This window comes from Pinus tabuliformis, chromosome 5_1 (assembly GCF_031772625.1).
Source record: "Pinus tabuliformis cultivar Carrire ecotype Pingquan chromosome 5_1, CPIR1, whole genome shotgun sequence".
Lineage (NCBI taxonomy): Eukaryota > Viridiplantae > Streptophyta > Pinopsida > Pinales > Pinaceae > Pinus > Pinus tabuliformis.
The window spans coordinates 437,310,255-437,382,343 of record NC_142305.1 but is presented as its reverse complement, the minus strand read 5'-3'; the positions used below and the strand labels follow the sequence as shown (position 1 = coordinate 437,382,343).

Below are 72,089 nucleotides of genomic sequence, written 5' to 3'. Positions count from 1 at the left end.
GATTGCAGCAAAGTCCTGAATAGCTTTCTTGGTGAAGTAAAAATATTGAAACCCTCAATTGTCAATGGGGGCGTTGACATTTGAAAATATAGACATCATTAGAACTTTGAATTCTCCAAAATAAAATTTTGATTAAAAACATTACCAACGCCACAAAACAAATGAATCCAAAACCAAAGCCGGGTTGAAAAATAGAAAGGGACCCTATTGAACCTTTAAAGCTAAAGAACTTAAACCCTTGGAGCCAGGTTGAAAAATAGAAAGGGACCCTATTGAACCTTTAAAGCTAAAGAACCTAAACCCTTGGAGCCAGTGACATACCTGACCAATATAGGCTTCTTGGAAGGGAGTGTATTGGGTGTTGCAAGGGAGTCTATTGGAAGGGAGTGTATTGAGTGTTGCAAGGGAGTGTATTGAGTGTCTAGAGAAGATTTCATTTCACTTGCATCCTCTTCTCCAGCTTGATTGTAGGAAGAATATATACCCTTATCATAAAGTATGGTTGACCTCCAACTTTTCTTTGCAACTTCGTTTTCATTCAATGTTAAATTGCGTGAATCCATGAAAATCATCTGACCTAATTATTTGTGATTCTTTTACACTGCCCACCTGACCATGATCAGGATGAATATGACACCAGATCCTTTTGGATTCTCCATTTCTTCCATGGGTGTCAGATTCTGCTACATTCAGAGAGAGTATACCATCCTTCAGTGAAATATCTACACCTCCATTTTCAAACTGCATCTGTTTCTGCACATCAGAGATGCTACAATCTGCCACTCTATGACGCTCATAATGTGCATCAGACTTAACAGATAGAGAAACAGGAGAAACAAAAGAAACAGAAGAAGGGGTATAGGAGACAATGATTTTTGTGACCCAAACTGTGGAGCTCTAGAGGAAATACATGAAAAATCTGTTTTTTTGTATGCATGAATTATGTGCATGTAGTTTTATTATACCTGCCACAGGCATGGTATAACACATTCAGTTTGGTATTAGTTTGTCTTTGACCAAAAAATTATGTTGCTTATCCATAGTTTAACATTAGGAATTCATTTTTTATTATTATTTAAATTTATTTATTTGTGAGGTGATTGGTTTAAGTCTTGGTTCTTTAGTAACTTCCATTTCTATTAGTTACTAATTTTTTGTTTTTAGTTTTATTTCCTTTTTATTTAACTTTTTGATTTATTCTTTTTCTTTTTTTTATTATCTCTATTATCACAAATTATAATTTTTTTACAATATTTTCAATTTAAAGTGACTTATTATTATATTAAAAATATATTTTAATAATTTAATTATAAACAATTATATATATTAATAAAAATAAAACACCCTAAGTTAGGTGTTCTCAACACCCTAGCGACTCGTGCCTTATGGATCTCTCATGAAAGGAGCTTCAAGAAAGAGAAATCCCATTTCCTTAATGTCTTTGTTGAGAACGGTTATAATAGACATTTGGGACAAAAGGCTTTTCTCAAAGCAACTAAGAATTCGTTATCCAGAAGAGAACCTAAGGATCAGATTCCTGGTGTCCATCTTCCTTATGTCCAAGGGACCACGGATAGGATTGCGCGGATTCTTAAGGAGCATAATGTCCCCGCAACCTTTAGACCTCTTAACACCATTCGTAAGTCCCTCAGATCTGTGAAGGATCCTATCTACCCCAAAGACATGAAAAGTGTTTATATTATTTCTTGTTCTTGTGGGACCCCCTATATCGGTGAGACTGGTTGCTCCATTAACCAAAGGATTCGTGAGCATGTAGTTGACCTCAAGCATATGAGAACCAAGTCCTCCGCTTTAGCAGAGCATGTTGAGAAAACCAATCATGATGTCTGCATCGAAGAAGCTATTGTGATTACTAGAGTGTCGCAATTTCATCACTGGAAATTTAGGGAAGCCCTTAAGATTGAAAAAAGGCCGAACAATTTTAATAGAGAGGATGGTTGGAAGATCAGTAGTTGTTGGGTCCCAACCCTCTCCTCCTAGTCGTTTTCTCCCTTTAGTATTTTTTTTTTTATAATTTTTTCTAGTACTTGAATTCTCTAGTATTCATTTATTTTAACTCTTTGACCTTTAAACTAATATTAATATTTTTATTTGATTTGATTTGATTGATTTATTTATTCTAACTATTTTTACCCTTAATAAACTATTAATTAATATTTTTATAGGGATGTTCTTTGACGGCGAATATGATACTAATCTATTTATTTTAATAGGTCCTTTAGCTTTAATTTTAAAATGGAAATAACTATTTATAGATTATTCTATTTTTAACTTATTCAATGAACTAATATTTATAAACATCTTTGATAACTAATTAATTTATTAATTTATTTTCTTAATTTAAATTAAGATTTAAATGTCCCTTAACTTATATTTTAATTAAAATATAATTAACTTATATTTAATTAAAATATAATCAACTATTCTCTATGACTTGATTTATTAACTCGCTTATTCTAACATATATTTGTAATTATAAAATTGTCCATTTATAAAGAAATTAATGACTAAACTTATTTAAATAAATTATGCCCTTCCTAGTCTAACTAGCCCTTCCCTGGTCAATCTAGCTGTTATCATTTTAGCCGTTACTTGATCTGGAAATTTGGTCATTGGACATTCTGCCCGATCTATTTATAATGCATAGCAAGATCTGCTCATTCAACTTGTCCTGGCGATGAACCACACTGGTTGGTTCGGAACGCGTCGACAAAATAATATTTCTATGTGATTTTCGCCAAAGATTTTTCTCAAAAATAAAACACACACACATATAGATATATGTATGTGTCACTGGTGCGGAGTCAAGGGAGCAGGGGCGAGGAGGCTGAACCCTAGCCGCCTCTACCCCTAGTTCGTACCTCTGCTTCTTGGACGAGATGCGGTGGCTTTCGCTGATGCAGATGATGCTTGTTGGCAGCGTGTTGGTTTATCATTTGCCAGGAGTTGGAGCGTTGAGGGAACAGAGACGTGGAGGTTACCCTAGCCGACACTGTTCTTGTTTCGTGTTGCTGCGACTTGGCTGGGTCCCCTGGGGCTTCCGATGGCTGTTGTGGATGCTCGGTGGTGGGTTTCTTCGCAAGGTTTTTTGGTTCACCTGTTTCGGGAGGACAGTTTGAGGGTGCGGGGGAGGGGCGGCTACCTTGGTTGCTTTTCCCCTATTTCGTGCCTTTCTTTCTTGTCCGGGCTTCCAGGGTTTGCACGCACCTGTTACTGATTCCTTTACTGGAGTTTTTGCATTCGCTTGTGGTGGTTCAGTGCCAGGTAATCGCTGTTCGTGGTCCAATGGGTGTGGCATCTGCCATCTTTGCCATGGGCACCCTCCTAGGGCTGCTCCACTGTTTTTGTGTTTGTAGTGGGTATGGGGTTCTTTACTTTATTACCTTCTATAGGCCTGCTCTGGGGCTTTTCGATTTTTTTGAGCAGACTGTGACTGGTTTATGAAGGTTTTTGGTTTTTGGCCTTGGCAGACATATGTGCCTATCACGGTTTTTCCGGATATTGTAGTTGCCCCTTTAGGGTTTTTGGGCACCTATTTTTGCAAGATTGTTGGGGTTTTCATACTCGTTATTGTATTGCTCTGAAGCTTGTACTTCGAGCTTTTCACGGGTACTCCATTTGGAGTTTTGAACTGTAAGTGGCTCAGCCCACTATTCTACATATGCTTTTGCATCTACAGCGTGTAATTTTCTGATTAATCAATAAAAATTATGATTTTTCCATGGGGAAAAAGATACATGTATGTTAGGATAAACAATATTAGTTAATCAGATTTCTTAATTTTTGGTGATGGCATTCAGTAATATAATATTTTATTAGTTGTTTTATTTTTGTAATGAAATTTTTGTGTTTGTTATTTTTTTGTTTAATTAAACTATATTTAAGCTAAGCGACAAGTACTAGCTACTATGTAGCCCTTGTTTGAATTCCTATGTCAATTTGCAGGCTATTAGAATAGCAAAGATTCATGATTGGGTCTATGCCAATGGATGGTATTCTTCCGTCATTGTTCAAAGAGAACTATGAGTTCAAGTTGATTTGTAGTTGAATTTGTTGATTTTTTCAAAACTATTTTCTAGATCCCATAAATCTATAACTTATAATCATTTTTATGTCAATTTTTGCATAAATAATCTCCTACGCATAATAGTGTCAGGAAAATCAAGCACTCTGGTATTTAAATTTGCATATAATTAACTTGGTGAAGATCTAACAAGTCTTTTTTAGCATGGAATTTAAATTTTCCAGATTAACCAAAATATAGCACCACATAAATGTCAGGAAATCTCACTCATATATTCTCACATCTTCCCGAAAACCTACTTCTCCATTATATGCATTTGCAGCACTGGCAATCCCACAGTGGAAGTAAAGCATAATGATCTTATTCTTCTGATTGTTCAAAGGTCGTAATATTCTGGCTCTTGATATAGCCTGCATATTGTTTTTCTAATCCATTGTCATTTCATGTGATATAGGATAGGAGCCAAAGTACTAAAGGCTTGTTGCTTCCAAGAGATTCTACAATCTACACTTCCTAACACAAAGTTAGAGACTCCCTCAAACAATTGGCCTTTGCATACTGGGAATGGCCAATACTGCAACTTGATTGAACAAGATTCAATCTTAGTCCATCAAATTGAATTTAGCAACATAATCGAAATAAACTAGCACTAGAAATTGGAACTTGCTACAATTGCAATCGTTGTAAACTAGACATGACTGGAGGTTGTGCATGCATGATTTTAGCATGCATTGCGTCTCTGCAGAACAGTAGACTATAACTCTGTCTACTACGCCCTCATTAAATATATTCATTATTGTTGTAAGGAGACACTGAATGTGACTTCTCTACACTTGTACCTGTAACTATACTTATGTTGTCTTTAAAGTTTCTATATGGACCGTTGTAACCTGCCATTATACCTTCTCTGCATGTGCCCAGGTCTTCCTTGCTTGTTGCTGCCATTAATGGCTCTCTACTAAACACTTTCTACAGTACTTAAAATCTAACAGACCATGTGGTGCTTCGAGAAAGTAAGTGGTCATTTCCCCTGCTCATCCAAGGTTCAAATCCCACCTAGGTTTGTTTCAATAGGAAAGTGGGGCATCTTTAAGCCCATTCAGGAACACATGTGAGGTGCTCATAAAGGATATACCCCTCAATTTATATAGGGTTGGCCAGGTATCAATAATCTCCCTCCCACTTAAGTGCTTGAGTGTGGGACAACATGTTCCAAATATTTTAGTACATGAGCATGTGGTGGGACGAGAAAGCAAAAGGACATTTCCCCTACCCATTGAAGTTCATATCTTCTTGAGGTTTGTTCTAACGAGAAAGTGGGGTCTCTAAGCCCATCTACGAACACATGACAGGTATACCCTTCAATTTATATGGGGTTAGCAAGGTACCAATAATTTCACTCTCGCTTAAGAGCTTTGAGGGTGGGAAAAAGTGTTCAAAACATTTTAAAGCTCAAAGGATTAACATAATTTGTTGTCATCAATGTTGATAGGCATTTGGCTAGTCCATGCTAATAGGTGCTTAATTTGAATCCCAATAGGTGAGGAACTCTAATATATGCCAACAAGTTTATTAGGGATGCCGTCAACAAATTGGGGATGCATCCCTTGGGTTTCCCCAAGAAATTTTCAGTCCATCACATTATGGTCCAATGACAATTTGAAGCAGTTATCATACAATGACCTATGTTCAAATTCTATTAGGCATGTTTACAATGGCATGGGACAAGTAATTTCCAAGTTTACCCTTTGTCGAAAAAGACAAGTACCCATTTTAATATGTATGGATGTATGTATATTTCCATATTCGACCTAAAGGATTAGCTTAATTAGTTGTCACCATTGTTGTTGGGTAATTGGATAATTTCATGCTAGCAAATACCTGATTTTGAATCCCTTTGAATGAGGGGCATTATTCTAATTAACATTTGGTGATGTCAATTTACTCATGTCCCTTGGATTAGGTTGAAGAATGCAATTTTCAATAAAAAAACTCAATATTGTTTGGGCACATATGTTATACAATATTTTCCCATTAATTAAGGGATCCCTTTTAAATAGATTGTAATGCATGGCAATTCTAATTAAAAAAACTGATAATCAATTAGTAAATTAATGTAAAAAAAAAAACCTTATAAGCAAAAATAGTAAAATTAACGTCAATACAAGCAATTAGTGGATATTTTTAAAAGTCGCATATAAAAGTCGCAATAAATTCAGCATCAAAGGTCCAATGCAGTGTAGTGGTGAGCACCTCCCCCCCCCCCACCCGATCACGCTCCCAATCTGCGCTCTGGGCAGGAGCGACTTGGGAGTGCGCTCCCTAAAAAAAACGCTCCCTGCCTTTTCGGGAGCGTTTAGCCTTTTTTGCAAAATTTTTTTTTGCAGTGATGTTCCAAATGCAAATTTTTTCAAAGAAACAAATAAGTTTTGAGTGGGGCAGCTTAATGATCAAGTCTATGGCCCTAGTATTGATATGCAATTCATGGTAATGTTAAATTCTTAAAGTAAAAGTGACATTCTCTTTAATCTTCATTTTCATAAGTGACATTCTCCTTAATCTTCATTTTCATCCTTTTACTTAAATTTTTAACATTACCATGAAATGGCTCAGGATGTTTGAGAATGGTCCTGACCTCATTGGATTTCATATGGAGAAAATAGAATTTTAGATTTCATTCAAAATCCAGCAGACTTATCAGTTTTCAGGATTTCAGGATTGCAATGTTTCCATTGAATTTTTTCATGTATTAGGGTATGGAACTCGTATTTAATCAAGAGCACCAATCCCTCTATGTACCTTGATGTTAGTGACATTGGTTGTTGAACTCCTCTATCATGACCCTCCTAAAAATGTACGCATCACTCAGACAAAATCTTGACTTGACATGCTATGCTTTTTGTATCTTATGTTAATGCTTAGAGGGTGATATTAATGACAAAGATTTCTATACAGATACAGAGATAATGACAAAGATACCTCTGGATATTAATGCTTAGAGGGTGATATTAATGACAAAGATCATGATTTTCCAACAAGACTAAAAAATTAGACATTTCTCGTGGTGGCAAGAGGCCCAAGCATGAGCAATAGATAATAGATTTACTTGTCTTTACTAGTTTCTAGTAGTTTTTATAACTATTGACTCTTTCATATTTATTATGATATTTTTTTAAACAATATATGACAATTTAAGTTTGAAGTTGGCAATTATAACTCATTAGTAATGAATTATGAATATGATGCTTCATGAAAGTTGAGAGTTGTTTCATTTCATTTTATAACATTTCATTTCATATTAGATATTATTTGTTGTAATGGTTACACTTAGCTTACAAGTACAACTTTGGTGATCAATGATGATACATGTTATATATTGAATTTACAAGTACAACTTTGGTGATCAATGATGATACATGTTATATATTGAATTTTGAAAGCTTGAAACTTTAAAATTGATGAATCATGAGACTCAATATGTTGTATGTTACTATGTTACTAACTTGTGGACGTGGTTGATGAAGATTATAACTTCTAGATGATTGTTGTTATATGGTTCAATCTATGTTTTTTTTTTTTTTTTTTTTTAATATTTAGTTCATCATTCTACATGTTTTTGTTGACATATATATATAAAAATATAAAAAATATATATATTATATAAAAAATGTTCCGGGATTCGCTCCCAAACAGGGAGCTTCTGAAAATGTCGCTCCCACACCCATTTTCGCTCCCGCTCCCGCTCCCAAGTAACATTTGGTCCAATGCATTAAGCAAGGTTCCAAAGACTGTGCTTGCAAGACAAGAATTGGGAGAAAGGTGACTATTGATAGAATTTTGTTCAGTGCGTGAAAAAACTTGTATAGGACAAGCGCACTGTTTACCTGTTTATGTATACTTCACATTTCCTGAAGTCAAAAATATGACCATGGAAACCTGCCGCACAAAGATTAAGATGGCAACTTTGAATTATAGTTGTTTGTATTAATGCTCGTGAGAAGTATAGAGAAGTAAATGCAATCTAGAAGAGTGGTAATGCAACACAGTTCACAAAAAGGTAAGGACTAATATTTTGAGCTTCAAAAATGACATGTAAGAACATCATAGTTCATGATTCATATGGAATATTGCAGACTTCGAATCCAAAATCAACTTTAACAATTGGATATTAGATGTACCACAGGGCAGCCATAAGTGATTGGTTCTCTGAGTCTGACAGATGTGGGCTTGGACGGTACCCTCACAGCTCTGATCGGAAAACTTTCTCGTAAATAAAGGACCTCTCCATTAGCTCTTTTCTTGATTTTGTTCCTCATACTCGGAATCCCTCCACAGCATTCACACCCTTTTTCCGATTTCAGATATCTTTGAGTGATCCATTTTGTCAAACTTGAAGGGCTGGCATAAATTATTTGATTTGACTGCGACTATACATCTTCAATTTCTCGATTCTTAACTTGCAAAGTCTTGTGGAGAAGCATACTTGTCATAATATTGTCTCCTCTTTAGGAAACTGAATAAGGTTAGTTCATCTCAACCATATTTCTTAAATTGCATACCATTGCAAAGTTTATGGTTAATGCAATAAGCATCATCTCGCTACGGTGACAAAGAACCTCTTTCTAAGTCTCAACAAATTTTATGCAATTATGGGATTCACCCAGCTTCTACATGGAAAGTATATACATTTTCATCAACATTATTCCAACTGCATCCAAGCTGCTTCTCTACCTTCCTGTCGTTCATCAATTTTCACATCTTCTTTAAGCCATCCCACTTCCCAGCTGCAGCATAGATATTTGATAGAAGCACATATGGTGAAGCATTATCAATGTCCAGCTCAATAAGACGCTCTGCCACATACTCTCCTAGCTCTACATTAATATGGGTTCTACAGGCACCAAGAGAACATCTCCGCACAGTTCGTCTGGTTTTATTGGCAATTTTGTTGATAAAGTCATTTGCTTCATTCAGGAGCCCAGCACGGCCAAGAAGGTCAACCATGTAACCATAGTGCTCCATTTCAGGTGTGATGTGATACAACGTACTCATGCAATGAAAGTAATGCCGCCCCTCATCCACTGAGCCTGCATGGCAGCATGCAGACAAAACGTAAAGCAAGGTTACAGGGTCCGGTTTTGTGCCACTATGTTGCATTTGTTTAAACAGTTCGAGGACTTCTTTGCCACAGGCATGCATGGCATATCTTGCAATCATCACATTCGATGAACCTACAGCTGTCACCACATTTTGCATACATGTCTACAAGGGCACTTTCCACAAAAACATCAGGAAGAAATCCACATCCAATTATTTCTGTGTATCTGAATGCCCTGTTCCAGAGCTGCCAAGTTGGCACTTGCTGAGAGGACACTAGAATAAGTCTTCATGTTTGGCCTCACATTTCTGTTGCATTTGTCGATAAAGCTTCAGCCCTTCCTGACTGTGCCCAATCCGTGCATATCCAGAAATCATCGTGGTCCACGAGACCACATTTTTTTCAGGCATTTTCAGAAAGAGTGCCCGGGCTTCGTCAAGATTACCAATCTGTGCATAACCATCGCCGTCCAAGATACCACGTCTCTTACAGGCGTGCTCTTAAAGAGCATCCAGGCATCGTCGACGGTCCACTCCGTGCATATCCTTCAATTATCGCATTCCATGATACCACATCTCGTTTTTGCATTTTTTCAAACATATGACGAGCATTCTCTATTTCGCCACATTTTGAGTACATGTCTATTAGGGTATCACCCATTAAAACATCACCCTGAAGCCCGCTTCTAATTATTTCTTCATGGATCTCCTTGCCCTCTTCCAGAGCTTTAACGTTGGCATAAGCCGAGAGGACACTGGCAAAAGTCATCACATTCGGCTTTGGACCCATAACTTGCATTTCTTGAAAGATCCTCAGGGCTTCGTCATCCCGTCCATTCTGTGCATACCCTGCAATCAGCACAATCCAGGAAACCACATTGCGATTGGGCGTTTCATGAAAGAACACCAGAGCATCATTGACACACCCATTCTGCACATATCCTGCAATCATTGTATTCCAACAAACGAGATGCCGTTGAGGCATTTTGTCAAACACAGTGTGAGTATCATGTACTCTCCGGAATTTGGCATACATATCTACAAGGGCACTACCCACTAAAACATCAGTTTCGAATCCAAGACCACATAATTCTTCATGAGCATCCTGCAGAGCAGCCAAGCTGGTACAAGCCGGGAGAATACTAGTGAAAGTGAACCGATCAGGCTGAATCCCTGCCCCTTGCATTTGGCTGAACAATCTCAACGCCTCATTAGACTGCCCAAGCTTGGCATAAGCTGCAATCATAATAGTCCATGAGTATACATTTCGTTCTGAAAATTCTGCAAGCATCCACCACACTGCCGTACTTGGCATAGGTAAAATGGGTGCGGATCAGTTTATTCCTGAGGAGGGATCTGTGGTCAATGCATGTTTGCAAGAGAGAAGCATATGTGGAGGGATCCAGAGGCTCTTCCGAGAAATAGAGGAGGTGCAGCGCCTCTAAATCGGTTTTGCTCACTGTTTTTTCTCACATTCCCCAAAACCAACTTCTTTATTATACGCATTTGCAGCACTGGCAATCCCACAGTGGAATCAAAGTATAATGATCTTATTCTTATGATTGTTCAAAGGTCGTAACATTCCTGCCCTTGGTATGGCCTGCCTATTTTCCAATCTATTGCCCTTTCATGTGATATTCTGCACATTGGATAAGAATGAATTGGTGATGCAGCACAGTGTATAGTTTGAATACAAAAGTACATCATGATTTCTCCATAGAAAATTGTGTGTGCGGTTTCAGCACAAATCTGCATAGCTTAGCTAGAAAAAAACCAAAAAATGACGGAAGGCTTAACTGGTTGAATTTAATTGGCAGTATTTGCAGCACTGGCAATCCCACAGTGGAAGTAAAGTATAATGATCTTATCCTTCTGATTGTTCAAAGGTCGTAACATTCCTACTCTTGATATGGCCTGCATATTTTCGAATCGATTGCCCATTCACGTGATATTTTGCACATTAGATAAGAGTGAATTGGTGATGGAGAACAATATTTTGCACATTGGATAAGAATGAATTGGTGATGCATCTGTATAGTTTGAATACAAAACTACACAATGGTTTTTTTTCAAAAATGGAAATAGAAAAACATTTTATTTTAGAACGTGAGGCTTTTAAAGACAACACAAAAGTTATCCAGATATGTTAGCAGCTAACTCTTGGGATAATCTATTTAGCCAGGGTTTGTCGAGAAGCTACGAGCATTTATTGTGAAGCTTCACAAAAAAGGGTCGAATACATCAAGCAGATGAAGAAGCAATATGTCCATATGCTATCTTTAGCCTCGTGGATATTAAAATAATTTCTTTCTTTCCATAGAAAATTGTGTATGGTTTCAGCACAAATCTGTGTAGCTTAACCAAAAAAAAAATGACGGAAGGCTTAACTGGCTAAATTTAATTGCTAGTGTTTTAGTAGCAGTACAATTTAGATTAGGATTGCCATTACTGCAAATGCGTGTAATGGAGAAGTGGGCTTGGACGGTACCCTCATTTAATCGCGCAGATTGGATGTGTCATCGCATCAAGCCATAATGTTGTGGCATTGCCATTACTGCAAATGCGTGTAATGGAGAAGTGGGCTTGGACGATACCCTCATTTAATCGCGCAGATTGGATGTGTCATCGCATCAAGCCATAATGTTGTGGCATTGCTGACGCAATCGATTATGGAAACTCAAAACCTAAAGTTGACATTGCAAATGGCAATTTTTTTAAATATGCTAATGATACTATATTATTATTATTACTATCTAATTTTAAGGTCACGGCCAAGCGAGACATCAAATTGGTGTATAAAACATTTTTGTTTGTGGGACAAGGGTGAGACATCAAATTGGTGTATAAAACCTTTTTGTTTGTGGGACAAGAGACCCACTTCTTTGTAGCGATTTAGGAAGGGATACATACTCTACCCCTTTGGTTTTGAACCTGTGATCTTTTAGGAAGAAACACATGCTCTTAACCATTAGGCTCACTCAAATTGTATAAAACAATGAGATAAAAATAAAAATATATTAATTTTCATATTTTTATTTGAAAATTTTGTATATATTTTGAAAGATATATAGATGATTAAAAAAGATATATAAGAAATTTCCCTTTGCATAAGTAAGATTTGATGTTCATTTCTTGGGTGGTGTACATGTTCATATTGAACTCAACCAAGATTAATACTTACCTAGCTATGCTTACATACGTTACACATATATGATGAGCTTATGAAGTGATTGGGTTTGGACATGAAGATATGGCCATCTTTTCTCCTCTTCCCTTTGGATTTCTTTCTAGTGAATTGAGGGAATTACCATGGATGGAGTAGTTGAATATAGAGACTTTGTTACATTTGAATTAGATGGCCTTGATAAGCTCTTGTGGGGCCTTATGATGAAAAAAGCATCTAGAGCCTTAGTGTCCATAACATATAATATTAACACAAGAAAAAAATCTTGCCTAATTGACAATGGAAGAGATTATCTCCTATGACATGGCTTGCATAATAAAGAGGAAGGCTACAACATCTGCAAACATAGTTTCCACAACTCTAAGAAAGAATTGGATGAAACCAAAGGCTTTGATCATGCAAATAATGCATTAATATTCAACTCAATCATTAGCATTTCAAAATATATTTTGATGAACTAAGCATTCAAGCTCAAGCACCTATCCGACACCATTCCTTCTTAGTGTTGATGTTTTGATACCACTTGTTGGAAACGTGAACAATACTGAGAAGGGCGGTGAATCAATATTGTGTCCTATGATCAACTATTCCAATTTTTGCCTTTTCATTACTCAATTATTGAATCATCAATGTTTAGCAGCACATCATAATATATAAGCATCAGATAACATAACCACGATCATATAAGCAACATATCTAAGCATATAACCATGAGAACATCAAAGCAGATAAACATAGGAGCAACCATCAATAACATCACACATAAGAGGACATGGGATATAAGATGGAAACCCAAAGGGTGAAAACCATCGTTGGTTGAAAGTTTTTGTCTTCATCTTTCTTATTAATCTTCAAATATTTCTTTTACATATTATCACTGGTCACCACCAGTGTGCAAGCCACAACTTGTCAATCACGCAAACCACTACTTGTTGTAGGCCACTACCTATATGAACTTTGCAGGCCACTACATGTTGGAAGCCACCACTCCCAACAAGTCTTGCCTAGCCACTACTAGACTATCTAGCCACCACTCCCAAGTTCTCAAGTCTCTACTTGAAGGATGTTGCTACACCCTGTCATAGCAAACCACTACTTGCCTCACTAAAAGCCCCAACCTTCAAGCTCTCTTGTGGACCATGTTTCATAACATTTCATACCGGGTCCACTGTTCTCTGCAATCAAACACTTGTGAGCGACATTTCGTCCATTTTCATACTAAATTCACAACATCCTCTATGCTCATACAACTAAATGCAAACTCCTGCAGCACAACCCTCTCCAACACAATCAATCTTTGCAATACAAACTCAACCAATATATCAACCCAACATCATCTACACATGATAAAGCAGCGTACAAATTTGTCCATGGTAGCATATATAAATCTCTGCAACATCAACAACAAGCAACAATATATATAGTGTATAATTACTACAACTATAGATGACATGCTCAGTTAATCATTCCTCCAACACATAGTTAGCAATCTAATCTTTGATCTACTACACCAGCAGGTAGCAATCTAATCTCTGATTTACAACTCCAGTAGCGACAACAATACTTTGTTCTCCATAGCAGTAGCAACATGATACTGGCATCTACATAAAAATTATGATTATCTATTCTCCATAGGCACTCTCAATATGTCTACAATATTACTCCAAATATGATCTTTGTATTGCACTCTACCTACAATACTGTAGTGTATTCTCTCATCTTGTCTAACCCCTTCTATTGCACACTCCAACATTTTATCAATGAAGAAAGATGCAATCAATAGAAAGCATTAATCCTCATTATCTTTGACTTGATCACCTTCTAGAGTGTGGAGCGACCTTCCTCGAACTATTTGACCAAATATCATGTGCGAAAACCATAGAAAATGCCCGTGGAATTAACTGGAGTGCGCACACAATTTGGGAAATCCACCTACAGGTTGTAACGCACCCCTACACTTAGGAATTGGATTATAACACAAGTAATAGGCTCTCTAGGGTGTGTTACTGTAACAACCCTGGTGAAATTCCATGTAATAAAAGTTAATAAAGGCAACATAATAACCACAGTTATGGGACATTTATTCCAAGTTGAATGTTGGTAAAAACATCCTAGTGAGGGTGTTCATTTGGTTTATTATGGCTAAGGAAATTGACAAAGGTAATGGCAAAGGCTTTGGAAAGGAAAAATGGCATTTTTAGCAATTTATTTATGAAAATAAAGGAAATTAGGAGAAAATGAAAGTGAAAGGTCAAAGGTTGCATGTGAGGAGGAAAATGAGGTAAAATAATGGAAAATTGAAGAAAATAGAGGCCTCATTAATAAAAAGGCTTCTGAGGATCAATTGGTACCTTTTGTTAGTTCAGTTTTGGAGCTCTCTCTCTGCTCTCTCTCACTCTTTGACACTTAGATTTTTCTTGGATCACTTCAGCATTGGATCAAGGAAAGAAAAGAAAGCAAGGGGAAGCAAAGATCAAGCAAGGAAGACCAGGTTCAAGTAGAATAGCGGGATTATTTGCAGGTATCGATTTGCATGTGTGATTTCCTTGCTAGATTTAGCATGCATGGTTATGCATGTGTGTTCTTAGTTCTCTTGTTGTCATGGGCATGGGTTTTGCCAAGTGTGACAATGTTTTTCAGCCTAGTCTTCCATTTCCGGATAGCCATGGTGTGATGTAGTTCTCATGTTTTTGTTGAGCTAGATTGTTGGATGGATTCGAAACTAAGCAAGGTGGATCTATGAAAGAAAGAACACATGGCCTAGTAACCCATGAACCGGACTATGGATTGCGATAAAGCCTTGGCCTAGTAACCCTTGAGCCAAACTGTGTGTTGCAGTAAAGCCAGATTTTGTGTTGCCTCGGTGGGCCTAGGAATACTCGACCAGTGAATGGCAGGATATACGATAAAGCCTAGAGGTGGGTGCCCTCGATCAGGCTTAGGAATCCTTGGCTGATGAATGGTAGGATATATGGTAAAGCTTGGAAGGTGGAGTCTCGATTATGGCCTAGTGATTCCTGAATCGAACTGTGGATTGTGGTAAAGCCTAGAGACTAGGAGACAATCAAATTCCTCACAGTGTAGGTGGAGAAATCTGGTGGCATCCATGCTTGTTTAGGTTCTAGTGATCCAGTGAAGATTGCGGTAAAGCCTAGTTCTATTGATGAGAGTGAGGTGGTGTAGCCTTGGGAAGCCCTGGTTGATTTTTTGGTTATGAGTCCCACATTCATGCTTGGAATATGGCACGGGGGTGATTGGCTAAAAGAAAGATTTGGTTCAGCCAATCTATGGTCGGGTGGTTCATGGAAGTCCTAAACCTGGTTGGATTTTGTATTCATTAATAAGAGTTCATTCTCCTTGGTATTTCATGTGTAAATGTATTGGTTTATATGTGGACTCTATGGTTGTTGTATCCTTATTATTTTTGTTGTTTATATGATGGTTATGAATATGTTCTATGACAGTGATGGTGTATGAATTTCATTATGTTTTGATTTTTAAATGAAGGAACAATGAATATATGACCTAATATATGATAATGCAACTAATTTGATAAGGCAACAATGCTTCTTAGAGATTTTCAGATAAGTATGAGACCCCTATGCTTAGATCTATTGTTATGACCTATAGAATGCATATTTGTGACATGTTTGACGAAATGTCTGTCATGGCTAGTAGGGGTCTAGTCAAGTCCTTATTTAAGTATTTGTATTAGTATCATTGTTTCGATGATACTTTTCATTTATGGAAGTTCCATGGAGTTTTGGGCAATGGCTTAAGTCCTGACCCTGAAATAGTGGCACAGAATCTGGGGTTGTTGGCTATGAACTAACTAAAAAATACCCCAGTCATTGTATGCCCTTGTTGTGAGAGCGACTAAAGGGTCCTAGCCACATTCATTCCCATGTCATGGGAGCGACTAAGGCTCTAGGTCAGTAAAATGTTAAGTTGCCTCTGGGGTTGGTCACCTGGAAAGGTTAATTGGATCCTGGAGGTTTTGTAGCATGTGTAGAAATTTAGATTGGTTGTGTTGTGTCAGTTCCACTTCCTTAACTGTACATGGGGAGTTGAATCAAATCATAGTAGTCTCTCATCACATGTTTACCCCAATGGACCAGTTAACTTGGGTAAATGTGGGAGGAGGGTGTTACAGTTATAACATTGGTTGTCTAATTACTCAACCGTGTTACCAAGATCCTCTACCCAAATATTTTCCAAATTGCTTCAGCACTTCCAGAACCTTTCCATTTTCCTCTACAATCATCTCCTAAACTTGTAGAGCCTTTGCAACCATCATAAACACCTAAGTAACATGTTATCAAACCTCTTATCATCATGAAAAATCCTCCAAGTTTTTTGACATCAATGCCAACACAATTGACTCCTTAGGTAGACATCCTAGGTTGACATCAATGCCAACACCATAAGGCAAACATGCTCCCCCTTTGGTGTTGATGTCAATGCATAGCCACAACACCAAATTGATCTTCATAAACTCCTCAAACTTATTGATCTCAATCCCCTCTTGTGGTTGTGTCACTCTCCCTTTGTTAGAAATTAAATAATGGAGCAATGAAATACACAAAATGTTGTGGAAACACAAATACATAAACGCATAAAACAAGAGAGACACAGATATATGTGGTTCACCTAATTTGGGCTACGTCCACGGATAAACAACTAGTCCTTCCTTTTGTATTATCCAACAAAATGAAGAGATACAACCTACAACATATCCATTTTGATTTATTCTTCGCTCTCACGTAGTCTCCCCTCTCTCTTGCTTAGAATAATCATCCACAGCTGCAATATAATTCCTTAATATAAACCAAGGGGGTGCCTTCTAAGGAAAAAAAAACCCTAAATTAACATGAATTCTACCGTCAAATCATCTGCCTAATGAACGGTCCAGATTGACTACGAAATTGCAATATTTTACAAGGAAAATTTTCATATATTTTTAGCTTTGGAGGCACTTCCCCCGAACCCTCGCCAAGGGGGGCTCATAAGAGTCATCGTCACTCTCCCCCCCCCCCAATGACGGTGATTAAACAGGAGGCATTGTCGCCCCGTTAGGAACAAGGACTCAACGCAATTGAAACAAAAACCTTTGAACTATCAGGAAGATAATCAGGCTCCACATCCAACAATCTCCCACTTTGACACTGATTATAGCAACTTCACCATTGCTTCACTTTCTGGACAATGCTTCCACTTTGGACTTGTTTGTTTCTCATCTTCATCATCATACTTGAAGACCAATTGAAACTGAGCAAGATTTCAATTTCTCCTTCGTTACAACTTTTGTTAACATGTTTGTAAGATTCTAGATGCTGTGTATCTTTTCCAGCTTCAACTGTCCATCTTCCAACATTGACCATATGAAATGGTACTTACGTTGTAGATGTTTAGTCTTGGAATGAAATGCAGCATTATTTGCAAGATGAATGACACTTTGGTTATCACTGTATAACCTACCCATCTCCTGCTTCTTGCTCAACTCATCCATAAACCTTTGTAACCAAATCATTTCTTTACTAGCCTCTGTAGCAGCAACATACTCTACTTTCGTTGTTGAAAGTGCAACAATGTTTTACAACTTTGAAACCCAATTGATAGTTGTTCAACCTACACTAAACACATACCCTATGGTGCTCCTCTTGTAATCTCTATCACCTTCCATATTTGCATCAACATATCCTTGTAGAGTAATGTTTGAACCACCAAAGTATAATGCATTCTTTGTGGTACCTTTCAAATACCTATGAATCCACTTCGCTGCCATCTAATGCTCTTTTCCTAGATTGCTCCTATGCCTACTTACAACTCCCACTGCATGTGCAATATCAGGCCTTATGCAAGTCATTACATACATTAAGCTTCCAAATGTTGATGCATATGGAACTTTACACATATAATCCATCTCTTCCTTAGTCTTGGGACACATCTCCTTACTTAGTTTGAAATGGCTAGCCCAAGGTGTACTAATTGGTTTTGCATTCCGCATATTAAATCTTTCCAACACCTTTTCTATGTGTTCATTCTGAGACAATGTTAATTTGTGATTTTTCATGTCTCTAGTTATAACAATATAAATTTTGAAATGGGAATTGTAAACTCAAAACGAGAATTCTAGCTAAAAACAAAAACAAAAAAAACATGAAAAACAACACGAAAACGAAAAGTGCTGATGTTGGAATAACATTTTTTTTTTTCGAGGTAACTTTCAACATTTTTTGAAAATGACAATAAAAGACAATGAAAACCAATTTTTTTGTGTAAAAAACACCCTGAAAACAAAAAATGTTGATACTAGAATAACGACTCGTTTTTTTCTAGGTAAATTTCCAACATTTTTTAAAAATGACAGTAAAAGCCAATAAAAACCAATTTTTTTAATGCAAAAAACACCCTCAAAACAAAAAATGTTGATGCTGGATTAACATCTTTTTTTTCAAGGTAAATTTTCAATATTTTTTAACAAAGAAAATGTTAAAAAAATAAATAAAACATACAATTAAAAAAAAAAAAACCCTTGAAAAGAAAAATTATATATATATATATATATATATATATATATATATACCCTTGAAAAGAAAAATTAAAAACACATATATATTAAAATTAAAAAATTAAATTAAAAACACTGAAAATAAAAAAAAAAATATTGAAAAATAAAAACATTACAAATGATAAAAAAACACATTAAAAAAAAAAAAAAACAACAACAACAACAACAACTATTAAAAAAATTAAGTTGAAAAAAAAACATTAAAAAATTACAAAAAATCAAAAACATTTTTAAAAAACAAACATTTAGAATTAAAAAAAAAAAATTAAAAGGTGGCCCCACGGGTCCTCAGTGGAGAAATCTAATTCCAAGGGATTTCCCCACCCAGAACCCATGGGGCCGCGAGGCTATATGGGGGAGGATCCCGCATTAAAATAATTAAATAATAATAATAATAATAAAAACATTATAAAAAAATGTGGCCCCACGAGCCTAGGCAGGGAAATTTGATTCCCGGAATTTGACGCGCAGGGGGACTAGGCGAGGTCCCACCCTCGCCCCACAACCTTGGGTCGAGGAGTCCAAGGAATTAGAATTAGACTCCCCCGCCCAGGGCCGTGGGGCGGCAGGGCTAGGCAGGGATGGCAATTGCCACCCCTGCCCAGAGCCGTGAGGCAACAGGGCTAGGTAGGGATGGCAACTGCCACCCTCGTCGCCCCACGGCCCTAGTCAGGGAACATACTTTTTTTAAATTATTTTTAAATGTTTTTATTTTATTTTCCCCCAAGATAAATTGTAATTTTATTAATGAAAACAAAATTACATGTTCTAGATGCTTACAATGCATTCAATCATTCCAGTCTAAACTGGATTTCACATAGCCAAAAAATTAACTTTAAAATGGAGAGAAGCATTATGCTTTTCTCCATTTCTTCTTTTCTACCTTTCGTCATTCTCCTTGGGATGGAGTGGTCGTTACAAGTGCTAGTTGAGATCCTTCATTCTTTCTTGGATTTTCCTTATCTGAATTTGAGTTATCAGATACATGATGACGTTTAGAACCCCCTGTCTCCTTTGCTTCAGCAATGGTCGTCTGCCTCGATGTGTGTGCTGGGGTTCTTGAGTCTTCATGATTTACTCCTTCCTTTTCTACGTTGTCTTGTGGATTCTGGGTTTCTTCAGTGGTAGGAGGCACCATTTCTTCTTCATCCTCTTCTTCTTCAGGCTGCTGCGGTGGGAATTGCCATCCCTTGGGTTGTTTTCTTGGTTTCTTCTTCCTTCGAGGCACTTTCTAGTTATCATGACATGTGCTTTGTAAATGTCTTGTTTGTCGGCATGATCGACATCTGAATGTCGTGTTCTCAAAGTCTAGAAACTGTGTCCAACCTTGCTTTTTGTGTGTAAGGAGAATATGATCTGACAATCCTTTACTAAGATCCACCTCCACACTAATTCTGGCAAAAGTGAAGATTTGTTTGTCTTGATGTATCTCTCCAAGAGGTTCCCAATGCCTTCAAGCACTTTATGATGCTAGCAAACGTAAGAAACTTTTGGTTTATCTATCCAAGAGGGATAAACTTTGTTACGATGATTTAATTGGTCAATTGGGTATCTGTGGGCTAAAATCCCGCTAATGCTGAAGTTTTCAATTCCAATCCAATTTTTAGAGATCCCAGATCCAGACATTCTTTTCTTTTTCTTTTTTCTCATTTAGAAAACGAATCGAAGAGGGGTTACATATGATCATGCTTGCTGAAAGACCCCCTCATGAATCTTACCCATATTGGCATTCTTGATACCACCATTGTATTGGCATCGAAATCGGGGAACCATGGGGTGACAAAAAGTCTCACAAAACCCCAAAACCATGGGCCTTCTCACAATACATATTCACATTCCTCTGATGATGCAAACTTTACTATGAAGAAGCCCCTGGAGCAGAGGTGAATCTCACAATTTATTGACCAAGTTGTGAGAATCCAATGAAAAAGATCCACTGGTTTTGGCTAAAAACCATTGAACCTGCATATTACAACTTGTGATTCATAGGTGGTGCATAGATCATTTGTTTTTGTAAGATCTATGGTCATAGTTGGTATTTGATTCAGTTGCTCCACTATATACGGGTTGGGATGATTGTGTCCCTGTTCAGGTTTTAATGAATCTCCAAATTTCCCTTTTAGGATGTCTTTGAATGAAAGACCTCCATGTATTGGTCCTTGATTCAGTTCTGATCCTTTGGGGAAACTAGATCCAACTATTCATGTTCCCTTTGGCTTGCTTGGAGAAAGGGAGCCTCCTTGAAGCCTCAAATTTAATATGATGGTGGATGACAGAAGAATTTTGTACTCTTGTATGCTCTGTTCATCCTGTAGAGATTTTCCTTCATAGATCAAGCTTTGTAAGTGCATCGGAATACCCAGAAATTGCAGAATACGAAGCTTCAGGTGGGAGACATTCTCAGATGCCCGAACCCAGAATAGAACTATATTTCCATTTGGGGTTTTGAGAAAGATTTGAAAAGATGTCTTGGTTCTCATATCCATCTCTCATTCGCGATAATCACGCAAATCGCCTACCTAAGCAAAATAACAAATAAAAATTATCAGAGACCCTCATTGCATGGTCCGTCCACGGAATCCCCCCATTGTGATCACCTTGAGATAAGACAACATATTGTGGAACCACTCAAAATAGGAGGGAGGAAACCAGATCTTGCCAAATCGGGGGCCAATCTACTACACGGAGCTCTAGATCTGAGAGATCTAGCTGAAATAGAGACTGGTCTACTACTTGGAGCACTAGATCTAGGAGAAGAGTGATCTACGCAGGGCATCACATATCAATGAGAAAAACTCCAGATCTGTCTAATGTGAGTGTCGATCTACCACTAAGGAGTCGAGATCTTCAAAAAGGTGACCTCTCCTCAGCACAGTCGAGGTTGTTGTTGTGTCGCCATCTTCAGAGCCAATGTTTTTTTGTTTTATTTTATTTTATGTTATGATTTAATTATTTTAATTATTCTATTTGATAATGTTTTATTTTATTTTATTTTTATTTGCTCATTTATTTATTTTAATTTGATTTTTTTAATGTTTTTTTATTTTTTTTTATGAATCTATTTGGTTTATTTTTTATTTTTTTTTAAATTCCTTTAAATGTTTTTATAAATTTTTATTTTTATTTTTAAATCGTGTTTTCTTTTTTCTTTTTTCTAAATGTGTGTTTTTATTTTAATTTTTTATTTAGTTAGTTTTTTTTATTGTTTTATTAATGTTTTTAACTTTTTGCAACTATTATATATATATATATATATATATATATATATAAAATGTTTTTATTATTTTTAATTTTCAATAATTTATTTATTTATTTATTTTCAAGGATTTTGTTTTTGTTTTCTTTAATATTATTGTTTATTTTAATGGTATGTTTTATTTATTTTAAAACATTTTTTTTTGTTATTTTTACATAAAATTTTATCTGAATCATTTTTTTCAAAAAAAAAAAAAAAAAAAACTTAAAATGTCATCATCTTTCCATATAAAATTCATAAATTTTGTCATTTTTCCAACTTTTTTTATTCAATTTTTTCATAATTTTTTATTTAACATGTCATTTTTAGCGAAAAGGTACTTAAATACGCATTTTTTTAATATATCTATATGTAAAATGTGTATTTTTTGTCTAGCGTTTAAAATTATTATTTTTTAGTAATAATTATTTATGTGTATTGAAGTATTAATTAACAATATATAAATATATAAAAAAACCCTAACCTCAAAATATTAGTGTTATTAGGTTTTTTTTTTTTTTTTGACAAAAAAATTAAAAAAATCATTACAAATAAACATTGCAAAGAAAAACAAAAAACACATATTTGGAAAACCCTTAAAAAGAAAACATCTTAAGATGAAAAACAAGAAGAAAAATAAGAGAACTTGTAAAATGGTTAAATAGTCAACATTTTAAAAAAATGTGCAGTCCACAGGGTCTTGGATTGACGGTGATTGGGTGCTCTGTTAAGGGACTCCTTGATGTGAAGTCACCGGTTCAATTCCTTGCCCTAATCAAGGTGACATATTGGACATGATGAATATGTAGTCCTGCTAAGCTTACAAAAAAAATTGTGCCTACTTAGGACATAAGAAAATTTAAAGTGTAAAAAATATTACTTTAAAAAAAATGTTAATGTTTTTCAAAATCCACATGAAAATCACCAACATTTAAAAAAATTAATCACACTTAATACATTAGAAAATTTAAAGTGTCAAAAATAAGCCCTCTAAAAAAAGGGGTTGATGTTGCATCAACACTTTTCAAAACCAGCATGGAAATCACTAACATTTAAAAAAAATGTTCATACTTGATACATAAAAAAATTTAAGTGTCAAAAATATGTTCCAAAAACAAAAGTGTATTCTGAATCAATGTTTTTCAAAATCAGATGATTTTTTGCTACCTCAAAAAAATGGGTACTCGGTACAATTCTCGTTTCAAAGTTTACATTGTTTTATTCTCATACCAAGGATTTGTTTTGGAACACCCAAATCCTTCATTACAAATGAATTTGCCAATTTTCCTTTGAGCACATTTATTTCATGCATGTTAAACCTTGCAACAAACATGTCATCTACATACAATAGCAGTATAATATAATTGTCATCATTTTGTTCATTAAGATAAACATAGTGTTTAGAATGACATCTAGTATAACCTTGTTCAGACATAAACCTGTGAAATTTTAGATACCATTGTCTTGGAGTCTGTTTTAGGCTATATAAGCTTTTCTTCAACCTGCACACTAATTTCTCCTTCCCTTTGACCTCATACCCTTGTGGTTTTTGCATATATATTTCTTCCTCCAAATCCCCATGGAGAAAGGTCATATTTACATCTAACTACTCAAGATGTAAATCTTCTGTTGCCACTAGACTTAAAATAGTTCTGATTGAAGTCATTTTAACAACAGGATAAAAAATTTCATAAAAATTTATACCTTTCTTTTGTGCAAACCCCTTCACCACAAGTCTAGCCTTATCGTTGTGTTTACCTTCATCTTCTTTCTTCAACCTATAAACCCATTTATTTTGCAATGTTGTTTTACCTACAAGAAACTTGACTAAGTCCCAAGTCGAGTTATGCATCAAGGAGACCATCTCTTCTTCCATGGCTTACTCTCATTTCTTCCTGATTTCTACCTACATTGTTTTTTTTATTTTATATCTTTTCGGTTCACCAGAATCAGTCAACAACACTTAATATAATGAAGGAGAGTATCGTTAAGGAGGTCTACTTATCCTAGTAAATATTCTAACACCACTTTCAAGTGTTTGAGGTGTTTGTTGTTGTTGGTGGTGTTGTTGTGGTTGTTGATCATTATGATTTTCAGGCACCTTTACTTTTTTTATGATATCATCAAGCACTGTGTATTCTTTGTTTGTTTTTTTCATGTTTCTTTCCCTGCATTTGATATTTATACAAGGAATTTTCATTGATATGACATCTCTACTCTTAATGATTTTGTGATTCTTATAATCATATAAACAATAACCAAAATCATTAACACCATATCCAATAAAGGTACATTTATTTGATTTTGCCTCAGGTTTTGTTCTATTTTCTTTATTTATGTGAACAAAGGTATCACAACCCAAAATCTTTAGAAATGAGTGGTTTACCTTTTTACCTGTCCATGTCTCCTCTAGAATACCACCATCCAAGGAACTTGAAGGTCCTCTGTTTATTAGAGAAACAACAGTATCTACAACATCTTCCCAAAGTTATAAGGCCAATCTTGCATGCAAATCTCATGTACCTTGTACACTCCATGATTGTCTTGTCCATCTTTTCTAACACACCATTTTCCTGTAGTGTTCCTGGAACTGTCTTCTCTCTGCAAATTCTATGCTCTGAACAATAGTTATCAAACTTTTTATTGTAGTACTCACCTCCATGTTGCATCATCAATAAAAGTAACATAATAGCTAGAGCCACCGAGAGATGATACCTAAGCAGGTTCCCATACATCTGTATAAACAAGCTCTAATTTTTCACTCTTCTTTTCCTTCCCAACTCTGATAAATATAACTCTCTTATGTTTTCCATAAACACAATTTTCACAGAAATCCAAATCAACATGCTTCAAATCTGGCAACAAATTTCTTGAGTGAAGAATCTGCATCCACTTCTCACTCATGTGCCTAAGCCTATGATGCCAGAGTGTTGTATCTACTCCTGTGGAGGTTAAAGCATTAACAAAATTAGAAATACTATTGCATAAATACAATGTACCAACCTTTTCTCCTTTTGCTATTACCAGGGCTCCTTTAGTGACCTTCCAGGTTTTGTTTGTGAATGTAGTTACACAACTCTCACCACCTAACTACCCTGTTGAAATTAGATTTTTCTTTAGATCTGGAACATGCCTTACCTCCTTAAATATCCATTGGTTTCCATTTTGTTGCTTTATAAAAACCTTACATATTCCAATGATTTTACAGGGTTTATCATCACCCAAACGAACATTTCCAAAATGAACATAGCCATGAAAATTTTGCCTATTAGGTGTAGCATGGAATGAAGCCCCCGAATCTACCACCCATGCATCAATAATATTTTCTAATGAATGAATCAATGCATCTTGCAACACATCACCTGTTACATTTGCCTCATGATTGTTATCTTTCTATCCATCTCCTTCTTTTCCTTTCTAAGATTCATAGTCTTTCTTCAAGTGTCCTTTCTTCCCGCATTTCCAGCGCACTTTCCCTGATCTAGATTTGGATCTAGCTTTTCTTGACTTACTGTGATTTCCTTGGCTCCTTTCTCTTTACATTTTTCTTCCCCTAGTCTCCGTAGTAAAAGCATTACTTGATGTGTCACTGGAGGTTTTCCGTCGCATTTCCTCATTAAAGATAGCACCAACAACATCATTAAACTTTAAAGTATTAGATCCGTAGACATAGTTACTAATAGCCATAACTAAGTCATTCAATCTTTCTGGTAATGAGCACAGAAACAACAGAGCCCTAACTTCATCATCAAAATTTACACGTACATAACTTAACTGACTGGTAACCATGTTAAATTCATTCAAATGATCAGCAATAAATCCACCTTCTGACATCTTCATATTTAATAGATGCTTCATAAGAAATACCTTATTTGATGCTGAGGTTTTTTCATATAGTTTGGTCAATGCCATCATTAAACCTTTTGTTGTCATTTCCTTTGAAATGTTAAATGTCACCGATGCTACGAGACACAGTAATATTGTTCCTAGTGCCTTTCTGTCGAGAATCTCCCATTTTGCGTTCATCATACTCATCGACTTATTTGATTTTCCTCTCAATGGGGGGTACATATATTTCTCATACATATAATCTTTCATCTACATTTTCCACAGCAAGTAGTTTTTGCCGTTAAATTTCTCAACCCTAAACCTACCAACTTCCACCATTACTCCCACTCAAACTAGGAACCGTTCTCTCCCGCGAGTTTATCAGCCAAGTAGACCTTCGACTCTAATACCAGTTGTTAGAAATTAATTATCGAAGCAATGAAATATACAAAATGTTGCAGAAACAAAAATACATAAATGCATAAAACAATAGAGACATAGATATAAGTGGTTCACCCAATTTGAGCTACGTCCATAGAGAAACAACTAGTCCTTTCTTTTATATTATCCAGCAAAATGAAGAGATACAACCTACATCAGATCCGTTGTAATTTCCTCTTTGCTCTCACACAATCTCCTCTCTCTCGCACGCAGAATAATCATCCACAGCCACAATACAATTCCCTCATATAAACCAAAGGGGTGCCTTCTAGGGCAAAAAACCCTAAATTAACATAACTTCAACTATCAGATCATCCACCTAATGAACGACCCAGATTGACTATGAAATTACAATATTTTACAAGGAAAATTTTCATCTATTTTTAGCTTTGGGGGGGCTCATAAAATTCATCATCACCCCCCCGGCCCCTCCTAGGACCCCCCTAACGATGATTAAACAGGTAACCGTTAGAAACAAGGATGCAACGCGGTTGAAACAAAAACCTCTGAACAATCAGGAAGATAATCAGGCTCCACACCCAACAGCCCCTTTGACATCATTAGAAAAGGGTAGACAAGTATGGTTGAACCACATGTTGAACATTGTTGATATCAACTGATATGCAAATGAAAATTGATCAGCTCCTCATGCCAACAAACTAACAAGTCAACACCATGTCTCTTGCCAACACCATGCGCTTCCTTTTACTACTAGGTTGAACATGCTCCCCTTGAACATGTAATGGGGTTGCAACCATCTCCTCCATGTTACTGTACCTTTCATTTGTTGTTGTCATTTCCTCCTTTCCATATGTAAGATGCCACTTTTCATGGACCAATATTTCAACCAACTTTGACCCAATGATATACATTACATTGTAGGGCTTCATAGGCCTAATACATGGTTGCTAGAAGGATATACAATGTTATTATAATGGAATCAATAAGCCAACACATGGTTGAACCGTCTCTCAAGACTCTCCTTAATGGAAGCTAGACATCAAAATGACTCCATGGCCAAAGCATGACTCACGCTCATGTCCCAACTATAGACTACTCAACCACAATAAAAAATGAGCATTTATGGTTGAAGCAAACTCTTATGAAGACACTCTTCAATGCATGCCACAATGATATGTGCAACAAGTTATAGGGCTAAATCATGTAAATACATGGTTGCCACAAGTGCTACTCATCCAAGCCAAATGATGGTTGAAATATGCAAGTCAAACACCTTGACTACCTAACCATGACCAATGATATACAATACAATACAAATACATGGTTGTTACATGCCTTAAACTTCTCCAATATATGCCTAGACCAATGCACAAATAATGAAATAATAGTGATTACAAGGTTGATCTTGCACACATAAGTGCGTACATGGCTAAAATAAGATGACCACTACAAAGCATGTCAAACCAAATGACTCTCTTATGCATAACATGAACAAGACTACTCATCCATCATGACAATAATGACAAGTACATACATATGGATGAAATACCACTCTTCTCTACACATGGTTGAACCAAGGATACTATTCTATGCATGTGTTATACAAAATATGTTTCAACCAATTGTCAATGAGAACCAAGAACACATATATGGTTGAAAATTGTACTCTTTCACTCATGGAAACATACTTGAAGGTGCTACAAATGAATGAGTGAAAGTAATAGGATAAATGACAAGTAAACCAAGAAAACCTCAAACCATGCATAGCTCCCCCTGAGCTCATTATACCTCTAATAGGAAGGTTGATCCTGCGGAAATAAAATGTGCATGGGGCTCATGAACATACCATGTTGTTGCTACTCATCAAGTTTCCATACTACTATCATATGCTCCCCTTGAGGATATGCATGCCTCTCATAACTCTTCTACAGTCTTGTATGAATATGAATAGATCAATGGATTGTAGTGGAGCATGATCTCTCCTACTCGGAATTTGAAGAGGAAGAGACTTTCCATGGTCTCTTGGTTTTGGCTACTCTTCCCTTCAACACATACACATTATCAAGTGTCCTAGTTCCTTTGGCAATCACTCTCTTGGACTTCTCCTTCCTAATGCAACATCCTTTGGAGTTGAAGATCACTTCCTTTCCTCCATCTACCATCTGAATCACACTTAGAATATTGTTCTTCAACCCCTCAACTAGTAGGACATCAACTACATTGAACTCCTCATCACCAAGACTATCCTTTCCTTTTCCCAACACCTTAGCAAGTGTATTGTCTCCAAGAATGACATGACCATCTTTGGTCTTTCTCAAAGAGATAAAACCACTCTTGTCCTCTGACATGTGATGGGAACATCCACCATTTATATACCTTCGATCATCATGACCAAACATGCATCGAGTGATCCCACACTTTACCTATTGCCCCCTCTCTCATTAAAGAGGAAGTAGCATGAGTCGAGCTAACAATCTCCTTCCTCACAAATAATACAACAACCCTGGAAGGAAGAAACCTTGAAATGGGTGAGGTTTTAGGGGCACCTTTGGTATAGATAATGCTTTATTGACCTTTTAACCACCTAGACCCAACATTTTACAGTAGTAGAAGATGGTGTCGTTTTAGTTTGATACTCATAAGCTTCGGTGGGCAGAGATTCTAGAGATTTAGCTTAGCCCATTTAAGAGAAATCCCTAATTATATTGTATAGGAATTGGCACCTAAAATTGGTATTAGGAAAGCTTATGTACACAACCAATTGCCTTAATACCTTCCCCACATGGATGTAAACAAATTCTTTAAGGTCCTTGGAAAGATTACATTAGGCAAATTGCCTACTTCTATGCATGATAATTAAATAATATGTAGGAATCACACAAAATGATCTTCCTTAAAGGCACAAGTATGGGCTCTAGAATATCCAAAAATTGCATAAGTGAGCCTAGGAACTCTACCATAATGACAATAAAGTTGTGTGACTTCATTCATATAGAAAGAACCATGCCATGTTGACAACACAACTAAAGTATTGCAACATATCTAAGGACCACAAGAAACCATTTCAAAATATGGCTTTTCCTTTAACAAACAATTAAAAGAACCATTTAGCTAGGTTGTGGGTGGTTGTACAAATTAAATATATGGCTTCCATGTTTTTTTAACCTATTAATTTTTTTTTCTATGTGGTTCATAGTCCCCAGAGATCAGTGACCACTACATCCACAAAATATTTGTACCGGACAGATCTACTTGAAAGGATCACTTCCTGTAAGCTCAACCATGGAATCTAACCCTGAGAGTGTCGAGAGAATTGAACCTGTGACCACTCAATTGATAAAAAATTGACTAAACTAAGGGGGGGGGGGGTGAATAGTGTATTCATGGACATTAATATTCTTTTCATTAATATCATTAATTGAATCATTACATGAGAAACTTAACAAATAATGACCAATAGATTGAATATCTGAACAACAAGTAATAAGAAAACCAAAACATCACATCATCACATAATATCAACACATATTAACACTAGATATATGTGGAAACCCATAAAGGGAGAAAACCACGATTTTATTATTGTTGTGATGCAAAGGAAAACTCCTACTCCTTATTACATCTGATTTTCTGTAAGATCCAACCTACAAGTGGTTGCTATCTCAATTTTCTGCAAGCTGCAACATGAAAGGAAGCTCTAACTCCCATATGTTTTCTGTAGGCTACAACCCACAGGAGGCTCCTACCTCAACCAACTCCAACTGAATATTTATCAAGCCACAAATTGAAAGGAGACTACAACCCCCTGATGAAAACAAGAAACAACAACGTGATAATTTACTTGGTCATAGATTCTGCATATCTCCATCTTCATTTTTTCATGTTTTTCCCTTCAAATCTGCTTCACATAAGCTTCAAATTTTCCAGGTAACTAGTGCATAATACATCAATCATCTCTCCCACATTCTCCCACTCTCTTTCCTTAACTTGCTTCCAAAACAACATCTTTTATAAAGGAAGTTTGTTGGTTGTTTGTATTCCACATAAGAATACGAAGTGAACAGGCTTGACTCTTTTCCTTCCACTCATTTGTTTCCAAACTCTTCATATCTTGAATATTAGAACACAAAAATAAATAATCCACCCAATATTATTTTTCATCCACATGAAATTATTAAATTCATCAACATAATCCAACATCAAATAACAATATTTATCATTAATGCATCACAACAATCTTCACAACATCTTTGCCTTTGCCTTGGACTTGCATCACAACATCTTCATGTCATTGTTTCAACCTCCTTGAGTCTTGTCTTGTTTTGTTGTCATGGAGTTTTGCCTTTGGTGTCATGGAGTCTTGCCTTTGCCTTGCATCACAACACTTCATCATCACAACAAATCTTCAACATAGCAAATTCTGCAACATTCTTTCTTGCGCATATTTTCCTTTGCCATAGCCTTGCAACACAGCACTACCCAGTCTCTACTCCTTTGTTCAACTTTGTTGCACTTTTGCTGCTCCTTTTCCTTTTATGCACTTTTGTTGCTCTTTTACCTTTGCTGCACTTTTGTTGTTGCATACATTGTCTCTGCTCCTTATCTTGTTGCTAATTTGGTGTTCCTTGTCCATCAATGACAACAATTCCAACAATCTCCCCCTTTGACATTGATGGAAACACATTCGTCCTCCCCCTTTTGTCTTGAAAGATATTTCTCATTGCTGCCCATAACCTCTACTTACCTCCCCCTTTGACATCAATGGAAAGAGGTTACAAATGTCTTGTAGCCCTCCAATCCACATTTATCCATTTTCTGTTATTAAGGTACTGAAAAATATGTTCTTCAACTTAGTGTAAAAGAGTCCTTAGTGTAGCTATCATCATTGCATTAATGCTCTACAACCTGCAATGTCTTGTTCTGCATAAACAATGTTGATACTATGATTGAATGAATGCCACTCCAAATGGATTATTAGGGCTACTCCAAATTGAATGAATTTTGCTCCAAAATGAACGTTGCTCCATAAACATTGCTCCAAATACACTTAAGAAATTTTTAATATTGCAAAATATTGTTGTGAGAACACTCTGTAAAATATTGCAAGAATATTGTTGAGAGAACATTGTAAGGAAAGCATGGAATGCATGAGAAATGAATTATATTGACCACTGCAATGAACATGTGTATGCTAAAGGTATCCCCATCATATGTAATCCACACCAAGATGATAACAAAGTGCATTGAGTGGAACCTCATTGATTGAATTGCACCCTTAAAATAAATTGACCAACACCAGTATAGAATAGTTAATAAGATATAAGAAGGCCACCCAAATTCATTTATATTGGAAAAACACTTTGTCTAACCATTCTCAATTGTATGTTATGAAAGCATAGAAATAGCACAATGTAAATTCCAATATTTTATTGTCATTTGTTTCAAACGAGTCTCAAGCCTTAGTAACATAACAATCCTTTCAAAGTCTTATTTGTCATGAGCAGGCTTAATGAAATTGGCTTCAAGTAAACCCTCCAAAATGGCATTAGAAGTCGTGAGAATTTACAAGATGAGATTCCTTTGTGAACCCAATTGCAGTGATAACTGAGACCTCCTTGAATGAACGATGTAGAATATCCTTGTACCCTAACCCAAAGCAAGTGTATGAAGTCATGATGTCAATTAACAATCATTGCCATATGTATTATTATTGTGCACCAAAATCCATTTGAAAATCAATGAGCCAACAAACCATAAGCAAACACGTCAAGCTATCAACGCCATTCCAATTAGACGTTGCTCCAATCGTGCAATATTAATACCAGGTTTCTTGTAATTTTAGCTCATTGTTGCCTTGTAGTACTGCTACTACCAGAATCAACTCAAGGTTGCTACCAATACAATATCAATGCTACAATATTGAGGTTGCTAGGGCACAAAACCCTAAAAAAAATTGTGTGTGATTCCATCAATGCCTCACTACAAACTCATGCTTGGTTCATCAATGCTTGGTCTCACGCTTTTGTCATTCCATTAACACTTTGTTCCAACACCTTTTATCATCACTGCCACCAACTCTTTGTGCCAATGCTCCATCAACACTTTGTTATAATATGCATGAATGTTGTGTTAATACCATAAATGCTTGGAATACTTGAATGGTGCATTAATGCTTGGAATGTTGCTTGTAGAATGCTGCTTGGAATGTTGCATTAATGTTGCGTTAATACCATGACTTGTAGAATGTTGTGTTAATACCACGACTTGTAGAATGTTGTGTTAATACCATGACTTGTAGAATGTTGCATTAATATCATGTTATGTTAATGTCATGTTGCATGTTGTGTTCATATCATGTTGCATTAATGTATTAATCTCCAAGGCTTCCCAATGTATCAATCTTTAAGGTTGCTCCAATATAAGCTTCTCCAAGGTTGCTCCAACTGAATGTATTACAATATATAATGATCAACACAATAATAACGTTGCTGCCATATATGTATTGTGAACATCCATAATATGTGCCAATTCTCTCAATAATATGTGCCACTGCTTTCATGTACCAACACTTTCAATATTATAGACCATAATAAGTGCCAAAACTCTCAATTAATATGTGATTTTACCGAATATGGATTTCATATTCAGTACACATCTGCTATTAAAGTAGATAATTACATAGCTTCTCAGTAGATTTCCATGGCAAACAAATAGATCTAAAGCACACAACCCTAAATTATAAAACCACCATACAACAGTGTCCTTATCATTCCAAATTTTTCCCAGATTTGTAGCTTTAAACAACTTTATACAACCTCATAAAGATTGTTATATATAGTGTTACCTTGAGCATTACACAATGTTACCAAGTACTCCATATACAAAATCCCAACTCAAATTACTCTCAGAAATTTTCTAGTATGTCATGGCATTTTAAAACTCCCTTTGCCAAAGCAAGAAACTGATCTCCATTATTAAAATTGGTAGACTAAGAATATGATTCTTCAGCAACTCCAATGAATAAAGAGGATTTGCTTTAATCCCAACAAAATAATTCATGTAAATAACTTTCTAAACAATACTAATAACACCATCTTAATAAACTCCAAGTTGTAATGGTGATTGTCCACGTCAATATGAGCTTCTGCGCCATCAACAATAAGTATCAAGAGCCACTTTAGATTGTCGCTCATTCTCCATAGTTAGTACATCCACCTAAATTTCAAGCTTGCAGCAAAGAATTTTGTAATCGAACTCCTCCCTCAACTTCTCCATATTTTCCACTTTCATGGTTCTCTGACCAAACATAATTGTGCTTGATATGTCTCCTCGATGTCACTGTGATGGTCCAATTGTATGACTAAAGACATATAAACTAGACAATTCTGCAGTTGCAAGGCAGGTTAAGAACTTTGAAGGAACTTTATCATCATCTATGGTATGTTCATTTTTTGGCTTCCTCATTACTCTCAACAACATTGAAATATTCATCATTTTCATCAAATGGATCTTCTTCCTCAGTCTCATTGGAGAAGCTGCTTCGACATTTATCATCAAGTTCAGATTCCTCTGCACTAGTATAGTCATTCATTGGGTTATTCTTATCATTAAAATCATCAGTGTCGACTTCACTCGGATTCTACCATATCGCCATCATAAAACTCATCTTCTTCCTCAAATTTTACTTTCTTCAACCAATTATGTGCTTCCAAAGATAGGACTAAAAAAAACATTGGATATTATGCATATCATTCCACCCCTTCAAAGTTCAAATTGTAGACACCTGGAACAATGAGGAATTTAGGATTTTGAGATCAAACATGAACTTGGGTGTTGGAAACTCTGAACCTCAAGTATTTCCAACCTAGTAAAATAATAATAACACATAATAAATGCATAAACTCAGAGGCAATAGCAGTGAGATTAACAAAGTCTGAAAACAAGCTTTGCTTCCATTTTACTTCAACAAATAATGTCCATCCCATTCATTTCTATCTCATCATGTTCCAAGGCAGGAGAGAAACATTATATCATATGGTTGTCCACAATTTATCCACGCGACTTCATAACAATGCCCATTGAATTACCATTATATCACTCATAGTATCATAAAGATGCTCCATATAATCTAGAACCATTTAAAAAATATTATAAAAGTGCTCCAAATAAACAATAATGCTACATATAGCGCTACTCCATATAATGCTGCTTCATATAATTCTTGTATCCAAGTATTATAAACACGCTCCAAATAATAACACTACTCCAACTATAATAACAATGCCCCAAATAATATTGCTACTCCCTGTATTATAAACACATCTCTCCATGAATAATAACGTTGTTCCATGTGAACCGGGCATAGGAAAGTTCTTTACCCTCCATTCAAAACACTATACCAACATACAACATAGAAAACTACAGCAACCTCCTCTTGGCTATGGACAGTTGGTAGACTTCCCATTGTTACCAGGAATCATTGCAATATTATCTATAATACTCTTGTATAATGTCTACCACACAGACTTGCGAAACTTGATGAGCAAAAATAGAGGTAAAATACCAACTCATAGACAAAGTAACTAAGTGCAGCAGAAGGTAAGACCTAAATAATACTAGGAATAAGGCCTACATAGAGTGTACCAACATCATCTTTCTCAACTATCTTTGCACAAGTTGCCAAGGCATTCAACCTTCTCTCAATTCCTTGCATCTGAAGATGTCTATGAACCACTTCAAATGGATTTTGTTGTGCATTCCACTGCAAGTGTTGCGCATGTCCACTACAAGTGTTGTGCATTTGTTAGAAGTCGATACCGCAGCCTCAACACATGCACCAGCTATGGCACCATATAATAGAGTCTGTATTGGACCCAACTCCAACTATTCTAAAGCATCTGATTCTTCTTTTCCTACTGCCTGCATGAGATAGAGTCTTTCCTTTCCTTTTGGTGAGTTGAGAAAAGTTGTTTTTAGTATATCATAGATGTCATAGAACACTGCATCTAAAGATGTCATGCTTATAATAGCTGGTAACAAACCTTTATATAATGAAAAGAGACCCTCTGTCTGAACCATGTGCCGACTAACCCCAATAACACCTCCTAGTACTTCACCACTTGGTGCAACCATATTTGTGTGCATAGTGTCCAAAGGTAAGCAAAGAATAGTGGCAGTAATGCCTGCTGCAGCACATGCAACAAATCTCTCAAAATTTTCATCTTCATTGCCTGTCATTTGATGCAAAAAAAAATAAAATCGATATGTATCATAAGCATAAAATTTGATTGATTTAAAAGGTGTCGTACAAAGTAGGTTCACAACATTACCTTTCCAAAAGCCTTTCAATCCCTGAGATGCAGTTATAGAATAAATATTTTCCAGCTTCAATCTCTCCAATGGGACAACAAAAGTTCTCGAAATCATTGCTGCAATAGCACCATCCCACAAATGCTTGGAGGTATTGAGAGCACTTTCCCTTCCAAACTTAATTCCGACATCCTCTATGGCAGCTTTCTTAGACTGATCACTAAGTTCCTCGATCACTAAGTTCACTGAGTGCACATTTATTTTTGTCAAATGTCCAATATAGACAATGTACATCGATATAATTTGTAGGTAATTCATTATTCACAAAAATTCAGAACAATTTGACATCCAGACTGACTTTGCATAAGCAGCTTCTACTTAAGCCTCTCTGGGAGCACAATCTTTACCATAGAATGTAACCTCCATCGAATAATATTGCTAATGCATATGTATATCACCATCATTTGTGTCTTTTGGAGAAAGACTACTAGATCTATTGACTTTCATAAGGAGCCAATATAATAATGCCATGTATTAGGGCATAGAACCCTAAATGTTGGCGCTCCACCTTTCCATAACTACACATTGGAAATTTGTTGGGCTACGCCACACATTGCCAACGATCTCCATATATGGCTTTCGCTTGGATCTCTCAACTTCTTTCGATCACCAGGTAGAAAGGAGACTAATGTCGTAGGTATTGTAAATATACCACCTTATATTTTCAATATATATGCCATGGATTATATGTATTAATGTTAATGTTTCCATTGTATTATTGCACCCAATGTTAACCTGCGTTGTTTTGTTGTTATACAAGCAGGCGTTTCTTATTCCAATTCGGGTAATGGTTCCAATCTTATGTCCTCAAATTTATGAAAGTCGCATTAAAATTACAAGATCCGCGGTTTTCAACTGACTACAAATATCAGGCTGCGAATATGAAAGCACTCTATTGATGTCAGGGTGCGATAAAATGAATTGTATGGACTATCATAAACTTTGACATGGGCTAAATTAGGGCATGACACCCTAAAATCTGTAACACATGCTGCAATGTAATGAATATTGTCTTGAATTAACGCTTCCACCAATGCATTATCGCATCTATCTGTTTCATTTATCATTGCCTATGTAAACAGGTCCAACGTCTGTAACGCACCTCTTTCATCTGAATCTGCTTCACCTGCAAATGTCTGAAATATCATTGTAACACATCCCAATCCAACACATAATCTGGAATATTATCAAGGAATTCAATGTAATATCTTGTCATCCACACCACAATGTTTGTTTATTCAGGTCCATTGGTCGCTTCCCCTTGGCATTGTTTTGATGTCTATCCATCCAGAATCGTAGTTGAGATTTCTACGTTGGGATTATAGTCTATGTGTATGAACACCATTTTCCTCATTGACATTTACAGAAAATAGCTCGTGTGTTACTCTATTCAGCTCGTTGTCATGAGTTTGTGGCATCTATCTCCTCATAGTTAACAATTCCAACTAGGATAGCCATTTCAACAATAGTCCTTGGAATGTTAGCTTTTTAATTGCATTATTTTATGAGATTTTCTTTACAAGTGATCCCAACTAGCAGGCCTCCTGTGACAAGATGGTCCAACCTGCCTGTAAATGTTGTTTTTGTCTCAGTTTTCTTTCCGATCCAAAGAATATTTTCACCATCGATGTCAATATATTCATTCATATGGACACCATATTCCTTGGTTTCAAAGAACAGAGCAGGCGTACATTCTAATGAGAACATCAATTTTGTGCCAAATGCAAAAGCCACTCGATACAACTCATTCTTCAAAAATAGGAATCACATCTTCTTTATGTAACCACTTAATGGCCCCTTTTATCGCTTTAGTTATTTCATTTTGTATTTTTAACTAATGATATAGAGTGATATATCCACTTGTGCAGGTTCCATTGGTAAACAACCAATGTTGAGGTCAAAGTTGTTTACTAGTGTAAGAATATTTTGAAATTGTTTCAGGTGTGATACACATTCGTACTTTGACAAAAAAAATATCTAAGGCCAAGTCTTGGGGGGCTTGTTTCTCATCCTAATCCATTCCATTGACGAGCATCTTCTCTATGCTCAATCCACCATCTCTAGTACTGCAAACCAATCTGATTTTGTTTAATGGAAACTTGTTAAAGTGTGTCATGAATGAAGTACATATTTACTACTCAATACAATGTGGGTTAGCATGGAATGCTTCACAACATAGCGGTGCCAATGTATATTAAAAGTGATAGATTTGGCAACCATGATGTCCACTTAAAACCCTGAGTCATATATGCAAAGAAAATATTGGAGGTCTAGTAGCTTCTTCCAATTTTATACTCCCAAAATAACTGATGTTTATATGATTTTCCTTCCTTTTATATTTTACAAATTCTTTGCATAACAATCTCATGACATCCTTCACATAACCCATAGAGCCTTTGAACCGCATTTATTGGCTGATCATGTCTTTAAGGAGCATTGTCTTCCCATGAGGTACCACTGCTCTAACATGGATGTTGACAAGACTGTTCATTGCTTCATGTGAAACTCCCCTTGAGATCATGATGGATTCATTATGTTATTGAAATCACAGGTTGCTCCTTTTTCTTCCTCTTCCATACTTTGGTAGGTAGTTTTCTACTATTTGCATTTCTTTTTTATTCAGAGTTTGGTTTGCTTTGATTTGCTTCCATCATCTATTTAGGATTCTTTAGGGTATATGGCAGCCTGCAGTCATTGGCTTTGTGTCCAAGGTTGTGACATAAATAGCATCTTATTTGACCAAGGTATGGTTGAGCTAGTGTGTGGATTTTTGTGCCCATTTTTGCATATAGTTTACATTCAACAAGTTTATGTCCAAATTCATTGCACAAATAACAATAACCATGGAAATGATTTGTGTACCTGGTGATTGAATGTCTTCTCTATGTGATTGCCTGAGGGTGCCTTCTCATTTGCTGCATCTTTGGTTGATTGTTCTTGGTTTGTTTGTTCTTATAATTTGCTGCAATATGTCCTCACTCATGGAAATGGAAGCATGAGATATATTTCCTCCTTTGAGATATTGAAGACTTTCTAACTTCATCTCTATGAGCAGATTGCATCCTTGAAAAGTAGAATTTCTTTATTTCATTCTTCTCCTTCAAGTTTTGCCACTTATTTTTATTTGTTTATTTTTTGTAGGTCCTTTTGATGTTGCTTTGTCATCTTTAATGGTTGCCTTGTTTGAGTTCTTCATGGAGGAAACCTCCTCTTCTAGCTACTTACACAAACTTTTCTTTTCTTCTAACTGTAGGTTTTAACCCCATACAAAAATTACCTACATACGAATTCTAAAACACATAAAATAAACAATGCGAGAGCATAACACATAAAACACATATACACAGAGATTTTCTCCTAGATCCCAAAACCAGGACTACCAGCTTGATTTTTCATTATGTTACTTTCAATGTTATAATACATATTTATACATGCCGAAGCATCCAATACCATGGACCGAAAACCATCGTGTCCAATACCATGGACCGAAAAACATCGCGTCCAAAAACATGTGCAAAAAACATGCACAAAACCATAGGTGGGTCCGCCCATCCTAACATAGGGTCCAAAACCAAAATTTTCCAGGGCGCTGCCCTAGACCCCATAAAGTGGGGTTACGGGTACACCTCAAACCCCCTATGGCCTCCCCCCTTGTAACCCCCAGTTAATTACGTGGGCTAGTCATGGAAAGAATATAACACAACCCAACATTCTCCCACTTGTTGTTTTCTTTCCATAGGGGGCCACAAGAGAGCTTAGTCATTTTTCCAACCCTGAAACACCCATTGTTTCTCTACACCAAGAGAACTTCTCAGAGCTCATAGATTTTGTTAATGGATCTGCAGTATTCTTCAAAGTGTCCACCTTTACCAGCAACACCTTTTTGTCTTCTATCATATCCCTCACAAAGTGATACTGAACATCAATGTGCTTTGTCTTTGAATGATATGCAAGGTTCTTTGCCAAGAAAATTGCACTTTGGCTATCACAGTCTATCCTTATAGCTTCCTGTACTAACCCCATACTTGAACACAATATCTGCAACCAAAGTGCTTCCTTGCTTGCATGAGTGGCTGCCATGTATTCTGCCTCTGTAGTTGATAATGCCACTACAGATTGTTTCTTACTCATCCAACTAACTGCACCTCCAAATAGGTTAAACACATACCCACTTGTAGATCTTCTCTGATCCAGATCTCTAGCCCAGTCTGCATCAACAAAGCCATGAATATCCAACACTCTGTCCAATCCTAGTCTTCCTTGGTAGCACAAACCATAATCACTAGTGCCATGCAAATACTTGAAAACCCGCTTCATTGTTGTCCAGTGCTCCTTCCTTGGTTTTGAAATAAACCTACTCAATACTCCCACTACATGTGCAATGTCTGGTCTAGTACAAACCATTGCATACATCAGGCTACCGACTACACTTGCATATGGAACACGAGACATGTCCTCTTCCTCTTCTTGTGTCTTGGGACACTGTTCAGCAGATAACCTCACACCTACAGGAATAGGAACCTTCACCGGTTTACTATCCTGCATATTAAACCAGTGCAGTATTGTTTCGACATACTTCCTCTAGTTTAACCAGAGCTTCCTCTTTCCCCGATCTCTTTTAATTTCCATGCCCAAAATATAGTTTGAGCACCAAGATCTTTCATGTCAAATTTGGAGGACAATTGGGTCTTCAAATCCTGGATAATTTCTTTGTCATTTCCAACCAGCAACATATCATCCACATACAAGACCAGATAAATAACACGGTCACCAATTAATTTAAAATACACACAATGATCTGCTTTGCTTCTGGTGAAGCCAAGTCCCCGTATAAATGTATCAAATTTCTAATACCACATCCTTGGTGACTATTTTAACCCATACAGAGACTTACTTAACTTGCATACCAATTCTTTCTTACCCTTCACCACAAAACCTTAAGGTTGCTTCATGTAGATTTCCTCTTCCAGATCCCCGTGAAGAAATGCTATCTTTACATCCATCTGTTCTACCTCAAAATAAAAAGCAACAACAACAGATAAAAGTAATCTGATAGAAGTTACCTTGGCAACAGGAGAAAAAATATCACCAAAATCAATTCCCGACACCTGGGAATAACCTTTTGCTACCAACCGAGCTTTGTATTTCTCCACTTTTCCTTCTGCATTTGTCTTCTTTTTGAACACCCATTTGCTACCAATGGGTTTCCTTCTAGCCGACAACTCCACCAGATCCCAAGCCTCATTTTTGTGCAAAGATGCCATTTCATCAACCATAGTCTCTTTCCAAAGTTTTCCATCCTCTGAATCCACTGCTTCCTTCACAGTTCTGGGATCATCATCAGTAACAGACAAAGAAAAATTTGAACAGAAAGCAGATGGACTATACCTTTCTGGCTGCCTTCTTTCTCGAACTGATCTTCTCACAGCTGGAGTTTGTGGCTCTTCATCTTCTGATTCCTCCTCTGCTGTAGAGTCTGATTTTTCCTCCTTTAGCTCAAACTCTATCTTCTTAGGTTCCTTTCGTTGGACTTCATGTTTAATAACATCTTTCACCTCTCTGAACACCACATCTCGGCTATACACAACCTTCCGTGTGACTGGGTTCCAAAGCTTATAACCCTTTAAACCATCCTTATACCCAATAAAGATGCACTTTTCAGATTTACTATCCAACTTGGTTCGTTTCTCCTTTGGAACATGTACATATGCATCACATCCAAATACCCTCAGATGTGAAAGAGAGAGTTTCTTACTAGTCCATACCTCTTGTGGAGTCTTATCCTCCAATGCCGATGAAGGTGACCTATTGACCAGGTAACATGCAATATCCATCGCCTCTACCTAGAATTCCTGTCCTAACCCGGCACCACTGAACATGCTTCTTGCCCTTTCCATCAACGTCTTATTCATTCTTTCTGCAACTCCATTTTGCTGAGGTGTATATGGATTAGTCTTATGCCATGCTATACCACACTTCTTACAGAATTCTTCAAATTCCTTACTGCAAAACTCTCCACCGTTATCTGTCCTCAGCACCTTTATCTTCATCTCTGTGTGGTTTTCCACCAGAGCCTTAAATTCTTTAAACCTGTCAAAGACTTCAGATTTCTTCTTAAGGAAATATATCCATGTATTCCTTGAGAAGTCATCTATAAATGATACATAGTACACAGACTTACCAAATGATGGAAGCTTCACAGGTCCAAACACATCATTGTGCACAAGTTCTAATATATATTTCGCCCTCTTACTACCAGAGGGGAAACTCACCCGATTCTGCTTCCCATATACACAATTTTCACAAAAATCAAAATCGAGAGAGCTATTACTCATACCTTCTACCATACCTTTACCATGAAGTATCTGAAGGCCCTTTTCTCCAATATGTCTAAGCTTTTGATGCCACAGCATGGTCTTCTCTCCAGAGACCACTAGATTTTCTGCTCCACTTTCAGGAACCAAAGAACTATTGCACCCATCAATAACAGTGCTACCTTGCAGCTTGTACAGAGTTCCAATCCGAGCTCCCCACATCAATACCAGTGCTCCCTGAACCATCTTGCAGGTATCCTTCTCGAACACTGTTTTTACACATGCATCATCCAGCTTGCTTACAGAAATTAGATTTCTGGCTAATGCAGGAATATGCAGAACACCCGGAAGTGTTCTAACCCTTCCACCTTGCAACTTCAACTTTACTTTTCCATGACCAACGATTCTAGCCTTCTTTTCATCCCCCAAGAAGACATCACCACCATCATATTTCTCATACTCGCAGAACCACTCTCTATGGGGAGTGAAGTGAAAAGATGCACCTGAGTCAATCAACTATGCCTCGTGATCTACATGTGTACTTGAAGAAGCTAAGTACACATCCCCACCTTCATCTGAGGTGGCTTTCGCCTCTACAGAAGGAGCATCATCAGATCCCTTTCCTTTATTAGAAGCTTTAGATTTACAGTCCCTTTTATAGTGGCCTTCCTTTCCGCATTTCTATCACACCACCTTTACAAGTTTTCCTGGAGATTTAGATCTCCCTCTAGATTTAGATCTCCTACTCGATGACTTATTTTTGTTTATGTTCTGGGACCGTCCTCATACAAACAAGGAATCACCATTCTGGCTCTCCATATTTTTATGTCTCATCTCCTCTGTTAGCAAGGCTGAGACTATTTCATCAAACTGCAAGGTAGTTGCATTGCTACCTATTGCAATAACCAGACTATCCCACGAATCTGGTAGAGATCACAACAAACTAATGCACTTATCTTCATCTGAAATTTTAATATCAACAGATGCTAACTGACTTACCACAGTATTAAATGCATTCAGATGCTCTGTCACCGAGTCTCCATCTTTCATCCTCAGGTTATACAGTTTTTTCCGCAGGAACAGTTTATTCACCAGAGACTTAGATTGGTACAAAGTCCCTAACTTGTCCCACAAAGCCTTCGTCGTAGCTTCCCTTGATACATTCAGCAATACTAAATCTGAGACACACAATCGTATTGTGCTCTTTGCCTTCTGATCCAACTTCTTCCATTCTTCATCAGACACTCTCGTTGGTTTAGTACCCGGATCTACCATGATCCACTAATCTTTATCCACCAACAGATCCTCCATCTTGAGTTTCCACAACTCAAAACTCTGACCATTAAATTTCTCGATCTCTATCTTTCCATTGCTCGCCATCTTCTTTCACCACTAGAATCGATCTCGCAGATCTCCCACTGAACAGGGTCTACCACAGGCCTGAGCGAAACCCCTCAGCAACAAAGGCATCCCCTTGAAGCCAAAATTTCTTTGATACCAAATGTAGGTTTTAACCCGTATAGAAATTACCTGCATACGAATTCTAAAACACAGAAATTAAACAATGCGAGAGCATAACACATAAAACACATATACAAAGAGATTTTCCCCTGGATCCCAAAACCGGGACTACCAGCTTGATTTTTCATTATGTTCCTTTCAATGTTATAATACATATTTATACATGCCTAAGCATCCAATACCATAGACCGAAAACCATCGCGTCCAATACTATGGACGGAAAAACATCGCGTCCAAAAACATGTGCGAAAAACATGCACAAAACCATAGGTGGGTCTACCCATCCTAACATAGGGTCCAAAACAAAAATTTTCCGGGGCACTGCCCTAGACCCCATAAAGTGGGGTTACGGGTACACCTCAAACCCCCTGTGACCTTCCCCCTTGTAACCCCTAGTTAACTACGTGGGCTAGTCGTGGAAAGAATATAACACAACCCAACACTAACTTACTTCTAGGTAAACTAGCCCCTCTAACTTTTCACATTATTCTTCTTTTGCCTTCAGTAATCTACTCATCATCTCTTTAGTTCTCCTTGCTCATTCTAATTGTGTCCTCAAATTAATAATTTCTTCCTTGAATTTATGTTCTCTTTCATCACATATTTGTAACAATTTCTTATATTCTTTTCTCTCATTCTTCAATCTTTCTGTTTCAGTCAAGGTTGATTCAAGCTTAGTTTGTTCTTAGATAGCTAACTTTCCTTAATGACAATTAAATGTAGAACATGTCTCATTTGATTGAACACTTTATTTTTTACATGAATTTTTCTTCCTGTTCGTTTTCTTCTCCTTTTCGACAGTGCAACTACTAGTGTCTCCTTCATACATGAGTTGCAATCTATCCCAAATTTCTTTCACAAAATTTAAGTCTATTACTGTATCAAGATCCTTATTGTGAACATTATTATACATAACAAATTTTGCTTTAGAATTCCACTGTTGTTCTTGCGTGGAGGGGGAGTCCTTACAGTAGCCATCACATATAAGTTTCCATACACCAGATACATAAGATATCTGATCATATTTTACCTTATCTCTCCAATCATGAAAGTTTGCTACACTCAACAAAGGTACACTTTGATAGTCTATGAGTCAACCAAGCCTACCTTCAAGCTGTTAGGCTTATACAAAAGGAACCAGCTCTAATACCAATTGATGAAAACTTGACTAAAATGAGAGGGTGGGTGAATCAGTTTAGTATATTCATGGACATTAATATTCTTTTCATTAATCTCATTAACTGAATCATTACATGAGCAACTTAACAAATAATGAACAGCAGATTGAAATGTGAACAACAAGTAATGAGCAAACCAAAACATCACATTAGCACATAATAACAACACATATTGACACTAGATATATGTGGAAACCCATAAAGGGAGAAAACCACGATTTTATTATTTTTGTGATGCAAATGCAAGCTCATACTCCTTATTACATCTAATTTTCTGTAGGCTCCAACCTACAAGAGGTTTCTACCTCAATTTTTTGCAACCTGCAACATGCAAGGAACTCCAACTCCCATATGTTTTCTGAAGGATACAACCCACAAGAGGCTTCTACCTCAACCAACTCCAACTGGATATTTATCAAGCCACAACTTGAAAGGATACTACAACCCCCTGATGCAAACAAGAAACAACAATGTGTTGGTTTACCTGGTCATAAATTCTGCATATCTCCATCTTCATTTATGCATGTTCTTCCCTTCAAATCTGCTTCACATAAGCTTCAAATGTGTCAGGTAACTAGTGCATAATACCTTAATCATCTCTCCCACATTCTCCCACTCTATTTCCTTAACTTACTTCCAAAACAACATCTTTTATAAAGGAAGTTTGCTAGTTGTTTGTATTCCACATAAGAATATGAAGTGAATAGGCTTGACTCTTTGCCTTCCACTCATTTGTTTCCAAACTCTTCATATCTTGAATATTAGAAAACAAATAAATAATCCACCCAATATTATTTTTCATCCACATGAAATGATTAAATTCATCAACACAAGCCAACATCAAATAATAATATTTATCATTAATGCATCACAACAATCTTTGCAACATCTTTTCCTTTGCCTTGGACTTGCATCACAACATCTTCATGTCATTGTCTCAACCTCCTTGAGTCTTGTCTTGTTTTATTGTCATGGAGTTTTTCCTTAGCTGTCATGGAGTCTTGCTTTTGGTGTCATGGAGTCTTGCCTTTGCCTTACATCACACCACTTCAGCATCACAACAAATATTCAACATATCAATTTCTGCAACACTCTTTCTTGCACATATTTTCCTTTACCATAGCCTTGCAACACAACAATGGCCAGTCTCTACTCCTTTGTTCAACTTTGTTGCACTTTTGATGCTCCCTTTCCATTGCTACACTTTTGTTGCTCTTTTACCTTTGTTGCACTTTTGTTGTTGCATACCTAGCCTCTACTTCTTATCTTGCTGCTACTTTGGTTCTCTTTTCCATCAATGACAACAATGCTAACATCAATAACCTAGGTGTTTTAACGACAAGGAATCGACCAACTTAGTTAACCCTCGAGGCTACTTAATCTATTAATTTATTACAAGCTACAATGAAATTTGGCCCACAAAATAACTTAATAGGGTGCATGGTCTAAGGCCTTCATATAAAATAATCTAATAAGCACCAATAAAACGGTTTCATCATTGGAAATTTCATCACTCAATGGTAAACTTTGAGCACAATCTTTTGTTAGGATTTTGTTGAATTCAATGTTATCATTGCTCCATCCTTACACATTGGCTTCTTAAAAAATCATAATTTGATCTAGCTCAAGAGAAAGGGTTACTATAATATGAGCCCTTCAAGCCTTATGACAAACATGTTAAGACACTCATACCAACACATGAGAGAAATGATGTTTCTGTAAGTTGTTAATATGAAATGATAGTAAATATTGCTCAAAATAATTTTGGTTGATATGGGAGTATTTCAATCATTGCATAAAAACCAAACCACTCACACTTAAAGGCTACATAGAGAAATTTTTTGAACTCCAAAACAAATTCAATATCGCTTAACAAGATAGAGTTTCTATATTCAGGCTTCTATGATTCATAATGAATTAAGCAAAGTCTTTCAGTAGAAATCATATATAGAGTTGTTTTCATTATATTTTGAATATTTTTAAAAATATTTTCATGATTATATATATATATATAACCATAAAAATGCATGTATGTACATATATATGTATATAAACAATTTCCAAACACACCTTTTATCTAAAATTTTGATAAAAATACAATATTCATGGTATCCCAACTTGGGTTTTAACCTATTTTAAATCCAATAACAATCATTGAATGAAATGAACCACCAAACTAAAAATTGAGAGAAAATACATAATGTGATGCTTACATAAGTATGTCTCATATGTGAAAGAGAATGAATGTCCAAAGTTTGTGCTCAAAGGTTACCGCAAGGTAATAAAATCCTCACCAAAAAAACTCAACTTGACATTGTTGATCATTATTATTATTTTTTTTTTTTTGTGAAAGCGTCAAATGGTGCACCGTGTTAGGGAATTTTGTGGCTTGAATCTCACTATATTTTGTCAAAGCCCCATGTTAAAGGAACATGGAATACATATGGTTGAAATTTTTAGAACCACCACAACCTAGCTAAAGGTTTTTTTAAGTATTTGTTTAAGGTAGATAGTCATTATGTTGAATGACTACTTGTGGACCTTATATATGTTGTAATGATTTAGTTGTGTTGTTGAAATGGCAATGAATCTTCTCTACAAATGAAGTCACATAACCTTACTAACTATTAAGGGTAGAATTCATAGGCTTGATTATGCAACTCTAAAACTACTTAGAATGCATTCTTATTCCTATAACGAAGTTCATTCAGTATGATCCCCATATATTGTTCACCCCTCATGCATAGAAGCAAGTTATTTTCGTCATGGTTAAACTCTCTAAGGAACTTAAAGAATTTTTTTCAAGTCAATTTCTTGTGTACGTCAACTTTCCTAAAACTTATTTTAGGTTCCAAATCCCAAAGTGTATAATTAGGATTTTCCCTTAATGGTCGAAGTTGAATCCCTAGAAGTTCTACCCACTAAAGTTTCTAAGTATCAATTTAAAAAGAGCTCATCATATATTGGGGGAGAGTTTGGTTCTTAAGTGGTTAAAAAGGCCAATAAAGTGTCATCTATGCCAAAGATGTTGTAACAACCCTAGTTAAAAACTCATGTAAAAATATATAAGGCCATGGTGATGGGACACGTATTCCAAGTTGAATGGTGGTGGAAACATCCTAATGGGTGTTGATTCAGTTTATTATGGCTAAGGAATTTTGCAAAGGCAATGGCTAAGGCTTTGGAAAGGAAAAATGGCATTTTTGGCACATTTATTTATGAAAATGAAGGAAATTAGGAGAAAAGGGAGGCGAAAGGTCACAGGTTGCATGTGAGGAGGAAATTGAAGGAAAATAATGGAAAATGAAGAAAATAGAGGCCTCATTAATAAAAAGGCTTCTGAGGATTAGTTGGTAATATTTTGACAATTTTGGTGGAGCTCTCTTCTATTCTCTCTCTCTCTCTCATAATCTTGGATACTTAGAGTTTTCTTGGAGCACTCTTAGTGGGTGTGGCATACTTGGATTCTTGGAGCAAGAAGGCAAAGGAAGAGTAGGGAAGCACAAAAGGGCATCAGAATCAACACTTACATCATATTTTCTTGCCTATATCGAGTTTCATGTATGATTCCTTCACTAGTTTTGGAATGCATGGCACATGCATGTGGTTTCTTGGTCATGATCTATGACTAGCATGGAGGATTTCCTGGATTGACAGTGGATTTTCCTAGCCTTTCCATTTCCTGGATATCCATGGAGATTGTGGGTTTATTTCCTTGTTTTGTTTTGGTTGGTTCTCATGTTTCCTTAGCTTGGGTTGAGTTATTAGTTCCTGGAAGCCTTGGTTGGACAAACGCTCTAGAAGCCTTGTAACGGCTTGGGTTGAGTTACTAGTCCCATAGCCTTGGTTGGACAAATGCTCTGGAAGCCATGTAACAACTTGGGTTGAGTTATTAGTCCTTGAGCCTGGGTTGGACAAATGCTTTAGAGCCCTTGGTGGGTTGAGTTACTAGTCCTAGAGCCTTGGTTGGACAAACGCTCTGGAGCCCAGTAGCAGTTGTGGATTGAGTTACTAGTCCTAGAGCCTTGGTTGGACAAACGCTCTAGATCCCAGCAACAATCGTGGGTTGAGTTACTAACCTTGGGAGTCGGGTTGGAACAAACTGTCTAGAGCTTTGGATGGCTAGGATAGAGACTGATCCAATGATGGTTTTAGTGATGTCCAACTATGAGGTGGAATCAATGTTTGATGGGTTGAGGTGGATGGCCTATAGAAGCTCTAGATGGTTTTTTATTGATGTGTTCTATGAGATCCCACATTCATGCTTGGAATATGGCACGGGGGTGAATAGATGAAGAGTTATTTGGCTCAACCATTCTACGATTGAGTGGAACATGGAAGTCCCATCCCGGGTTTGGATTTGCATCATTAATGAAAGGTTATTTCTCCAGTTATTTCTATGAGTATTATGGTTGTGGTTTCATTGGTATTTTTGTCCCTATTATGTTCGTTATGTATATGTTTTATGGCAGCATCCATGTGTGGCTCTCATCATGTTTTTACTTGTAATCGAATGATCAATGTATCTATGACCTAATGGATGGAATAGCAATTGATGTGTTGAGGCATCAATGGTTCTTAGTGATTCTCAACTAAGTATGAGACCCATATGCTAAAAACTATTAATTACACCTGTAGATTACACATTTGCAATATGCTTGACGAAATGCCTATCGTGGCTAGTAGGAGTCCAATCAAGGTCTTGAACAAGTATTTTCTTTAGTACTGTCATTTCCATGTTATTTTACTGATCTGAAGAGATGGTTTAATTCTAGGCAGTGACCTGGGCTCTGGTACTGAAAAAGTGGCCCAAATCTCAAAGTTTTTGGCATAGCACTGATAGTTTTGGTCTCTCGTCACTGGAAGGCAAGCTTGTGAAAGCGACTTTGGGTTTCTGGTCGCTCTCATGCTTATAGCATGGGAGCAACTGAGGCTTAAGTTATCCAAAAGTTCAGTGGGACCCCAAGGTAAGTTATCTAATGTATTGGAATGGTTCCTAAGGGTCATGTAGCTAATGATTAATGTATGTATGGTGTGTTTCCATCGGTTCCACTTCCTTAACGTGAATTAGGAGGTCGAATCATATCGTAGTGGCCTCTCATCGCATGTTTACCTCGGTTGGTCCGTTGCTTGGGTAGATGTGAGAGGAGGGTGTTACAAAGTGGTATCAGAGTGTGGTTGCACTCTCCTTGGGCTGTGTGTTGATCATGCTTTCATGTTGGTTGCATATGTGTTCCTTATGCATGTAATCCACGTGCTTGTTGCATTTGCATGGTGTTGATCATGGTTGTAGTAATGTCTCCATGTTAAGGTTGAAGGTGTTGTTGTTGAGTATGTATTCATGTGTGAATGGTTGATTATGCAGTTGTTATGCATGTATGGTCTTGGTTATAGTTATGCATGAATAGTAGGGAAAACATCCCTTGTGAAGTCATTATATGCAATTAAGGTCATCATGGTGATATTGGTTGTTATGATTCTAATGTGTTGGCTGAGATAGAACATGAGATGTAGATCATCATAATGAGGTTGCAACATTGGACTTCGGGGTAAGAGTAGATCGTCATACAGGTATTGTATGTTTGGCATGCAGGTATGTGAGTCAAGGATTGTTTTTTTTCTCGTAGAAAAAGTCGTAATTTAGTCAAGGATTGTTATATGCATTAGGTTTATATACATTAGGTTTATGTACATGTCTTTTGATGTTATGATTACATTGATGATAGATGATAGTTGATTAGTATAGTCATATGCACATGTGTCGAATAGTCATGAATGATAGTAACCTGTGGTTGTATGCATTGTTATTTTTGTTTATGTTAGTTAACTTGACGATTAGGGTTATAACATTAATATCTTGATGTTATATGTATCATGCTAAATTGGAGTGGACTATGCATATGGTTATGGTTACAATATTAAGGTATGAGCCGACATATTTGTGATGACTTTGCACACGTGGTTGTTATGCATGAATGATAAATGCTTATGAGTTTATGATGAGAACATGTTAGTTAGTTAGTGTTATGGATATCGTGATCTTATTTATGTTTGAGTTGACATGTTGTAAAGTTATATCTTGCTAACTAGATTGATTGTGCAGACAAGATAACCTCCCTTGAGGTACACTAAGGTATGAGTTTGCTTATGTAGTATACTTGGTGCTTCATTCTTGATTATGTCGTCTATTTGGTGTTGAGTGTTTGGTGTCTATTATGTCATCTAGTTGATTTATTTAACATGGTATGTTTGCAAGTTGGTTGAAAGTTTGATGAGTTGCATAATACGAGTATGTGTTCCAATGATCTTGTTTTAAGATGATTTTACTAACACATATGTGTCGAGACAATTGATATGTACTTGAGTATAGTAGGTGATAGTTGTAGCATTATGTCTAATAACTCTGAGTTGACTATGGATTATGACGTGATTGTTAGTCTTGGTAAAGGTTGATTTCAAATTGATAGATATGATTGTCTTGATATCTGGAACATGTGGTTGACATGTGTAAATAGTTGTAGGAAACATGCTTGGTATTAGTGTGATAGGATATCAATTGATGTGTTTACATAACTAACAGTTGGGTGATGTGACAGCGCATAGTAAGCCTCGATTGCAACAAGGTAAAAAGGTAAAAGGAAGGAATTGGGCAAGAATTCCTTTGGCTATGTTTGGAAACCCTAATTCCAAGTGAATGAGTGCTTTGCGTACAAGAAGTATTCTTAACCTTAATCTTTTCTAACATTATGTGGATATGTACTAGATTCATGAACATGTATTTGACAGGTATATTAGCCAGTCTCCAGTTACAGGTGTATCTGTCAAGAGGATTGGAGTCCCTTGAGAGATGGCATGGATAGGTTTAGTTGCAAGCAACGTGATTGGCACAGTAAGATAAGGTAACTAGTGTATTTTTATGTTTATTTATGCACTGGAAGCTATGTATTTATGGAAATATGATGTAGGGGATTGCATGGAAAAAGAAACTGCCATGAAATATTGAAGAAGACTCGAGTTGAGCCTTCCTTGGGAACCATGGGGATTGAGTCATGGTGTCTATTGTTAGTCTTGTGCTTTTGGTCTTTTGTGATTTGTTGCCTTCGATTGTGACTTGTTTATGTCTAGTGTATGGCCATACCACATTGTATGGTTTTCCATTGTTTGTTTTTTTTCCTTGCCTTTTATGTTTTGAGTCTTGGGAATTGTTTGGGAAAGAGGAAAGTTGATGGAGCTCGGGAGAGTTGTGTGGTACCCAAAAGGTAATGTAAGATTCAGATGAAGCTTTGTGCATGAGTAAGCGCAACAGAGGGTAAGACTATGACAACCAGTTGGACTGGTTGGGTCCATTGGTGTAAATGGACGATGGCAGGATAGGTAGGAGAAAGGTAACCAGAAAAGGTAAAGTAAATGGACCTGAGATGTCGGATGGCTTGACTAAGTTGGGAATAGTGGTTCTCAATGTTGTGCATGAATAAAGGAAGTTCTCTTAACCTTGACCTTGATATCTAGTATTTATGTTGTGATCATGATTGCTTTATGCTAATGATTATATGCATATATGTATGTATGTACGTTGTTATCTAACAGGGTCATCATGGATCATGATTGTTTTATGCTAATGTTTATGTATATGTGTGTATGTATCTATGTCATTGTCTGACAGAGTCATCATGAATCATTCTTGTGCAGGAATGATTGCTTATGCAGGCAAATGACATAAAGAGGTTCCTAGTTCATGAGGAATCAGGTTGGAAGAATAGTCATGACAAATATACGAGGTCAGTATCATGTGGTTATGAGTTTATATTATGTGATTATATTATGTCTATGTTATGGAAAGGGTATATTGAGGGATACATCAGCGAAACGAAAGCAGTGTGGTCTGCAACATGCTGGGACAAGCATGGATAAGAAATTGGAAGCAAGGTTGCTTGGTAGAGACAGTGTGGTTTTGGATGTGTGGTATTAATCTTTTGCATATGTTGTATATGTTGTACATGTTGCATCTGTGATGTTATGCGCATGTGGTATTGTGTGTGTACATGTTGTTTATGCAATGTTATGTACAGGATAGTATATATAATGTTGTGTGAATGTTGCATATGCAGTGCTGGTTATAGATGGTGCTATGTACAGGCTGTATATGTAGTGTTGTGTACATATTGTACTGTGTGCATGATGGATATTTGGTGTTGTATGCATATGGTGTTGTGCTCATGTTGGATATGCAGTGTTGTGTACAGACGATGCTATGTACATGTTGGATAGGCAACGTTATGTAAAAGTGATGTTGCGTGCATGTTGTACATTGGTACTATGTACATATGGTGTGGTGTGAATGATTGTACAAGTGGTGTCGTGTGCATGTGGTGTTGTGTACATGTTGTACAAGTGGCGTTGTGTGCATGTGGTGTTGTGTACATATCATGCATGTGTTGATGTGTATAGGTGGTGTCATGTACATGTCGTGCATGTGGTACTGTGTACGTGTGGTATTGTGTACACATTGTACAGGTGGTGCAGTGTACATGTGGTGTTGTATACATACTGTGCAGGTGGTGCTGTGTACGTGTGATGTTGTGCACACGTTGTACAGGAGGTTTTGGTATACAAGTGGTACTATGTATATGTGGTACATATGTTATTGGTGTATGTGTGGTATTATGTGGATGTCGTACATGTTATGTTGTGTACATGCGGTACTATGTATGTGCATTGTGTAGTCGTCGTATCATGACATGTGTATTCATTGTGTTATACTTTGTGCGGGTACATGTAATGTGTGGTGTTGTACATCGGGTATAGACGTATGAGTTGTGTTGTATATCGGGTGTATGTGTATGCATTTTGTGATGTCGCATGTTGTATGTGGAATGTATGTCTTGTGATGTAAATTGTGTACGTATACGTGTGGCTTTGTGTCGTACACCGGACGTAGGAGTATGTGTCATGTTATGTTGTACACTGGGTGTAGGTGTATGTGTTGTTTGATAGGTGTAGATGCATGTACTACATGGTGTGGTATGTCATGTGTGGTTGTATGTGTGGGATGTACACTATGTGGGTGTGCACATGGTTGAGGAGAAGGCACTTGGTGTTTGTCAGGTCTGGAAACCGATCTGGATTGTGGACGTAATAAAGACAAGGTAGAAGCTAAGGATCGACTAAAGGATAAGTATCAATATTTTATTTCAGTTTAATTATGCATGTTATTTATGATTATGGTCTATGATGATTACATGTGATCTATGATTATGGTTTATGATGGTTACATGTGAGTTATGATTTTGATCTATGATGGTTGTGTTTTGAGCTAACCTGATGTAATATGTTTATACATAATGATTTGGTCAAAGATGCTAGGTTGACTTGTTGTGATAGGAAGTAAACAAGATTGCACGTATATCTTATTGACGAGCTACCAATGAGGTATGATTTGAAGTTATTTCAATTTATTTTGAATCTAATGGAAGTTATGTGCTTGGTACAGGAAGCACGTAAATGCTTAGTTGGATGGATGAAATCGACTAGAAGAATTAGTAGCAACAACAAAGGAATTGAAACAGGCAAGAGTATGTTGGTGAAGTACTTCAGGAGTAGGGCCATTGTGTGACACTGGTACCCAATAGTGTTCATTGATTGCCATGAGCATGCTATGACTAGTATGATGGTTTGAGGTAGGGATGTGCCTTGGTTTTTGTATCCTCTTATGTGAAGAAGCCTTGCCAAGGGATGGACTGCCCGGGATGGGGATGCCAGTGGAACTTGGAAGGTGAGTGACTTCACAAAAGGGGTTCACCAGATTTCCCGAGGAACTGTGTAGCAGAGAAGGGAACACTAGGAATGGATTTTTTTTTGTCATTAACATTTCCAGATAGAATCGGATGCACATTGGGAGTGCGCCCTGGAACAATGAGTTGATAAATGTTCACTGAGAGGACAAGTGGTGCAGGATTATAGCGCTGGACATTGGATGCAGTTTGAATGTGGTAGTGGATTCTGGACTTCTTGGGAAGGAGGTGAATCCTGGTATTACTTGAGGATGGAGGTGTGAGCTTATGGATTCCCTTGTTGCAGATGCAGGCATCTTATCTTTTTATTTGTTGGTTGAGAAAATGTGTATATGCATATATTATTGTAAATACTATATCAAGTTGGATTTATAAAGCTCCATAGGCATTATGGCTATTTTATGGTTGAAGCAAATGCGTATGTTTATATGTGGTTATTGTAAATACCGTAATGAACTGTGTTATAAAGCTCTAATAAACAGTATGGTTGTCATGTTTCAGCAGTGGTCATTGTAAATACTGCAACGATTTGTGTTATAAAGCTCCATGGGTAGTATGTTTTGTTTTGAGCAGTCTTGTTGGTTATAGGTGTCAATGAACACCGAGGACGGTGTTCCCCTAAGGGGGAGGGTTCTGTAACAACCCTGGTTAAAAACTCATGTAAAAATATATAAGGCCATGGTGATGGGACATATATTTCAAGCTGAATGGAGGGGGGAACATCCTAATGGGTGTTGATTTGATTTATTATGGCTAGGAAATTGGAAAAGGAAATGGCTAAGGCTTTGGAAAGGCAAAATGTCATTTTTGGCACATTTATTTATGAAAATAAAGGAAATTAGGAGAAAGGGAGGTGAAAGGTCACAGGTTGCATGTGAGGAGGAAATTGAAGGAAAATAATGGAAAATGAAGAAAATAGAGGCCTCATTCATAAAAAGGCTTATGAGGATCAGTTGGTAAGCTTTTGACAGGTTTTGGTGGAGCTATCTTCTTTTATCTCTATCTCTCATACTCTTGGATAATTAGCGTTTTCTTGGAGCACTCTTGGTGGGTGTGGCATTCTTGGATTCTTGGAGCAAGAAGGCAAACGAAGAGTAGGAAAGCACAAGAGGGCATCAGGATCAGCAACTACATCATATTTGCTTGTAGGTACCGAATCGCTTGTATGATTCCTTCTCTAGTTTTGGCATGCATGGCACATGCATGTGGTTTCTTGGTCATGATTTGTCACTTGCATGGAGGATTGCCTGGATTGACAGTGGATTTGCCTAGCCGTGCCATTTTCTGGATAGCCATAGAGATTGTGGGTTTCTTTCCTTGTTTTGTTTTGGTTGGTTCTCATGTTTCCTTAGCTTGGGTTGAGTAATTAGTTCTTGGAAGCCTTGGTTGGACAAACGCTCTGGAAGCCCTGTAATGGCTTGGGTTGAGTTACTAGTCACGTAACCTTGGTTGGACAAACGTTATGGAAGTCATGTAACAACTTGGGTTGAGTTATTAGTCCACGAGCCTTAGTTGGACAAATGCTCTGGAACCCTTGGTGGGTTGAGTTACTAGTCCTGTAGACTTGGTTGGACAAATGCTCTAGAGCTCAAAAACAATTGTGGGTTGAGTTACTAGTCTTAGAGCCTTGGTTGGACAAACGCTCTGGAGCTCGGAAATAGTCGTGGGTTGAGTTACTAGTCCTAGGAGTCGGGTTGGTACAAACACTCTGGAGCCCTAGATGGATAGGATAGAGATCGATGTGATGATGGTTTTGGTGATGTCCAACCGTGAGGTGGAATCATTATTTGATGGGTTAAGGTCGATGGCCTCTAGAACCCCTAGATGGTTTTTGATTGATGTGTTCTATGAGATCCCACATTCATGCTTGGAATATGGCACGAGGGTGAATGGTTGAAGAGAGATTTGGCTCAGCCATTCTACGATCGGGTGGAATGTGGAAGTCCCATCCTGGGTTTGGATTTTGCATCATTAATGAAAGGTTATTTCTGCTAGTATTTCTATGAGTGTTATGGTGGATTATATGTGGTGTATATGGCTGTGGTTTCATTGATATTTATGTCCCTATTATGTTGGTTATGTATATATTTTATGACAACAACCATGTGTGGCTCTCATCATGCTTTTATGATCAATGTATCTATGACCTAATGGATGGAATGGTAGTTGATGTGTTGAGGCATCAATGTTTCTTAACGATTCTTAGCTAAGTATGAGACCCCTATTCTTAGAACTACTAATTACACCTATAGATTACACATTTGCAATATGTTTGACAAAATACCTGTCATGGCTAGTAGGGGTCCAATCAAGGTCTTGAACAAGTATTTTCTTTAGTACTATCATTTCAATGTTATTTTACTGATCTGAAGAGATGGTTCAATTATGGGAAATGACTTGGGCTCTGGGCCTGGAAAAACGACCCAAATTCTGGAGTCATTAGCATAACATTGATAGTTTTGGTCCCTGGTCGTTGGCAGGCAAGCTTATGAGAGCGACTTTGGGTTTTTGATTGCTCTCATGCCTACAACATGGGAGCGACTAAGGCTTAAGTTGTTGAAAAGTTCAATGGGATCCCAAGGTAAGTTGTCTAAAGTGTTGGATTGGTTCTTGAGGGTCCTATAGCTAATGATTAATGTTTGTATGGTGTGTTTCCATCGGTTCCACTTCCTTAACATGACTTAGGATGTCGAATCATATCATAGTGGCTTCTCATAGCATGTTTACCCCGGCTGGGCAGTTGCTTGGGTAGATGTGGGAGGAGGGTGTTACAGATTCCTGTAGCTAAAACCTCAACTAATTCATGGGTTCCTCCTTCCTAACTTGTAGTATGAGTTGTGAGGAATATTTCCTTGCGTCCTCTTTTTCTACTTCATCATCAATGAAGGGGTGTGAGGGTTTGGGAGGTGGGGAGATCAGTCTAAAGTCACATGCTAATGAATAGGTTGAGGAATTGAATTGAAAATCCAAGAGTACCCTCGATTTAGGGTTTCAACCTATTATAGTTCATACGAGTATTGTTTCACTAAACCATTATAATGCCTTGGATACTCATGTTAAAGATTTTGGATGAAGTGAACATAATAGAATATTCAATGCCTCCCTCTTAAGAAGATGATGGTTTAAATAATTTGTTTGTTGATTTTATATTTACACATCCTTTATTTATAGGAGTTAGGAGGCTAAGGATATAGGTTTTTTGGTTAAGCATGACCCTTCACTTTATCTAGATTAATGTTGTTAGTTTTTAATTGAATCATATTACATATGTAATTGATAATAGATATTACCCTATGCATTGAGTAGTGTGGTTATTTCTTTATCTATATGGTGGGGTATTTGGCCCTACCAATATTTATGCCTTTAATGACACTAGTGAAAGACTGATTTTTTGGGACTATATAACCAAAGACTTCTAGAAGCCACCATTTAATTTGTGGGGGATATATTAATGTTGAAACCCTTTGATGATTAATCTGGTTTGAATCCCATGTGAATGCCTTTATGGAGGAAAATAACATGGAATTTCCTTAGGACTAGGCTTGGCTTACAAAACCCCAATAATTTTTTAAGGCATGAATGGTTTAGGCTATGGTTCACTTAGTCAAACTTTAGGAAAGACAATGAAAGAGTTTTGAAAAGGTTGAGTGAAGCCATGCTATTTAGTAAAACTCATTTTTATTTTCACTATATAGGGGATAGACATATGCAAGTTGTTGGCTTATTAGGGCCTAACCCAGGTTTAGAGTTAAGTTAGCCAAACAAATCCTGGTAGTACTGGCCCTTTCGGCAAAAATCTGCGGAGCACGGACTGAGGTCTCACCCGAAGTAGTATGGGAGGGTGCTAGAACTAGGTTTTCACACAGTGGAGATGTCTGATGAGTTCAAATATTCCACAGTTTGACCCTGTGCGCAGGTTGCTTCGCGCACTTTCTCGTACTTTGCAGCCTGAAATACTCCCTTCACGCAGCCATACCTAGGGGCTAAATGTCGCGCTCTGCGTTATTACCCAAGACCTTACTGGTATTCCAACGTTAGTAAATTAGCTTTGCCTACTTGAGTGCTTTAAGAATACTTAACAATATAAACCATTCATACAGGTGCGCACAGTAAATAAATAGTATATTTGCAAAGTATATCAATCATTCATTAACCCAAGAACAAATACACAGAATTATAACAAAACTTCTCTTTATTAATTCCTTCCTCGGTTACAGACTTGTCTTTGCCCTGCGCACCCAGCTGTAGGGGTCTGCACACTCAGTTGTGGACTACTAGGCCTCTGAGCACTCAGCTGCAGAGCCTTCTCCAACTCTACGACCCAAAGACACACTTTAACTTATGACTTAATCACTTAGACTCTTTTCTTACTCCTTCCTTTTACACTTAGAGCCTCGCTCTATTTGTACAATCCTATGGTTTGTGGACCATGGGTAGGTCTATCCAGTCGACATTACATTACAACACTAGGGTGAACAACCCTATGACTCTATCATACTTTCGCACCCCACGCCCGCAATTTGTGGAGCTTTACTACAAGATTCGGTCAAAACTTGGGCTTTGAGCCCCAAAACATGCCTTGGGGGGATTCCATGCCCAATAGGCCCCCAACACAAACATATTAACTCACCCTCGAGTCACTCTATTGGCGCAGCGATCTTTGCGTGGAGTCCCTCCAACTATTCTCGAATTGCGTGTAGGTCAGCAGCGCATTGAGCTGTTGCTTGCTGGATCTGCTACATACGCTGTTCTGAGACCTCTCTGTCGGGAGTGTTTCTCTGCATCAATGTGCACATTCCCTATATGTGTGCGAGCTTGCCTTCGATGTTTGCCGTGATGGTGAAGGCCTCGTCGATCCAAGGCTAGATGCACGCTTTTAGGACTACTTCTTTATGTCATGCCACATCCACCTACTCCTTTAGTGCTTTGGCCTGCTGCATTCGCACAAGCCTTTGGGTGAGGACCACCATTTGCGTAGTTCCTCGGACACTGTCATACTGCTATTGGATTTCTCGCGCCTCTGTCTCTAAGCGCTGGATGTTGGGGTCCTTCTGTAGAGTTGTGAGGACCTCAAGTGATTCTTCCAACATGCTGGTGCAGTCTTGGACTATGTTATTGCCTAAATATACCTCAGGCTGAAGGAAGGCAGGTCTAGGGTAACATCAAACCACACTTAACCTGGTAGCTAGCCCTACCAGGTCAGGAGGGGGCTCTCTCCTTGTCAATCTCAAGAAAATATAGCAAATGAGGCTTGAGATGACTGATGTAAAGACTAATTTTAGGCTAGGTATATGCTCAGAGGAATTTGATTGAGTTTTATGTTGGTTTGCTAGATCAAATGTGAAAGGCAGTTTTGGGTCTGGGGAATGGACTCAGTCTTGCAGAGGTTTCTATGGGGCGAGGTAGGCAAATGCTTTAGTACTTCAAATTAGGTGTAATGGTGAGTCTTGAGATTGGTGAGGAGTTGGAGAGGGCATGAATGTGTCATGAGTCCTCTTCAAACAATAGAAAACATGTAAAACCAATGAAACCCTAAGGTAGAGCACTGCAACATCAATGATTTCCACCTTTATACTTGATTCATTTAGTTAAGCAGAAGAGAGAAAGATAATGGCACACATAAACATATGATAACTTGAATTACAGAAGGAAAAACAATACTAAGTCACCTTGCCACAAGAATCCCACAAAATGCTGCAAACCCTGGTCTATTTCCTTGCCAAACTGTAGAGATGATGTACAATAGTGCTCAAAGCATTCACAAGAGTCCAAACTTGACAAATGACTAAGAAAGTACAAGATATATGCAACAAACCGTCCATTCTAGCCTTTAGGGGTTAAATCCATGAGTCTAGGAGATATTTCAACAAGATCTAAACTAGGAACTGAAAAATAGGCAGTGGAACAGCTTGCCTCTAAAACTATGGAAACTGATTCATTCAGTTCAAAACCACCTATACATGATGTATCTACCTCCTTGAGTCAATTTTCATCATTTTTACATCAAAGTACATCAATTTACATCAATTTACATCATGAGTTTGACCATGAGAGAGAAAAAGTCAAACTGAGAAAAAACTAGGCAAAAATTTTGAGTTTTGAGCAAAATTGAGCAAATTGTGCCTAATGCGCAGCGCCATCTGCTTGATGCGCAGCGCCTTTTCCCAGCTGAATTTGGAGGCATTCCCCTTCACCAAATTTGCTCCAATTTGGCTTGTTAGAAAGGCCTATCTGTCTACTTTCTAGGACAAGTGGAAGTTTTGAATTTGGTGTCCATTTTCCCCTCCAAAAATCAGTTCTCCCAACACTTCTTCCTGTGGGTTCAAAAAGTGGTAGAGAGGGAATTTTGAGGTGTTTTTTGCCCTTTTAGTGACCCAAAACTCCTCCAAAATTCATGAAATTTTCTGGGTTTTCATATTTTTTCATGAGAAATCCAAAAATGTAAGCCATTCCTCAAAATTCCTTACCAGCTCAATGCGCAGTGCTAGTGGCGCTGTGCATCAGAGGAAAATCCCTGTGTATTGCAATTAAAAATTTGAAAATGACAAAAAGTTCTCCAAAATTCTTCAAAATTAGCAAGAGGCAAGGTCATTAACTACTTTGTTGGGCCAAGGAAGCTTCAGCCAAGATTCTAAGTTTGTCTTGCTCCTTTTTGGCCTTTAATTCTCTCCTTAGCTTGGCTTTTAGGTACCTTATCCTTGTCTTGCAGATTTTATTCTGGGCCAAGTAGTGATAAGCCATGTGGTGCAACATGTTCTTTTCCTTGTTTGCCTTGTCCAAAAGCTTCTCAAGGTGAGCATTCACCTTTTCCAACACATATTCCCTGTCATTGTCCTTTTGTTCAATCGACTTGCCCTTTGCCCTCTTGGACTTTTGCTAGTTTTATTTAATGACTTACAGCTCCAAGATTTCTTGTTTGTCCTCCAATTGCTTGTTTTGTTGCTCAAGGAAGTTGATAATCCACTTAGCCCTCTCAAGGTTAAGTGATAAGGCCGGGATGTCAACTTCTTTCTCTCTAATGACCTCCTTGATCCTTAAGTTTTGGGAGATCAAATCAATGTCCTCTTCCTCAATCAAAATGAAATCTCTATCTTGGCCTTCAGAAGGCCCTTGATCATGCAATGCTTTCTTTCCTCTATCCTGTACCTGCTCTGCTGAAGAAGAAGGCAAAGCCCCTTTCACCCCGGGTGAAGATAACATTTTCCTGTTGTCTGGTGAAGAGAACGAGACCCCTTCCACCCCTGGTGGAGATAATACTCGTTTTGCAGCTGCAAAAAGTCTTCTTGTCCCCTTTTAATAAGTGATAAATACAGGAATGTGGGCCTCTTCAGTTTTTCTTTCATGCTTTCTTTGTTGCCCAGAAGTTCCAACTTCCTCTTGAGGTTCTGTAAACATTTTAGGTCCCTTGAAAATCTCATGGGCAATGAAGGTTTCCCATGGCACTCTCAACTGAGTCAACTGATGCAAAACAACAATTTTGATGACAGCAAAGTGATATATGCCATTGAGCTGTTGTGAGTAGGGTTTCCTCTTTTCAATTACAATCATCCTCTCCATGTTTTTGCAAATGAAGTATGGTATGCTCATCATTCTAACCCTAGTAAAATGCATAAGCAACCTGATATGATAAGCATAGATGTTATCGGGAAATATAGTGTCTATGCAGAGCTACTAGTCCCACTAAGATGGGTAGCTATCTTAGAAACAAACAGATTAAAGTTACTTTCGTTTTCCTTTATGAGAAGTAGATAGGAGAGGATCAAAGAATACCAACCTCAATCTTTCGCTCAGTTCTTTGCTTGTTCCTTCTCCTCACCGACAGGTCTTTACCACTTCTCCCTTAACCACTCCACTTCAAAGAGTACCTGTAAAGTCAAAGCGGCATAATACCGTGAAAGTTCAGAGATCTACAATCATAAACAATATAGGACCAAATATATATTGACCACACAAATGCATATACTATCAGACATACAAGAATGGGGAGGAAAACTTGAATAGCTTTATTGATGTAAAGATTAGAAGAGAGGATTACAACTCATTGATCTGACCTAGCGTCATCCTCCCAGCATGAAAGCCCTTCTTCACCTCATGAAAAGCTTAGATCACCCAACACTATGATATTCCACTAGGAAACCAACAACACTTCCTTACAAGATACAAAATTCCAGCTTCTAGATCTCTGGGATGAGGGATCCATGTATAGATGATTGTAGGGAGGTGAGTCAGCTTCTGGGATTTTGATTAGTGTCTTCTCTCTGATAGTTCTTGATTCCACTTGGAGATTGATGATCTCTTACTCATCCCTGGGCGAATTCAGAGAGGCAAGTGTCACAAGAGAAGTTTCTGGAAGATTCCATGATCATCCACCTCGCAAACTATCTCTGCCATTTGTCCATTCTCACCCATCGCACCCTACAGAAGGGCTTTCCAGTATGCATCACACCTTTTACACTAGGCAGGTGAGATGCATCGCACCCTTAGCACTGAGCAACTTGTATGGTCCAGTTTTGACCAGTTTTGAGCAGTTTTCTGTGGAGAACTTCTGGGAGATGATGTAATCAGTTGACCTTGTTCCTTTAGGGCATGAAACAACACTTTTAGGGACTCAGAAGCCCTTGGTTTATGGACATATATGATTGGGGTTGCAGTGCCCAAAAATGTCTATAACAGTTGCCCCCTAAAGCATGAGGTCGTTAATCTTTTGATGTCGGGTGAAATGCTTTATCATGAGGATCCGAGGTTTTTCGAACTGGAAGGCGACCTGTAATAAGATACAATATAATACATTATCTTCATAACATTTTCATGATCTAGTTGAGGTGGGAATTCTCGTGCTCAGCTTTATAAATTCATTTTCATGTACATAGGACAGACAACCGTTTGTGTGGCAGACTGATGATTCTGATAGAGCCATCATCCTTTGATTCAGATGATCATCTGTGCAGCAATGATGTACATTTGATGTCTTTATTTTCCTAAATATATCGCAGCCCGGATGGATGAAACTAGATCTGGGGTCTTCAAACTCGTCCAATCTTCACCCGAAGTACAAGTCGATCCATGTGAAAAATGTTCTGGAGTCAAACATGGAAAGACATCGCCTGATTACCAGCCAATGATGTAAGCTGTTAACAGGCGCGAGAAGAATCACCGATAATGATGATGACCCTCAAGGTACGACAGTACAATTCACGTGGTGTGAAAATGGGACTTGGCGTCGAACACCACGAAAAATCTCTTGGTCGAAGGCCATTGATGTAAACTTGTCGCCGAAAGTGAGAAACTTGCCATTGAGGCATGCAAGCTTCAAAGTACTGAAAGGGTTGTTCCCAGGTCAACTTCTTGGATAATGAGCTGATGTCGACAAGAAGTGACCCATCATAGGAGGGCCTTAATGAATCCCACATCTATGACACGAAACAGAGCAAATGAATTTTGGAGTTGAAAACGATCTGATGATACAGGGTTCAGGGTGGCAGTCATGAAAGAATGAAGCGTAAAGGTATTGCAGCGGATGAGACACAAGATGGGTTAGTGAATTCTCTGATTGACTTCTCTTGAACATATCGGCGACACTGAAATGGATTGGTAGCATTAACCCCAAAGATGGATGGTACGGTGGACCAATGGTAATATGACCGGTGAACGGAATAACCCAACCCGACTCAATCATGGTGATGGAGCGAAAGTGTCATGTTCAAGAGCGACTCGCTACCAATAAAGTTTCTTCAAGTTTTCTTCCCAATTTTTCCCCAGTCATTGCTGACCAGCACCTCTTTATTTTTATCAAGCTTGAGGAGGATAACATATGCTTGTTCTATAATTTGCCCTTCGGGAAAACCCGTCGCTATGTTTTAACAAGCCTAGCGACAGTGAAACTCGTTCTTGTCTATATGGACAAGTTTGTTGCTATTGTTTTTAACGAGTTTAACAAAAAAGATAACTCGGTCCTTTCTCAATTTTAGAGAGTCTGAAAAGGGATGTAAAGGAAACTCCAATAATCCTTTTTCATCATATAATCCCTTAAGTCCGAAAAAGTATAAAATAATATGAAAGGGATGAATTTTCGATTAGTTTTAACGAGCTGAACAAGACAAGCGCTTGATCTTTTTGTGTAATAATCCCTCAGGTCCAAAAAGATTAAAATCTAGAGGAGGGATAGAATTCCCGGTAGCTTTAACGAGCTGGAGAGGCCAACTTCTCGACAATATTTTCATATTTTACGAGTCAAACGAAAAGAGCTTAAAGGAGACTCGTTTTTTGAGGAACGAGTGATAATTTCGGGTAGCAGCTGAATCCAGGTAAGGTTTGGAATTTCCAATCACGACAATGTCACAAGGATGGCTAATAGAATCACTCGTCGCAACTGTTCCTCAAAAGGGTAAATAATCAAATGGAGGCATATGATCGGTTTAAAATAGAGTGGAGGTGATAATGAGAACATGACCAAGGCTCAAAAGCTGATGATAATGCATTCACAATGGTTATTTACTGAAGATGGGTTCATTTTTTAATGAGCTTAAACTCTGGGGGGAACATTTGCTCATTGCTTAGGTTTAATTTTTAACGAGCTTGAACTTCACATAAAAACTGCTCGTGATAATGGTCATCGATTATTTGATTTCACCACTAACACTTTGTTCTTTCGACGGTCGTACTGCCTGTTCAATTGCTTCATCAAACCGATTAGAAATGAACAATACATGCTTGAAAAATGAGTTAAAACACTAATACCTTACTTGAATTACGTGAAAAGTAATTTAAAAGTGGTTTTTACCCCTCATTTTACCATTTCATTTGAACTTTGGTTTGTTGGAGCTTTGGAGGTGCCTTCCCCCCTTGATTTTCACTAGCTGATTCTGGGAGATTCTGTGGACAATTCTTGGCGCCGTCTGGACCAGGTAAGAGCTAAACCTGAGCTCTTCAGTTGCATTCCTTCCTTTTTGAATTCTGAGCATGTTTCCCTGTTTTTCTAAGCCCCTGGGGTTTGAAAAATTCACCCTGGCTCCATCGCACCCTTCCTATATCAAAAGGTGCGATGCATACTAGCCTAGCCATTGGCCAGTCAGTATGCATCTCACCCAGTACACTGCTGGGGTGCGATGGGCGCAAGAAAGGAAACTTTTGCATTGTTTTCTCATGGAATTTTTGCCTATTTTTTGCCAAATCAGGACCCTGACTCTTCTCTTGTTTGTTTTGCAGAGATTCATCGGAGAAAAATGGTTGTTACATGGCGAGAACGTGAGCATGAAGAAGAGGACATGGTTGCTTTACATGATCTGGGTATGGTAACTGCACTGCGGAACTGTGGCCTACTCAAGTTTTTCCGCATCTCTAGCATGAGGCAACAAATCAACTTGTTGCAATATTTCCTCGATGCATGGGATCCTACCAACCAGGTGTTCCAGATCAGAGGAAAATCCATCCCCTTGACTGTCGTGGACATCTATTTTTTGACCGGTTTATCGAGGCATGGTGCCCCTCTCTCATTATCAGGTTCCGCCCGTGGGGGTGAATCCGTGAGAGATTACATTCGCCGGTACTGCAAAGAGGGATCTCAACCGAGTAGGGACGGCAAGATCAACATCCGAGATGTCACTGACCGGTCCTTGGGGACCACTCTATTCACTTTTGCTAGACTGGTTGGTAGTGCGGCTCTTCACGTGGCTAACAAGTCCTATATGCAGTATGCCTTGGAATTCCTCGAACCAAAGGTGTTCAACTGGTGTGACGCAGTACTTCCCATGATGAAAGAACAACTGACCAAGGTAAAAAGCAGAAGATCCAAGAATTTTAGCTATGGTTCTATTTTGACCGCTTTTGCCTTGGAAAAGATCCCACTGATGCAGCGACAGTACATTTCACTTGGTTTACCTCCACCGACTGAGCCACAGATGCAGAGATGGGTTGACCTCATGGCCCGACATGCTGGTCAGTCCCAGGTTTCTTTCTCTGATACCTTCTTTGAGTGGTTTAACCGTCAGGAGATGGTTTATGCCGAGTGTCCATATGCTGGTATGGATTTCCGAGGTGACCCAGATTTGGTGCTGCCGGCTGGTGAGCAGTGGGGTGCTATAGGTAAATTCTCTGACCATATCCCTGTTTATTGTTTTTATAATGTTCTTATGTTTTCTTCTATCAAGGCTAATCAAAAAACTCTTGTGCTCATGCAGATATCAGACCAGTGCGACTAGCAGTATGCCTGAGAGCACCAGCTGCCGCTCCAGCAGGAGAGGCTATGGGGAGGGCTATCCTTCGCGACCTGGATGTGGCCGAGACTCTTGCAGCATTACAAGAGCAGGTCGAGGGTCTCACTCTTGGTATCCCAGACGTGAGGACCGACGAGTTGCCTTTGAGGCTGCAACGACATACTACTGGTGTGCCACGTCGATGGACTAGGCTTTTATGCATGATTGCACAGGCGGTGACTTGCTATCACCAGCATCATTAGACTAGGGTGCCCCCTAGCATTTTGAGTTTTGGGTCATTTGACCAATTTTGTCTTGATCGTAGAACATTATGTACGAACCATAAATAGTTATATATATATATATATATCTATAGATATATATATATATATATATATTTTTGATTTTCGAAGCTTTATTTTGGTTAAGTTACATGATCTTGATGCAAATATTGATGAAATGCTTCTTTTATAAATGTTGCAAATGTCTATCTAACACATAATTTGCCAATGAGTCTGTTAATGTGTTTAAGTTTCTAGAAATATGCTGATATTGAATAGAATCAAATTGCCTTTCCAAAATCTTGACCCTTAGGAACATGCAATAGATAGCTGGATTCCGTACGGAGTAGATACCGACGAGTTGTAGAATGACGAGTTGTGAGTCTAGCCTGATGATCAATCAGCGTATGCCATGCGTAATGGCATCAGAGAGGAGTTCTATCAACATGCTGTATTCAGCGATGTTCTTCGTTGACCGACCAATACATACCCCTTTGAAACTTACTAACTCGCCGCTTGGATCAAAGATGGCCCAGGCCGCAGAAGATAGGTTCCACGAACTACGACTCACTCTGTCGGCATATCCAACAAATGATTCCAATAGGTTTGACATCTGCAACACATGCAAAAGTGGATTACCTAACCAAAACAAATACCCTTAGCGAAAACAAAAATGTAACAAAAACTCAGGGGTTACTATACTGAGCTAAGCATAGTAACGCTTAAAGTACAACCCATTACGGGGTTGCGCTAGTGGAATCCCATCATAATCCACTAACTCGTAGGCTCCTTTTGCTAGTACATGCTTGGAAATATAGGGGCCCATCCATAAAGACTTGAACTTACCTACTCCCAACTTATCAGACTCCTGGTCGTAAAGTAAGACCAGGTCACCTTCTAAGAAGACACGGGGTTTGACATTCTTGTCGAACTGCGCCTTGACTTGTTTCTTATGGGCTTCGTTAGCCAAAGCGGCATCATGATGGGTTTCATCCAATCGGATTAGTTCCAAGAAACAAGCCTCCTCTTCTGAAGTTCCGGGGAGAAGGTCGACTGCGAGCTTGAGGGACGAGATTTCGCACTAAATTGGTAAGATCGCTTCCAGGCCATACACCAGTTGAAAGGGTGTAAACCCGGTTGCATTCCTCACCGATGTCTGGTATGCCCACAAGGCCGAGTACAGGATCAGGTGCCAACTCCATTTATGGACTCCGATCATCCTTTGCAGCATGCGCTTCAGGACCTTGTTGATTGCCTCAACTTGTCCGTTAGCTTGCGGATAATACGGAGTAGAGCTGTCGTGGGACAGTCCTAATTTGGCAGCCAACTCAATCATCATGTGATTGCGAAAATGTGATCCATGATCTGTAACTATGGCCTGTGGAACGCCGAATCTGGAGACTACATGATTGAAAAAGAAGAGGGCAGCCATTTCGCCGCTGTTGTTTAATGTAGGCATCGCCTAGGCCCATTTGGTAAAATAGTCTACTGCGACTATGATATAGCCATGCCCCCTGACCGAGGTGGGGTTACATGTCATGAAATATATGCCCCATTTGGCGAATGGCCCAACAACAACTACTGGTTACAGAGGTGCGGGTGGTATTCTGATTTTGCGACCGAAGATTTGACAGGCATGGAAACTTCTGACTGCGGTTATGCAATCTTTGAACATTGTTGGCTAGAAGTATCCTGCTCGTAAAATCTTTTGCGCCATAGGGTAACCAGATTGATGCTCCCCACATGCGCCTGAATGGCAATCATTCAGGACATTTTCAGTCTCCTCGTGGGTGAGGCACCTCCGCAGAACTGTATCGACACCACGACGGTAAAGCGTATCACCGATGATCATGTAGTCTTTTTCTTGGTATCGAATGCGTCGTTGTTCCGAGCAAGAGGTATTAGACCTATATGTTTGGGTTTGGAGATAGATTATTATGTCTCCATACCACGAATTGCTTGAAGATATCAGAAACAAAGATTCGTCCACGATCGCTTCTTCTGATGTTGCATCATTGGACGACGATGGGAGATCGCATAGTAACTCTGCGAAAACTAGGGCTTTCTTCGATTTGGATTTTATGAATTCTAGATCAAACTCTTGTAAAATTGCTATCCATTTTGAATATTTTCCCCCTAGCAACTGTCGCGGCAATATATAAGTCATGGGGTTGCAATCTGACAAAATGGTAGTTTTTCGAAAGAGGACATAGTGTCAAAATCTCTGTATCACTTGAACGACTACGAGAGCTAGCTTTTCAATGTAGGAGTACTTGCTTTCCGCATAATTTGAGTTTCCACTCAAATAATATATAGGATGCTCAATTCCATTGTCTTCTCGAACTAAAATAATTGCGATGGTCGTATTCGCTGCAGCCAGATACATGTTAAAGTCTTTTTGATAATCAGGAGCATACATTAATGATGCTTTTATTAGGGATTCCTTTAAAGCATCAAAGGAAGCTTGCGCAACCTAATCCCAGATGAAGGCTACTTATTTTTTCAATAGACGAGTATAACCTTTAGCAAGTTCGGCATAATTTGGAATGAACCTGCTCAGAAAATTTTCTTTCCCTTGGAGTTTTTGAGTCTAAAGCAAATTTGAAGGTGGAGGAAAATCAATGATTGCCTGAACCTTACATGGGTTGAGACGAATCCTGTCCTTTGAGACCACAAAGCCAAGTAAATGACTAGAACTGACACAAAACACACATTTTTGTGGATTGAGTCGTATCTTGTAGTGTCGGTAACGTAGAAATATCGCTCTCAAATGCTGTGGATGATCCGTCTGTTTTCGCGAATGAGCCGGAAGATCGTCGAGATATGGTTGAACGATGTCCTTTATGTCATGGAAGGCATAATTCATTGCCCTCTAAAATGTTTCCCCTGCGTTCTTTAAACCAAAGGGTAGCTTGCGATATGCGAATGTGCCCCACGGACAAATAAATGCAGTCTTTGACTGGTCCTGTGGGCGGATGTTAATTTGATTATACCCAGAAAATCCATCCATAAATGAAAAGATTTCACATCCGGCGCATTCATCAATTATCTGGTCAATGAAGGGTGTAGGGTAGTTGTCTTTCGGACAAGCTTGATTTACATCCCTATAATCGACGCACACTCTAATCATTCCTTGTTTTTTCATTACAGGAACAATATTCAATACCCAATCGGTTAGAGGAACCGGGTAAATAAAACCAGCATGGAGAAGTTTTTCAACTTCTGCCTTGATGGCAGCGGCTTTCTTGGGGTGCACCTACCATAGCCGTTGTCGTACCGGTTTGACATCTGGATACATCTTAATTTCATGTTCAACTATGCTCAAGTCAATGCCTGCCATTTCATCATACGACCAAGCAAAGACATCTCTAAACTTGCGAAAAGCAGCGTAATATATTTCCAGTTCTGAAGAAGAACAAGATTTTACGACTTGAATATTCTCTACAACATCTGTTTTGGTCAAGATATTTATGGCGATAGTCTCTTCAATATTGGACAAGTTTCATTCGGAATCCACCGTGTTTACAATATTTGATAGAAAATCAAAAACTGAGGGGTGATGAAGGTCACTAGGACTATCTTCCTTGTAATCTGAAAGATGGGAACGATGGTGGTAATCTTCCCATGGTGCCCCATCAATCATCATTGACTGAACAATTCCTTCGTCTGTAGAATGTACTTGTGACCAAGGATCTAAAGGGGTGCCATATTCCTTATACCTATCTATCCAAATGCTTGATGAGCATTGATTTGGGTTTGCCTCCCATGCCGAAAACATTGATTGCTACAATATTTCTATTGGGCTTGGAGGCAAGACCTACAGATGATCCATGCTAATATCATTTTCGAACATCTTTTGAATAGAAGATATCATATTGCAAGTTCCCACCATTGCCACTTCCGCCAGATTGATTGGAGGTAGTAGGGCAAAAGTCCCCATTAATATAGGGTCTTTTAGTAGGCCTACTCCGATATTTTGAAGCGAATGAGGGCTTCCATGGATCATCAGAATGCTTCCCGTAACTTGTGAACTGTTGGGGAGAAATGTTTGCTGGTCGATGATTGTAATACTTCCTTGGAAGGGAAATGCAATCTTCTTGAAGTAGGTCGACACAACGGTAGCCATAGCATATATCCAGGGCCTTCCTAGTAGGATGTTGTAATCGAGGTTTCTGTCGATCACTTCAACATCAATTTCTACTGTTTTTCCCCCCAGTTCGACTTGCAAGTTACTTAAAATCCCATATGGGGTGTATGTTTGTCCATCAAATGCTTTTAATGTTGTCGAAGATCGCGACAAGGGTGGAGATCCTAAAGTTTTCTAGCAACTCATCGACATAATACATGTAGATGCCCCCTCATCAATAATTGTTCGATGAACAATTTTGTTGAGGGCTTTCACTTGAATAAGGAAAGCTAGTTGAGCTGGTAACTGAGGGTCATATCCTTTATGATTAAAGGCCACAAGATTGGAATCTGTTGGGTCAATCCCACCTATTGCTGATAATAAAGCCTGCTTTTGGGAGGGGAAATTTTGCAGTACCTCAAGTGTCGACATAGCGGACGGCGATTGCGCCAGATCCTCCACTATATTATAATGCTGTGCTGCTTTGGCATGAGGATTAAATGTCAATTTGTGTACTACTCCCTTCGGTGGCTTTATCGTTAGTTCAGGAATTATGGGTGGTGTTAGCTACCTATACCAATAGGTTTCATATTTCATGATTGGCAAGGGAAGGTCCAAATATGCTCTGCTTTGATCATGCAAAGATCACATATTTCCAAGGAAGTACAAGGTGTGTAAATAGATTAATGCATCCCAATTTTGATGGATGGTCCAACAGTCTAATCTGGATCATGCCATGTTTTGAATTTCCAGTTGTAGATTAGAGAAAGAAGTCTGTCCAAACTGTTTAATCTTGGCAGACAAGTAGCTTAGGTAGAGAAAATAGGCTCCCAACAGCTTAATCTGGGACCTTGGAAGAAATAAGGGTAGAAGTGGATACAAAAACAAAAGAAAAGCCAAAGAAAAGAAAAGGCAAGTAAGGGTCTGCAAGTCCAAGTGCACCCTCCAAGAAGAAA

General features: G+C 37.8%; 2 pseudogenes; both read right to left on the bottom strand.

Moving 5' to 3' along the window:
* Positions 1-34,967: 34,967 nt before the first annotated feature.
* LOC149165357 (putative mitochondrial adenine nucleotide transporter BTL3) lies at positions 34,968-35,965 on the bottom strand (annotated as a pseudogene).
* A 1,167-nt stretch (positions 35,966-37,132) lies between these two features.
* On the bottom strand, positions 37,133-37,847 carry LOC149165356 (nudix hydrolase 20, chloroplastic-like; annotated as a pseudogene).
* Positions 37,848-72,089: the final 34,242 nt, after the last annotated feature.